At 42.1% G+C, this 72089-nt stretch overlaps 1 protein-coding gene across 1 annotated transcript; it reads right to left on the reverse strand.

Moving 5' to 3' along the window:
• Positions 1–25550: 25550 nt before the first annotated feature.
• Positions 25551–57865, reverse strand: nr5a1b (nuclear receptor subfamily 5, group A, member 1b; the record flags this gene model as incomplete). The annotated part of the gene is made up of 6 exons (XM_083930092.1): positions 25551–25804; positions 26735–26882; positions 51174–51293; positions 53468–54105; positions 57526–57667; positions 57764–57865. The coding sequence occupies 6 exons, from the start codon at positions 57863–57865 to the stop codon at positions 25551–25553; spliced, it is 1404 nt and encodes a 467-aa protein (XP_083786218.1).
• Between the last annotated feature and the right edge of the window lie 14224 nt (positions 57866–72089).

A 72089-nucleotide genomic window follows, 5' to 3' on the forward strand; every position in this document is an offset into this window, starting at 1 on the left:
AGATGGAATCGCTTTCTTAAATTTAGTTACAGCACTATCAGATAAACATCTAGTGTAGAAACTTTTGCCCAGCAGTGAGTAGTCCTTTAATACAAATTCAAAAGTTATTAAATAAAGGTCTGATAAAATAGGATTCTGTGGAAAGACTATTAAGTCATTGATTTTCACACCATAAGCCAAAACAAGCTTGAACGTGTGATTAAAACAGTGAGTAGGTTCATGTACACTCTGACTAAAACCAATCGAATCTAATAGAGAGATAAACGCAATACTAAGGCTATAATTATCAACGTTCATGTGAATATTAAAATCTCCTACAATGATTACTTAATGAGATTTAAGGACTAAATTTAACAGAAACTGTGAATTCAGATAGAAATTGAGAGTACAGTCCAGGAGCACGGTACACTATGATAAGTATAATTGGCTGCACTGTTTTCCAGGTTTAACGCGAAAGGCAAAGAACAAGACTTTTAAATTAATTATAATTTAGTTTAGATTCAGGGTTTATTAATAGGCCTGAGTCATAAGTAGCTGTGACGCCTCCTCCTCGGCCACTGCCTCGAAATGGATCCATTTAGGCTAACATATTCTTCATGACACAGCCAGGTTTCAGTCAGACAGAATAAAAAAATATGGTCATCTGATATCAGATCATTTACTAATACAGCTTTAGATGGCAGAGATCGGATGTTTAAAAGTCCACATTTTATTTTCTTGAGCTGGAAAGTGCTCCACAGGGAGCGCGGAGAGGTGTGTAAGACTTCATGTCTGCTTCCTGTGTGTCTATGGTAAGGGCAGCACAGAGGTATTAAACTGTGACTTGGCATCCTGATCCCAACAATGGGTTTCTTATCAGGAGGTGGTGGTGGTGCAGGATGGGACAGTCCACAGTCTTGACCCCTTCTGGTTAGGGTGTAGGCCGTCGTGTTTAAGGCCGTGGACATACTTGTCTGGGTTCTGTATATGCGGCTGATACATTGTCACACCTTGTCTAGAAGTGATATTTTACAGGTCTGAAGTGCAGTTTTGATATAACCTTTCCGTATGTAAATGGAATAGGTTGGTTCTGATCTGTCTTGAAGGAGATTTCAATAGTGTCAATGTGTGTTTTACAGAGCCTATGATAGTGTGGTCTGTCATATGTTCTTGTGATCATTTGGTTGTTGGATCCTTCAATATGAACGATTCGTAAAAGCGGTACATAACTGTCTCCCACTGTCTTCTGGGGTTTCAAAGATCTCACCGGGTATAAACCCCAAGTTTTCCTCGAAACGTCAATTCCAGAACTGAAACATGGCTAAATGACAACATTCCCGACTTCCTGTGACACCCTGCGCTGTGGATACTATGGTAGAACAATGTATTATAAAAATAGAAAGATCTACAAGAAGGAGTCAGCAGAGAGGTCTCACAGCAATCAAGGATAATTTATTGAATCAAGGTTTGATACACTAATCACAGAGTTCCAAGATCCACAATACCAAAATTCCAAGTGTCTCTTAACAGAACTTCTTGTCTTATATCAAGGTCTGCGTGATGACAACGTTTACACGCCCCATCAGGTCTTTCCAATACACACTCAGTACATTTACAATCAGTGGCGTCTACTTTGTGTCCAGATGTCATCATGCCCAAATGTAGTTCAATTGTTTTCTAAACAGAATGTGCTTGTCAGGCCTATGTCCCCAGTATACGGTGACCCCGGCCTGTTATTCACTTTCTCAATCATATTTTCTCCCACAATACACACTGTCCACACATCAAGATGTTTATCCAACGGTTTGGATATCTCTTAGATAGTTTTTTCGTGCTTTGGTCTCTCCTGGGGACTGGAAGCCGTGCCTGCTCTACAGCCGGCATTGTTTACAGTCACGACGAGCTGATCGCCCTGGGGCCCCAAACCCTGCAAAGCAGGAGTTAAATGGAGGAGGAAGTTTAAACCCTGCATCCTGGCAGTTATTACTGGAAATGTAAGGTCCCTAGCAAATAAGATGGACGAACTGGAAGCGATCGCCAGGACACAGCGGGAATACAGAGAGTCCAGTATCATGTGTTTCACGGAAACGTGGCTACACGACCAGATACCAGAAAGAGGGCCTTCAGGTCAGGGGACTGTGCAGAACTCAAGCGTGTTCAGAGAGAACTTAAACACAGCATCAAGGAAAACTTACGGAGAAAACTGGAATCCAAACTGGAGAACAATAACACCAGGGATGTATGGAGGGGGATGAGTGAGATCACTGGCTTCCAGAGGAAAGGAGGAGGAACAGCTGAGGGAACTGAACAATGTGCGAACAAGTTTAACCTGACAGGTTCTACCTCAGCTCCCCCAGCAGCCCCCTTGCTGCTCCTCCGAGCAACCACCTCTGGTCACAACCCTCCCACAGCTCCACACTAACCCCCGCAGCAGACACCAGGTTCCACCACCTCCTCCTCTCCAAACCCCCCACCTCCCTGCTGGCCCCCACCACAGACCGTCTCATACCCCTCTCCCCCAGGACCCTCGCACTTCCCCCACTGCTGCCCACAAACTTCTGCAGCAGTCACCACTCTGCACTACCTCCCACCCCCCAGTCTGGACTTAACATCACAGCCAGCCAGGTGAGGAGAAAGCTGGAGAGGCACTCGCGTGCTGAAGGCCTGTGCTGGTCAGCTCTGCGGAGTTCTCCAGCACCTCTTTAACCTCAGCCTCCACATTCAGAGAGTGCCAGTGCTCTGGAAAACTTCCTGCCTTGTTCCAGTGTCCAAAAATGGACATCCTGTGGCACTGGATGACTACAGACCGATTGCAGTGACCTCTCACCTTATGAAGGTCATGGAGAGGCTTGTTCTTGCACACCTCAGACCCCTAGTGTGCCCATCACAGGACCCCCTACAATTTGCATATCAGCCCCATGTTGGGGTTGATGATGCACTCATTTACCTGCAACAGGAAGCCTACTCCTCACTGGATAGACCCAACACTGCTGTCCACGTCATGTTCTTTGACTTCTCCAGCACCTTTAACACCCTCCCGCCCAAGCTGCTTAAGGCCAAACTGGAGAACATGCAGGTGGATTCTCCTCTCGTCACATGGGTTAATGACTATCTGACGGGCAGGCCACAGTTTGTGAGATTACAAAACTGTGTCTGACCGTCTGATCAGCAACATTGGCGCCCCCCAGGGAACTGTGCTGTCGCCCTTCCTCTTCACCACCTACATTGCAGATTTTAAGTACCGCATTGAGTCGTGTCATCTGCAGAAATTCTCTGATGACACGGCCATTGTGGGGTGTGTAGAGGGTGGGAGGGAAGATGAGTACAGGGACCTGGTCGACAATTTTGTCAAATGGTGTGAGGAGAACCACCTGCAGCTGAACATGGTGAAGACGAAAGAGATGGTGGTGGACTTTAGGAGGAACAAGCCCCCACCCTCTCCAGTCTGCATTGGTGGGACAGTCATCAACATTGTGGACTACAAGTACCTGGGTGTGGTGCTGGACAATAAATTGGAGTGGACCGCAAACACGCAGGCAGTCTACAAGAAGGGCCTGAGCTGGCTTTACTTCCTGAGGAGGCTCAGGACCTTTAATGTCTGCAACCGGATGCTTCAGATGTTCTATCAGTCTGCTGTCGCGAGCACCATCTTCTTCGCTGTGGTGTCCTGGGGTACGGGCATCAAAGCAAAAGATGCAAACAGACTAAACTCATTAAGAAGGCAGGGTCTGTGGTTGGCTCTAAGCTTGTCACCCTGGAGGAGGTGTTGGAGCACAGGATGCTGCCAAAACTGCTGGTGATCATGGATAATGTCTCTCATCCCCTCCACGAAACCCTGGACAAGCTTAAGAGCAGCTTCAGCAACAGACTCATTCAACCTCGCCGCCTCATCAGACACACAGAAAATGACTATGCAAATTGCACATATGGACCTGCTGCTATCAATCGTTTTGCACAATTATGCCACCATCTGCACTTTATTACTATTTTTTTATTATTACTATTGTATTCTTTGTTGTTACTGTAGCAGTTAGATAATTCATGTTGTGTCACTTACCCTTGTATCTTGCACTTTACTAATTGTGTCTTGCACTTTACTAAATGTGTCTTATCTTTGTCTTGTCTAGTCTACGCATGGTAGAGGGAGAAACGAAATTTCAATTCCTTGTATGTCTTGTTCATGTGAAGAATTGACAATAAAGCTGACTTTGACTTTGACTTTTCGATCTCTTAGGGGTATTACAGACACTCTGTTTGTAATCATATTGTAACTCAGCTTGATATAGTGAATATTATTATTGGACAAGCAGTTGTTTATCTCAGTTATTAGCTTTGGCATAGTATTGTAGAATCTGCTCGTTACTGTAAGACCCTCTTGTTTGTTTTTCTATCGAATGCAATAAATTCTGCATCACTTGCTGGAAAGTTTGTCTAGGATTTTTGATATTGAATTTCTATTAACCCCACTTCATAATTATCTTTAAACTGTAACGGTTTGGGCAGCTTTGTTCTAAAATTTGCTATCGTGTTGTCAGGATAGAATGCTGCAGAGGACTTGCTAGGCAGTATGAGATAAAACTCCTCGCCGTCCATGTTGGACCCCTACGGTAACTGAATGACCTGTTGTTCTGAAATCCAGGTAATAAACTTATCCGACCACCCCACCCACTTCACTATGGCATGCACCATGGATCGTCCCTGTCGTCTCTTTTTAGATAACATTTTTTCTATTTTATACGTCTTGTTTTTATCCACAATAACTTTAGCTCTTGTTCGTAAAAGGTTCCATGCAGTATCTCCCCGTCTTAATCCTTTAACCTGTAGACAGGAGGTCTCCGCGGTACACACTCCACAATAGTAAAATATTCATCAGTATAATTTTGTTTATAACCTTTTTTAAAAGGACCTCTTAATTTTGAAATTCTGACTGTATCGTCAACTAAATACTATCTTTTGTTTTATATAAGTTATTAAAAACAACAACTTTTGTCACCTCATAGGGTCTCATTTCAATACTACGGTGAAAGCTCATGTAGTAAGAGCTGACTAGGACTTGCAGAATGTCCACATAGCGTTTTGAGTTATTGCCTGACAAATAACGCCACATTTAGATTTCAGAGTTCTAATGAAACGTTCAACAACAGAAGCCTAAGTTTCATTTGAAGTGGCAAAGTGTATAATTTCATTATTTTTTATTAGTGACTCAAACTCTTTGTTTAAGAACTCCTTTCGTTTGTCTGTCTGTAATTTATGAAGTATTCTACCTTCTTTTAGAATATCTCTAAAAGCTACCGAAACACATGTACCACTTTTGCTTTTCAAACATCTAACTCAGGCATATTTTGAAAAAAGGTTATAAATATCTCACCCCATTGTTTTCTGAAGAATATTCTGACATGTCCACTAGATCTGCCTGAAACTGCCCGTCAATTTTATTTACCAAAACTCTATTTCTCTTCAAATGTATGGGGGCTGTTGATTATATGCATCCGGTTTTAACAGCCAGTTTTCTGCATCAGAGTCTGGACAGCGAGCTCCACGATGTTCGTGTAGAACCTCCTGTACTTTCTGGATCATAATATATTTTTCTCATAACGTCCTCCATGGCTTATGTTGGTAAATGAACACTCGTTTGTGATCAAGGGTTTTTATTCCCAAACCATGTTTGCACCATAATATTTCATACACATCCGAATCTTGTCTTTAAAACAGACAAATATGCTTACACTGTGATGTAATGTAATGTTTCCTACTAAACGCATCATCTACACATTGGACTTGGTAAATAGACTTGTACTTATATAGCGCCTTTCTAGTCTTCTGACTACTCAAGGCGCTTTCACACTACTTGTCACATTCATCCATTCACACAGACATTCACACAGATGGCGGTGGAGATCTACATATCATCTAATCTAATCTAACCATTCACACCACATTTACACACCCATGCGCAGCACGGGGAGCAATTCGGGGTTCAGTGTCTTGCCCAAGGACACTTCGACATGTGGACCGGGGGAGCTGGGGATCGAAACGCCGATCTCTCAAATGGAGGACAACCCACTCTTCTACTGAGCCACAGCCGCCCCTAACATTGTCTTCTGTTTAACATAAAAAAAATAAAAACACACAGATCAATACTCAAGACTTAAAAACAAAATACATGGCCCTTAAGGTCTTTGTCAACATTTGAAGAAAACAATTTTGATGAAGTTAACTTTTATATCACTGCATTAACTGACAATCATCCATACCATGGTCCCTTGCCTCACACAATCCATCTGTTTTTTTAATTTTTGTCCAGTACAGATTTCTGTCGATGATATATAACGTATTATCAACAGCGTCAAACAGCGCATATGTCTGTGCCTTTGTATAATTATAATTAAAAACCTCTTGCTTAATCTCTCTCAGATGTCCTTTAATGTAGTGCAAAGGAAGAATGTCGAGGCATGAATACGATGTCCTGTACACTTCATATGTATAAATACAATACAAACAGTCTTTTTCAGCTCTTTGTTGCAGAACTCTGTGTAGATAATATACACAGATTTGTCCATCGACTCATCATCTAATGCAGTGCCAACCACTTTTTAACATCAAACAGTCAGCAAACCTTGCACCCCAAAATAAATATTTTCTAATATTCTGGATTGCTGCCGCTGGTAAGTGTGTAACAATGCTGCAGTGGAAATACAGGATTACTTTATCTTTTTTATTAATGTACTTTTAAATTAATTTAGTCAATGTATATATTTTTAAACTAATTTAGTCAATGTACTAAATCTGTTTTATATTTATTTATTTTAAAATTAAATTAGTCAATGTACTTAATCTGCTTTTTATTTATTTTTAAATTAATCTAGTCAATGTACTAAATCTGTTTTTTTTTATTAATTTAGTCAACTTACTAAATCTGCTTTTTATTTATTTTTGAATTAATTAGGTCAATGTACTAAATGTACGTTTTATTTATTTATTTTTAAATTAATTTAGTCAATGTACTAAATCTGCTTTTTATGTATTTTTAAATTAATTTAGTCAATGTACTAAATCCGCTTTTTATGTGTTTATTTTTGAATTAATTTGGTCAATGTACTAAATCTGCTTTTTGTTTATTTTTGAATTGATTTGGTCAGTGTGCCGAATCTACTTTTTATTTGTTTATTTTTGTATTGATTTGGTCAATGTACTAGATCTACTTTTTATTTGTTTTTGAATTGGTTTGTTCAATGTGCTAGATCTACTTATTGTTTGTTTATTTTTTAATTGGTTTGGTCAGTGTGCTTAATCTGCTTTTTATTTGTTTTTGGGTTAATTTATTCAATGTACTAAATCTGCTTTTTATTTATTTTTAAATTAATTTAGTCAATGTACTAAATCTGCTTTTTATTTATTTTTAAATTAATTTAGTCAATGTACTAAATCTACTTTTAGTGCATTCATAAAACAAAATCAATAATGAGGTTGCTGTAGTGACGGATAAACAGTAAGAGACTGGGTAACGTTAGCTGTCCTTGTGAATGCCTCTATGTTTAGTTTTTCATGACAATGTTAAACACTACATATCTGATCAGTCTTCATAGTTTTGTTTGAGTGAATGTGTCAGTCGCGTTTTGTGTCAGTCATGTTTTGTTTGGTAAGATTGTTATTCACGTCGGCGGTAATGACACCTGATTACGTCAATCGGAGGTCACTAAAATGAATGTGGAGTCGGTGTTTGCATATGCAAAAACTATGTTGGACTCCGTAATTTTCTCTGGTCCCCTGCCCAACTTGACTTGCAATGACATGTATAGCCGCATGTCATCATTCCGTCGCTGGCTGTCTGGATGGTGCCCAGTAACTAATGTGGGCTTCGTAGATAATTGGCAGTCTTTCTGGGAAAAACCTGGTCTTATTAGGAGAGATGGTATTCATCCTACTTTGTACTTTGGAGGGTGCCGCTCTCATATCTAAGAACCTGGACGCAGTTGTTAGCGGTCTAAAACCATGCCAACCCAGTGTTGGGATCAGGGAGCAGAGTCGCATTTTAAAACACCTTTCTGCGCTGCCATTATCACAGATGCCCAGGAAGCAGAGTGGCAGTCTTACACACCTCTCTGCACTCCCTGTGGAGCATTTTCCAGCTCAGTATAGTATATAAACGCTGTGTGCCCCACGATCATCTAAATTAACCAGATCAAAAATGAACAGAAGAGGCGCTATACAGAAAAACTTGATACAAATCAACCCCAAATCTGCAATAATGCAACAAAATCAGAAAATAAAATGTGGACTTTAAAACATCAGATCTCTGTCATCTAAAGCTGTATTAGTAAACGATCTGATATCAGATAACCATATTGATTTACTCTGTCTGACTGAAACATGGCTGTGTCATGAAGAATATGTTAGCCTGAATGAATCCACTCCTCCCAGTCATATTAATACTCATATTCCTCGAGGCAGTGGCCGAGGGGGAGGCGTTGCAGCTATTTATGACTCAGGCCTATTAATCAACCCTAAACCTAAACTAAATTATAATTCATTTGAAAGTCTTGTTCTTTGTTTTTCACATTCAACCAGGAAAACTGTGCAGCCAATTATACTTACTCCGTACACCTACTCCGTACTCTGAATTTCTGTCTGAATTCTCAGAGTTTCTGTCAAATTTAGTCCTTAAATCTGAGAAAGTATTCATTGTAGGAGATTTTAATTTTCACGTAGACGTTGATAATAATTGGTTTAGTCAGAGTGTACATAAACCTCCTCACTGTTTTAATCACACCCTCGACCTTGTTTTGGCTTATGGTGGGGAAATCAATGACTTAATAGACTTTAACAGAATGCTATTTTATCAGACCATTATTTAACAACTTTTGAATTCGTATTCCAGGACTACTCACCTCTGGGCAAAAGTTTCTACACTAGATGTTTATCTGATATTGCTGTAACTAATTTAAGGAAGCGATTCCATCTGCATTTAATTTAATGCCTTATCCTAATATTCAAGATTCCTGCACTAACATTAGTTTCTCTGAAATTGATCACCTTGTTGACAGTGTTGCAGGCTCACTACGAACAACACTCGACTCTGTTGCTCCGTAAAAAAAGAAGATAATGAAACAGAGGAAGTTAGCTCCGTGGTATAACTCACAAACCCGTGAATTAAAGTATCGCGAAAATTGGAAAGTAAATGGTGCTGTACTAAATTGGAGGAATTTCGCCTAGTTTAGCATGAAAGTCTAAAAATATATAGGAAGGCCCTCCGTAATGCCAGAGCAGCCTATTACTCATCTTTCATAGAGGAGAATAAGAACAATCCTAGATTTCTTTTCAGCACTGTAGCCAGGCTGACAGAGAGCCACAGCTCTATTGAGCCATGTACTCCTATATCCCTCAGTAGTAACGACTTCATGAACTTCTTTAATGACAAAATTATAACTATTATTATCAACTCGCTTGGCACTCATTTTTCTTCAAACCCAGGAACCTTAGAAACAACTGTGCGACCCGGTATAATCTTGGACTGCTTTTCTACAGTCGACCTTAACAAATTAACCTCTACTATTTCAGCATCAAAGCCTTCTACTTGTCTCCTAGACTCTATTCCAACTTACTTAAAGAAGTGTTACCTTTAGTTAGCACTCCTGTATCAGATATGATTAACATGTCTTTATCAGCAGGTTATGTACCACAGTCTTTTAAAGTAGCTGTAATTAAACCTCTTCTTAAAAAGCCCAGTCTTGATCCTGAAATCCAGCAAAGAAATGGATGTGAGGTGTTGTACCATGTACAAACATTTCATCGGCCTCTCTTGAATACAGCCATACTGCTCCTTGTTCAAAAAAATAACCAGCCACCCTAAAGTCTGCAACATGTTGCAACTCATGTTGAGTATGAAAACTCTTTTTCATTACATCCATGTGTTTTATTCATTGTTGTAAACTTGTGTAAATAGTTTGTTCACTGTCTTGATCAAAACCATTGATCTGAAGCTCAATGCTGATGCTGTCCTGGAAATAGTTTTCGAATCAGCAATAAAGTGGGTGAGAGGAGGATGTCATCCAAACTAACATCGATCATGGACAACACCTCTCACCCCCTCCATGACACTGTGGGAGCCTTAAGCAGCTCCTTCAGCCACAGACTGCTGCATCCGAGATGCAAAAAAGAACGCTTCCGCAGGTCGTTCATCCCGACCGCAGTCAGACTGCACAATAATAATTTGTAATGATTGTTATGTTTATTTTGTCAATTCACCCATGTGCAATTCACTTCCACATCATCACAAGTCACTTTTGTAATGCATATTTGTAACATCTGTACTTAGTATTTCCATCCACTGTAGTTTTTCCACTTCATATTTATGACACATAGTGTAAATTGTTGTATATTGTATATAGTATATTTTCTATTCTCATTCTTTATTTTTATCTTCTATTTTATTTTTAATTATCTTTGTTTACCTTATGTAAACTAAGGGTCTGTGTTGTCTGTGTCTGTGTTGCAAGCTACTGCTCACGTGAATTTCCCCGCTGTGGGATCAATAAAGTCTATTCTATTCTATTCTATTCTATTCTATAAAACTATTTTAGATCAATCATATCAATTGCATGCTTCAGATAACATACTGGTTAAAGCTCCGCCCCTTTCAAGACAACCCGACTTCCGTGTTAAATTTCACCCACTTCTGGGTTAGGCCCCTCCCACTTTGAGTACAGATATAGATAATTCATATGGTTAACAGATAAAGATTATGCTGTACTCTCTCATCCCTAATGACTGGTCTCCCAGACCCTTGCCCCAACTGTTCATTGGAGGCTTTGGTTGTCAGTTAATCAAGTTACTAATATGCAGAGCATTGTTGTATCTTGTTTTGTAAAGTAGACTTGTAAAATAAATGTAGCCATTTAAATAAAGGGTCCATTCGTTTCAGCATTTGTTGAAAGTGTCCTGGATTTTTTTCACTCACATATAGCTCCATGGTAGCTCTGGTACTTCTAATTTTCTTTTCCTAGGGAGAAACAAATGAGCCATTAATGAGATTGAGCAAGGTATCTCTCTCAAGTATCAACTATGACTCCTGCTAGGATTGCAATGTCTCCCCTATTTCTCCTAGTCAAATTTAGGAGCAACATATGAGAAACTGGTCGGACAACATTGAAACTAAAACTCGGCTGAAATGAGAGGCACAGTTTTGTCTCCTGAGCTGAAGAACAGCAGCCATTTAGCAATAGACATTTCCTCTGTGTGAGAGCATAAACTAATTAGGGAAATGTTTACTGAAGTAATTAATCAAGGGAGAATATGTTCATGTTCCCATTGACATCTATACAATCAGACTTTTTACAACCTGTGGAGTCTGCTGGGCATTAGAAAGAATGCAGGTGTATGGCACTTCTGCTTTGGCTTCACTTTTCAGACCTGGCAGCTGCAGCCATCTTTGTTATGCAGTGTATGGGTTTTACAGTTGGTTTCTGTTCTGTTGTAGTGCAACAAGAGAACACAGACTTTGAAGGACATTGAAATAAAATATGAATTAATTTGGAACATCAACAACATTTCTTTGCTCTCTAGCCAACATGCACACAGTTGTTCACAGTCATGCTTTACACACAAGACACATGAACAAATAAAAGTAAAACTATCTGCACGGAGAACTACAAGGAGATGATTTTTTTTATATAATTTGGGGGAACCAACCCATCAGTAGTACTGGAGGTCCTTTTAAAGACAGCTTGTGTCTTGCTTTATTCTTCAAGTCAAGGTCAAATTAAACGGTATTATCCCTGTGGGTTTTTTCTTGGACACAGTGCAGTATTGCTTCATAAAAACATACTTTACAGGACTAAAACAAAGAACTAAACAAATCAAACAGGGAGACAAACTTTTAAACATCATTGACGACATGACGCTCAGTCTGTAAGTTAAAATGCATTTGGCTCTATTACATAAAAGTGTATGCTGTAGGGATTGATGCATTCTTGAGGCATTTAGATCAATGAACGTTTTATTTTTTTTATTCACATGTATACAAAATAACTGACAGAACAGCAGTGATGTTAAAGTGTAACCACAAGTTAAAGCAAAACAAATGATTTAAATGAATTACAACTATCAATGACATATTTCTTGAAATATTACATAATCAACATACAAAAATATATTCCCAAAATATATTTATTTAATTTACTTTAATGAAGTGTGAGACACTTTATGTAAACGGTTACTGTATTGGTTAATCCGACTGTGCTTACTTCCAACAGAAGGCCTGTTCTGGGCCTTTGCATTTAATCATGGTTCCTTGTTTTGTCCTTGATCAGGACGGATGCCAACTTGATGCCAGCTGGATCTCAAGGTCGACAAGGAAATGGACTCCAGTGAGGTGGACAAGATCAGATAGTGCGCTTCCACAACAAGATGAGTGCATTATGTTGATTAAGCCTTAAAGCAGAGTGGGCAAAACAGGTGGTTGAAGGTGTAATCAGGAGGATTTCAGTTACTGATAACAAAGGTTTAATGTTCTCCATCTTTAATCTGCAGGAAATGTGTGTGTGTTTTCTCATAATACATATCTTTTATGTTCCAATGCATTATATCAGGGAAAATAATAATAATATGTATATTCCTAAGGGATGTGTTCCGATTTTTTTTAAGAAAAACTAAAGTTTGTGTCCATGCTGAACCTTATCGACCTCAGCATGAGTAACCCCTCTTCCCTACCTTCACTGTTGGTACTGCTTTTGATACGGTTGATCACACTAATATTTTAAGTAGACTGAGAGATCACATTGGACTGTCTGGAACTGTCTGGTCGGTTTTTATCTGGTTTTCCTCTTATCTTTCTGGCAGGGAGTTCCTTGTTCAATGAACGCTACCTTCTCCAAAACCTATTGGAGACCTATATAAATAAACAATGAAAAAACAAATAACTTCTGGGGTTACCTAGCGACGGATTTTAGGGCCACTTCTTTTTAATTTATATATGTCACCCCTAGATGATGTCATCAGGAGACATATTATAGTTATGCTGATGACACACAACTTCATTTGGTCATGTCTCCTGATGACACATGACCAATTAATTCCCTTTTAAATGTATTTTAGATAATAATGAATGGATGTAGAAAACTTTTCATAGCTCAACCAGGATAAAAGTCAAATTTTAGTAATTCGTTCAAAAGCTCAGAGAGAGAAGCAAAATAAATTCCCTTGGATTTACCCCAAGCCAAGAAGCAAGAGTGAGTCTGTTAATTGTTCCTAAGTGCAGGACTTAAACCTTTGGTGAAGTCCTATGCCTCTATTATGTCACTCTTATAATCGTTATCTTTCATCTTTATATTAACAATGGATCCAATGGATTAACAATGGATCCCATGCGTGGTGGTTGAATGATAATGTTGCTCTGTGTCTGCTGGATGTGTGAACTGTTTGCTAACAAAATCACTATATCAACATAAATGGTGATGATATGTCATTGTTTGTTTCTGACTAAGACTTTTTACTCACAGGTTACTTTCAGTAACCATAATGGTATAGAGAAGTAAATCACATTTGGTCACTTCCAAGAAATAACTCAATAATATGGAAGGTGATTTCCATTTACTCCTGTAGCCTACAATAATAAAATATATTCAGAATTTGAAATTGATGCATGGTATGCTGAAATTACGTAGATTAAAATAAAAAAAACAGCAGGATTATATTGGTGCATGAGGAGTTGGTAATGGTTAGGTTTTATTGGTATGGTTTTGATCATCAACATATATCATTTCTGCTCTCTTCAATTTCCATTTATTAAGTCTCCTATTATTTCACTCTATCCTGTCCTATCCCATGTTCCTGCCCCCCCAATTCAATAATAACAAGCACATTAACTAAAATTTCTGAATCCGATTACTCTGTATATGTGTGAAAGCATGTAAAAGTCTGTATATAGCGGGAAAAACAACTTAATAAAAATACTTTCCATTTGTCAAGTATTTAATTCATACAGGAGTATACAACAAACAGGCTTTACCCTATGATTATTTCATATAGACTATTTGTGTATTGACCTGGCAGAAAACATGCTACATCATGATATATATCATTATTGAGATCTAAAAATCTAAATCGGGATAGAAGATTTTGGCCATATCGTCCAGACAAAGATATGTAACAACATTGTTTTGAACTCTGCAACTGAAGTGTGTTCCTTTGTAGGTGGCTCTGATGTCACCTACGAAGGAACAAAAATACAGTTGCTTGGCGGTCATTCTCTGTGCAAGTTTGAAATTAACTAATGTGAATCATTAAAGGAAATATGAAAAGAAATCAATCCCAAACTAAAACTCTTTCAGTGTTTTCTTTAGCCTGCAGCTGCAGCAGATGACACTAACGTGAATGCTATAGAAACTACAGGGAAACGACTTACCTATGGTACAGAAAACAACCCCGAAGGGGAGGGATAACTGAGATAGTGTGTGTGTGTGTGTGTGTGTGTGTGTGTGTGTGTGTGTGTGTGTGTGTGTGTGTGTGTACAGTAGTAAACAGATGATTAAAGAGATGAGAACTCCTTGTCAGCCTTGTGGACTGGCCAGGATATTTAATAACAGACATCCATGGTTAGAGTGGAGGGACAGAAAGTTAGGAAAATACACAGCTGATATAAACAATTGAAATTCATGAAGTCAAAGACTATGCAAATGAGAATTGAATTATGGTCATCATAAATGTGCATTGATTTCATCATTAATTACTATGTGGCAATTTTAGTTATAAATGTTGTCAGATAATTAGCTACTGAATGAGTGGAACATTTTCCATTACTGTTAATAATAGTTGCACGCTTAAATGTGCATTGAAAATTACTGATAAATTGCTGATCAAACCTGTGCTCCAGGGACCATATTCATAACATCTAAGGCTCACTTAACACTAAACAGTAGAAAATCAGTCCAGACTCCCAACTATAAATGTCATTGGCTGTTAAAGTCTTGTGTTGCTTATAATAAATGGACATGCTGTTGCACATAAGCTCTGAATTACATGTACAGTGGAGATCAAAACTAGAGAACAAGTTTTTAATACTTGATTTATTCTGAAATACTGTTATTTTTTATTGTTCATAATTTGATAGAATATCAGCTGTGGTTATACAGCATTTCAGAATGTTTAAACAACAGGCGTCTTACTTCCGGGTGTCCAAACATCCAGGACACTACTTCAGTACTTCACAATAAGCACCAAAATAAACCGTAAAGTCTTCTTCATTTCCATTTTGAATGTAAACCACCACCTGAGCAGTTCAGGCTAAGCGTCATCCAAACGTTCTGACTGCTTTTTCTCATCAAGGTCACTTTATTTTACTAATTTGACATGGAAATGTTCATGTACAAATATGAAATTTACTTTGGAGATTCTCAGAAATGTGCTAATAAATTCTACTTCCACTTAGGTGCAGATCACCCAGTAATTCAAGACATTTACTCTGGTCAAATGACACAGAAAGGTTTGTTTACTAGTGATGCCATTGGAGAACGCTTCGGCTTTTGCCACCTGGAAGAACAAATATTGCTGTGACGTCATGGTGAATTGTCGTATACCACTGCTGTACTAACATGTTTTTCTAAATAACCAAGGCACTTCCACAAAAACCTTTATTTTGTGGACGAGAGGACAGGATTATGAGAAGAATCTCAATGGGGAATCAGTTCAACACTGCAGCTGGAGTTGGTCCCCAGTTCAGTGCTGAACAGGGCAAGGATCTGTCTCCCAATCACTTCCAATTTTCCTGCAAGACAATGTCCCTTGTCACACTGTAAAACAGGTGAACCAGTTCATTGAAGCTAAGAATATTGAAACAATGAAATGGCCAGCCCAGGGTCCAGATCTAAACCCCATAGAGAATCTCTGGAAAATCATTGGCAACAAAGTAATGTCTAAGAAACCCACCCAGTTAGTGAACTGTGAAAGAGACTGAAGAAGAATGGACCAACATCCAACCAGAGCAGTGTGAGAAACTAGTGATGTCCTGTGGATGCAGATGTGCTGAAGTCATTCAAAGCTGTGGCCTCTACACTTCCTGTTCATTTTTTAATCCTATAGAAGAAAACATTGTTGAAATCTTCTCCTCTGACACATTGGTTACCGTTCTCTAGTTTTGATCACTGCTTTTTTCCACAAAATAAAGGTTTTTGTTGAACCTTGGTTATTTAAAAAAACATGCTAGTACAGCAGTGGCATAGACACGGAGGATATTCTCTCAAATTATGAAAGAGGTTAGATTATTAAAGAGGCCCTATTATGCTAGTTTTCAGGGTCATATTTATATTTTTCAGGTCAACTACAATGGGTTTACATGCTGGTAAATGGACTTCTGACTTCTGTCTTCTGACTACTCAAGGCGCTTTCACACTTGTTACATTCACCCATTCACACAGAGGACATCTACATACCATCTAATCTAACCATTCACACACCCATGCGCAGCACGGGGAGCAATTCAGGGTTCAGTGTCTTGCCCAAGGATAAGCTGGGGCTCGAACCGCCAATCTCTCGAATGGAGGACGACCCACTCTGTCACTGAGTCACAAAAACACAAAAAAATTCTCGTATTGTCCATTGCTACAGCACCCATGCAGCACCTCTGTGTGGCAGGCTCTATCTGAGCTTCTGCCCCCTCCCCTCCCGGAAAGCCCAGTGTGCTCTGATTGGTTGGCTGGTCCACTTTGTTGTGTTTGGTCAACTCTTTATGCTGCATACCAGGAAATGTTATGTCGCTTACGATATACAGAATCAGGACAATCTCAGCAGCTGAAAACACTGTCTATATGGAAGCTAGCCACGTTAGCGACGCAACATGCAACGGTTGCTGGATCTTCGCCAAGGGTCTGCTTGTGCTGCTGATTACTCCGTTGAGTTTCGCACACTAGCGGCAGAATTAGGATGGGATGATCGGGCTCTTCAGAGTATTTTTTTCAGTGGCTTAATGAGGAGGTTAAGGACAGTTTAGTGGGTAGGTCTGAGACTGCTTTAGCCTCGCTATAAAGATAGACAACTGTCTACGTGAGAGACGTCGTGAGAGACGTCGTGAGAGACGTCGTGAGAGACGTCGTGAGAGACGCTGTGAGAGACGTCGTGAGAGACAGTCAGCTGTCCCCGTAACTCCAGGTCCCATTACCAGTTTCCCCGAGCATACTTCCTGTGTACCCATGAGCAACTTGGTTCCCCTGTCCTCCGCTCCAGACCAGGAGGAACCCATGCAGCTAGGTCGTAGCTACTTGACTCCTGCTGAACGTGAGCAGCGCTTTAGAGACCGGTTATGTATTTATTGTGGAGCTCCCAATCATCAGATAGCTAGCTGTCGTAGACAGTTAAACTGTCAGACTCACCAGTCACAGGCGGGGTCCTGTTGAGTCGTTCAGTTGTTCCAAATTGTCCCTATTAACTCGGACGTTATTTTGTGTTGTGAGGGCAGGGAATTTTCCCTTCAGGCACTAATTGACTCTGGGGCTGACACGAATATTATTGATTTTGAGTTTGTTACGGCTAACGCTATTCCTGTGGACCAGCTAGAGATTCCCTTAAATGTTAATAGTCTCAGTGGGAGCAAACTCGCTCAGATTTCGGCAGAGACCTTGCCTTTAACCATGTCTCTTGCTGGGAACCACTCGGAGTCAATTGCCTTCCATGTTATGTCCTCCACTAATGCTCCCGTAGTTCTTGGTCTCCCTTGGCTTATCACTCACAACAGTAGCAATTGCCATTCCTCTTGTCTTTGCTCAGCTCCTCCTAGATGTCCTGGTGCCCCCAGTTCCTCTCTACCTGATCCTCCTGACTTGTCCTCCGTGCCTCCCGTGTACCACAATATCACTGAGGTGTTTAGCAAGGCTAAGGCGTTATCCTTACCTCCTCACCGTCCTTACGATTGTTCCATTGAGTTGTTGCCTGGGTCAACGTTTCCCACTAGTCGTCTCTATAACCTGTCAGGTCCCGAACGAGAGTCTATGAAGACTTACATTAATGACACGCTCAAGTCAGGAATCATTCGTCCCTCTACTTCTCCACTGGGAACTGTTTTTTTCTTTGTGGCCAAAAAGGATAAATCACTACGTCCCTGTATAGATTACCGTGGCCTCAATAACATCGCGATCAAAAACAAGTTACCCCTCCCATTGATCAATTCCGCGTTCGAACCGTTGCATGGCGCAACCGTCTTCTCCAAGCTCGACCATTGCAACGCATATCACCTTGTGAGGGTGAGGGAGGGGAACGAGTGGAAGACAGCCTTCAACACGCCACTTGGACATTTTGAGTATCTGGTCATGCTGTTCGGGTTAACTAATGCCCCAGCTGTTTTTCAGGCCCTAGTTAATGATGTACTCCGTGATATGCTAAATCGTTCTGTTTTTGTGTACCTCGCCGACATCCTGATCTTTTCCACGGACTTGAACGAACATGTGGTGCACGTTCGTCAGGTTCTTCAGCGTCTCCAGGAGAATTGTCTCTTTGTTAAGGTCGAGAAATGCGAATTCCACGTCTCCTCTGTGGCATTTTTGGGTTACATCATGGAGTGGACAGGTTAGGGCTGATCCTGCTTAAGTCACTGCTGTGACGGAATGGCCGACACCCACCTCAAGGAAGCAACTTCGGCAATTTTTGGGTTTCGCTAATTTCTATCGTCATTTTATCCGTCAGTACAGCCAGGTAGTTTCACCGATGACCAGGTTGACATCCCTCTCTACTCCGTTTGACTGGTCTCCTGCCGCCAACGCTTTTCTGACCTTAAAGAAGCGTTTCTAGTACGCTCCCGTGCTGGTCCAACCTGATACTGCCCTTCAGTTCATTGTAGAGGTGTAGGCCTTGGATCTGTATCTGACAATAAGGTTCACCATTGTGCATTCCTTTCCAAGAAGCTGTCGCCAGCAGAAAGGACCTACGACGTCGGAAACCGTGAGCTACGAGCGGTTAAACAAGCGTTGGAGTGGTGACATTGGCTTGAGGGGGCAGAAGTTCCATTTGTGGTCTGGACTGACCACAAGAACTTGGAGTATATCCAGACCGCCAAGAGACTGAATTCCCGTCAAGCACAGTGGGCTTTACCTTCACTTTGACTTATATTCCTGGCAGTAAGAACATCAAGCCGAGGAGGAAGAATCTGGAGTGGACAACATCGTTCCCTCTTCTTGTGTGATGGCAGCATTGATCTGGGAGATCAAGACCATCGTCAGGCAGGCTCAACATTCTAACCCCGACCCTGGTGGTGGTCCACCAGGGCATCTGTTTGTTCCTGACGGCGTTTGCTCCCAGGTGCTCCAGAGGGGTCATTCTTCTTGTCTCTCTTGTCATCCCGGAATCACCAGGACCTTGTCTCTTCTTCGTCGTCACTTCTGGTGGAACACCATGGGTACTGATACCGGGGAGTTTGTCCTGGCCAGCACCATCTGCGCTCGGGGAAAGGCTTCTCATCCTCCCCCAGCAGGTCTTCTCCGCCCTCTCCCGGTACCCGGTCGACCATGGTCCCATATCGCCTTGGATTTCGTTACTGGACTTCCCGTATCCCAAGGTAAAGACACTACTGTCACCATTGTTGACCGTTTTTCTAAGATGGTCCATTTTGTCCCGCTACCTAAGCTGCCGTCAGCCATGGAGAAGGAGCAAATCCTGGGCGACCATGTTTTTCGCCTCCACGGGATACCAGCGGTCATCGTCTCAGACCGTGGTCCTCAATAAACCTCCTATGTCTGGAAGGCCTTCTGCCAGGCCTTAGGAGCAAAGGTCAGTTTATCCTCGGGGTTCCTTCCCCTGTCTAATGGTCAAACGGAGAGGGCAAATTAGTACTTGGAGACCGCTCTTCGCTGCATCTGTGCTCGCAATCCCTCGTTGTGGTCATCGCGGCTTTCCTGGTCGAATACTCTCACAACTCCCTGACCAGTACCGCTACAGGTATGTCCCCCTTCAAGGCTTCTTTGGGCTACTTACCTCCTCTGTTTCCGGCCCAGGAAGCTGAGATAGCTGTTCCGTCCGTCCAACACCATCTCCGGAGAGTTTGCGGATTTGGAGAGAGACCCAAGGGGCCTGCTTAGGACGGTGGAGCAAAACTGTAGGATGGCGGATCGCCATCGCATTCCTGTGCCAAGATACAGCCCTGGACAAAAGATTTGGTTGAACTCTCACGATATTCCCCTGAGTGTCGCTTCAAAGAAACTCGCTCCTCGTTTTATTGGTCCGTTCGAGATCGAAGCCATTGTGAATCCCAGTGCTGTCCGCTTGAAGCTCCCTGCGTCCCTCAGGATTCACCCAACCTTCCATGTATCCCAGGTAAAGCCAGTAACCACCAGCACATTGTGCCTGCCTGCCATCGCCCCCCCCCCCCCCCCCCCCCCCCCGTACCGTTGACAGCCATCCGGCGTTCACAGTAAGCTCAATTTTGGATGTACGACGCAGTGGACGGGGATTCCAGTACCTGGTGGACTGGGAGGGCTACGGTCCAGAGGAGAGGAGCTGGGTCTCCACATCCCTTATCCTGGATCCGTCCCTGACCCTGTACCTCTACCGGGCTAACCCAGGGAGGCCTGGTGGAGCTGGTGGAGAACCGTTGCATGGCGCAACCGTCTTCTCCAAGCTCGACCATCGCAACGCATATCACCTTGTGAGGGTGAGGGAGGGGGACGAGTGGAAGACAGCCTTCAACACGCCAATTGGACATTTTGAGTTTCTGGTCATGCCGTTCGGGTTAACTAATGCCCCAGCTGTTTTTCAGGCCCTAGTTAATGATGTACTCCGTGATATGCTAAATCGTTCTGTTTTTGTGTACCTCGACGACATCCTGATCTTTTCCACGGACTTGAACGAACATGTGGTGCACATTCGTCAGGTTCTTCAGCGTCTCCAGGAGAATTGTCTCTTTGTTAAGGCCGAGAAATGCAAATTCCACGTCTCCTCTGTGGCATTTTTGGGTTACATCATGGAGTGGACAGGTTAGGGCTGATCCTGCTAAAGTCACTGCTGTGACCGAATGGCCGACACCCACCTCAAGGAAGCAACTTCAGCAATTTTTGGGTTTCGCTAATTTCTATCGTCATTTTATCCGTCAGTACAGCCAGGTAGTTTCACCGATGACCAGGTTGACATCCCTCTCTACTCCGTTTGACTGGTCTCCTGCCGCCAACGCTTTTCTGACCTTAAAGAAGCGTTTCTAGTACGCTCCCGTGCTGGTCCAACCTGATACTGCCCTTCAGTTCATTGTAGAGGTGGAGGCCTTGGATCTGTATCTGACAATAAGGTTCACCATTGTGCATTCCTTTCCAAGAAGCTGTCGCCCGCAGAAAGGACCTACGACGTCGGAAACCGTGAGCTACGAGCGGTTAAACAAGCGTTGGAGTGGCGACATTGGCTTGAGGGGGCAGAAGTTCCATTTGTGGTCTGGACTGACCACAAGAACTTGGAGTATATCCAGACCGCCAAGAGACTGAACTCCCGTCAAGCACAGTGGGCTTTACCTTCACTTTGACTTATAGTCCAATAAAACTCGCTCCTCGTTTTATTGGTCCGTTCGAGATCGAAGCCATTGTGAATCCCAGTGCTGTCCGCTTGAAGCTCCCTGCGTCCCTCAGGATTCACCCAACCTTCCATGTATCCCAGGTAAAGCCAGTTACCACCCCCCCCCCCCCCCGTACCGTTGACAGCCATCCGGCGTTCACAGTAAGCTCCATTTTGGATGTACGACGCCGTGGACGGGGTTTCCAGTACCTGGTGGACTGAGAGGGCACCAGGTGCCAAGACTCAGCTCTGCCAGTATCCTCCTCTCTTCATTTTTGTGAGTTTGTCTCCCTCTGTCTGTGTTTCCCTGCATGTTTGTGTCCCTCTCGTTTCCTGTCGTCTAGGTCCGGTAGGCGTTCCCCCAAGCTGCAGCCTGTTACGCTGATCACCTTATCTACTACTAATACCCTGATCTGACAGGCATGCAGCGCCAGACCGCTGTTTTCCTTCATTGGTAAAACTATTCCCCCCGGATTGGCATTCCTTTTCTCGTTGTGATTATCACCCTCCCCATCGTTAAGTATATTCTAATCGTGTTTTGTTTTCGGTTTTCTCCGTAGTTTCCCGTGTTCCTGTTTCCTCGTCCATCTCCCTGATTTCCGTCGTCACCATGTTCCTGTTTTTCCCTCGACCGTCTCGTCATTTGTATTACCTGTTTACCCTGTAGTGTTTGCGTTTTGTTTGTAGTTCATTTAAATATTTGTTTGTACTTTTACTCTGTGTGCTTTTCTGCATTGGGTCCACCCGTTTTTGTGTGTTATCTCTGTACCGTTCATGACAAAAATGTCTTTATTGAACACAACAGAATAACACAGATTGGTCCTATGGGGTTCTCCATTTGGCCCCATGATCTGACCCAGGGACACAGAGATGAATGGGCTGAAAGAAATACGTAGACTGCCCTAATTTTCACTGGGATTGTCTCAATTATTATTATTTTTCTCCACATTTTTTTATTGAATTTTGCAGATATCAAACAAAAAAAGGTACAACAGTTGTACAATGTATCAAGGAATCTGCTTTAAAGCGAGGAACAGGAACAAAAACAAAAAAACCCAACATAAATCCCACTATCCCTCCCAACAACCCATGTCAGACATGGTCCAGTAAATAACTACGTAATTAACTAACATATAACAATGTAGATACAAAAGTACAATTAAACCAGATAGAGTAAAAACTATAGTTAATAGCGAAAATAAATAAAGTAATTCAAGAAAAAGAAAAGAAGAAAAGATGAAATAAAAAAAAAAGGGGGGGGGGGTCTCCTTCCAGGCATAGGAAGGTCCTTAGCATCATCAGGAATAACAATAAAACTATTACTAATAAGAGCCGGTAGTGGGTCCCAAGTTTGGTGGAATGCTGTCAAAGATCCCCTGAAAACCTTAACTTCTCTAACCGTAGACATTGTAAAAAATTTCACGTATCCAACTATTATGAGTCAGTGGAGAAACATGTTTCCATTTAAGGAGAATGTTACGTCTGGTGAGCAGGGTGGTAAAGGCCACGACACGTTGTGTAGTAATGGGCAGATTTTTAGACGGAGGGAGCCCAAAGAGAGCAGTCAGGGGATTGGGTTCCAAATTTGTGTTAGGAGCCTGTTTGAGGATTTGAAATATATCGGACCAAAACGGTTACAAGCATCACTGTGACTAGGGTATATCTTAGCCAGTTTAGCGTTGGTGAAATGGGCTCTATGAAGCACCTTCTACTGTAATAGGCCATGCCTGGCACAAATCGAAGATGAGTAAACCAGTTTCAGAATGTCCCTCCACTGGTTATCAGTAATGTCTATCCCCAAATCCTTTTGCCATGCATTTTTAGGTGAGACGGTGGGGACTGGGTTCAGAAGAGCAGTTTTATTATAAAGGACAGATATCAGTCGTTTGTGTTGTACGTTGTTGAGAGACAGGAATTGGTCCATCTCAGCTTCAGGGGGGCGGTTTGGAAAATGTGGCAATTGCTTTTGGATAAAATGTCTAATTTGAAGGTACCGATTAGGCAGGCTATATTTGTCCAACATAAATGCTTTTCTCAATTATTTTTAAAGATATTCTCTTCACAACTAATCATTTTATGATATCTACATATAGTGGCTTTAACTGTCTTGTATAACATCCATACAGAGCAGTTTGAAATGTCCAATTGAAATTGCTGCATGTTTTATAAAAATATGACCTAATGTAGTTCAAATGTATTCAATTAATCATAACCCAACTCATAAACAAGAAACAATGTAGGGGGGGGGGGGTTCCTGCATCATCCCATCAGGGTTACATTTGCAACAATGACAAACACGCTCTAGACTCCTTCACTTATCCGACTGTTAAGTCGCGACATAACAGACTTTTAAAATATGATATCCGGGTCCAAGCCGCTCTAAGCTTCGTATTTTTACAACACCGCAGTGATGTGTTCCCCGTTGTATGAACAGATCTGAGTTTTTTTAAATCTCATTCATGAAAAATACGTCTAACTGACCATAATTGTTCACATGTTCGGCTGTTGTTGTCTGTTTTGTTTCAACGGAGCGCTTGGACCCGGAAATCGTATTTTGAAAGGGCGTTACATCACATTTAACAGCCGGATTACACAACTACATCCTAAAGAAATCAATCATTTGACACAAAATATTGATTTCAATGATTTTTACTGACCTTAAATATACCAGAAATCTCTCTGCAGATTGATGGACATGGTCCTCCAGATCAGAACTGTATTCTTAATAATGGACTGTTTTACGTAGCAACGTATATATATATAGTATATATATATATATATATATATATATATATATCCTGCGGTTGAAATTAGAGAACAAAGTATTAATACTTGATTTATTCTGAAATACTGTTATTTTTTATTGTTCATAATTTGATAGAATATCTGTTGTGTCTATACCACTGCTGTACTAGCATGTTTTTTTGTTAAATAACCAAGGCACTTCAAGAAAAACCTTTATTTTGTGAAAAAAAAACAGTGATCAAAATTCGAGAACAGTAACCACTGTGTTAGAAGAGAAGATTTCAACAATGTTCTCTTCTATGGGATTCAAAAATGAACAGGAAGTGTAGAGGCCACAGCTTTGAATGACTTCAGCACATCTGCGACCACAGGACATCACTAGTTTCTCACACTGCTCTGGTTTGATCTTGGTCCATTCTGACTCAGTCTCTTCCACAGTTCCACACTAACTGGAGTGGGTTTCTAAAGCCCAGTTCAGACCAAAGATTCGCAACGCAACTGTTTTCAAACGTCGCAGGTGAGAGTGGCAGCGGTGTGAACTTACCCGCCTCGTTGCGAATCTAGCCGGCTGATGTCGTCGCCAGCGATTCGACTCGTCAAATCGCAACACACATCGTAACACACGTCAGCTTTTTCAACAGCCAATCAAGTCTTAGCAAAGTCCACTGGTCAAGTCACTTACAGACTGTCAGCTGGTTGAAAATGCCGTATTTGACGGAGTCTCAACGAGCACACGTGTGTATGTGTGAGAGAGACATACAGAGAGACAGAGAGGGTCGAGCAAGCAATACTGTACAATGAAGAAGCAGAGGGAGCTCCGTGATCCAGAACAAAGCAGTGAATCAGGGAAATAAACGGTATTTTCTCTGTTTCATCACAACTAGAAATGCAGCTGTAGCAAGTATCTCTCTGTCTCTGTCCTCATTTATATTTTATAGTGCTTAATTATATCTAGCTAAAAAAAGCCTGAAAAGTCAGAGAGACAGAGAGACGTTGCAATGGAGATGATACATCGTCTCGTCTCGGTGTGAACGGGCAGGTTTTTTATAATGTTGCAGTCCTGAACGTTTCAGTCGTTGAGTTGCGAATCTTTGGTCTTAGCTGGGCTATAGACATTACTTTGTCGCCAAGGATTTTCCAGAGATCCTCTAAAAAAATAACAATATTTCAGAATAAATCAAATATTAATGGATTTTATATATTTTTATTTGTTCTCTTATTTTCATCTCCAGTGTGTGTGTGTGTGTGTGTATGCCATTGCTAAAATTCAGTCTTAAAGCACAATATGTGCAGACAATCACAGAGTCTCTGAGTCTTTATGCGCAGCTGCTCTTGGCACGAAGCATCTCAGTGAGCAGGCTGTTACAGGGCACCTCACCACTCAGGTGTTGGCAGTACAGGTAGTCTTCAGCAATGGTGCTGAGAGAGCGTAACTCAGATAAACAAAGCAGCAGATGAGCCATGCGTCCATGAAGGTGAGAAGAGGAACACAGTGTGTACTCTAGCAGGGCTCCTTTAACCTGCTCCTGCACACTGTCTATGAACTGATGGTCTCCAAGCTGTTTAACATCTGGTAAGTGGGGAAAAGGCAAAGCAACAAACAATGAACTTACATAGAGCGAAAGTTGACAATTTCACATCATGGAGTGGATAAACTGGAGAAATGTAGAAGTATAATTATTGTTATTCTTTCTCTAACTGGCATCATTCATAGTTTATTTCATAATATTACCCCTGGAACCACATCAAGTGCCCATTTAGTTCTCTAGACAGCCACTTTTTGACCAAATACTTTGTTGTTGCAACATCTGAAGCAGCCGTGTTTGATGCAAACACGCATCATGCAAATTGCTTCTCCATGGTTCCTGTTCTACCAGAGGTGGGACTTTTTGGACACCAGGAACTATGGCTGAGGAAGAACATTTAGGGCGCACTCACATACTTCCGCACCGCGCCCCGGGCTTTAGGGTACTTGTCCCCCCCTCCCTCTCCCCCCGCTTGCCAGCCCGTTTGTACTCACACTGCCTGGGCCTCGGCCAATGCTTCTTGCTGCCTATACGTCATCGCGTCGTAACACGTCACCAGATGGATGACGTCATCGCAATGCGTCGCTTTGTTTACAAATCTTTCCATAGACCTCAGAGTTTTTGTGCGTCTTGTCCGACTGTTTTTGAATATTTTCATCCGACCAAATCTGCAGTAAACACCGCCATTGTTGTTGTTAAATGTCCGCGCATGGTCCGTCCTTCTATTTCTATGTCCGAACAGGCGCACTTAAATGACATCAGAACCACCGTAGGCCTCGTGCTCGTGCTCGTAGTTGCGTTGCGAATCGGGCCCGGTGCGGAAGGACAGTGTGAGTGCGCCCTTAGACCCTAGTTCCTCTAATCCAGGTATAGTTCGTAACACACAGAAACAGAGATTTATGTCGCAATCCAAGATGTTCCAAGATGTTGCCAATATTAAGCTTAATGGACAAAAAGTGTCTGTTGTCACTAACCTGGGTTAAAGAGGATGAGGAACTTGATGCAGGCAAACTCTTGGCGGTCCACCTTTAGGATGTTGAACTTGTCAACAAGCTCCTGTCCTCTCTGGACTAGGCTGGTCAAGGTAAGACCAGCATGAGAAGCAATGTCAGACAGCCCTATCTGAACACACAAAAAACACATGACTGACATCAGGAACAGCCTATGACTCTATGCGCCATGTGACATACCTCCTTTCTAAAGCCCCTTTGGGGCTGCAATTAAGTGTGTAAGGATTTGTTTTGCAATTCTCAAATTTTCACACCAACACAAGCCATTTCACACAAAATTTACCCTGCCAGCTCCCTAGTACAAAGTCTGTGTAATGTGCCCCATTCTTTAGCGGGATTGTTCCCCCATTCTCTTCTCCAGCGGCCCAGGCCCGCTTATACTCACATTACTTGAAGTGATCCGAGCCTCGGCTCAAATGCTTCTTGATTATACGTCATCACCCCTCACCCCAAGTTATTGTTTTGTCTAAATGTTTTTGAATATCTTCATCTGACCAATTCTGAAGTTAGCAGTCCTCCTCTGAATCAGACCCCCAAGAAATGTTCTGCGGAATCTTTAATGTACCTCGCGAAGAACAGTTTTTGAAAGCCATTAGCGCGTAGTACTTTGGTGGGCAGATTTTGCAGCGCATTTGAAAAGAGTTGTTTTTTGCGTCCAACCATTTCCAAAAAATCTTCAAGGTATGGTCAGGGATGTAGAAGGGTTGACTGGTCTTCCTGGCTACCAACTTCTCTGCTGGTGTTTGGTTGGGACATTTCACTCCAGTTCTCTTGAGTCTCTGCCATGCATATTTTCGTACTAGGCTCCATACTGTATGTCTGCTATTTCCTTGCTGGAGTGTAAGTGTAATGTGTCATGTGCAGATGGATGTGAGCGAACAACCAATAGGGTGTCGGAATGATATATGTTTATACTTCTCAATTCAATTCAATTTCAATTCAATTTTATTTATAGTGTCGAATCATAACAAAAGTTATCTCAGGACACTTTACAGACTAGGTAAAGACCACACTCAATGACTTATTTATGATTTACATAGACCCAATAATTCCTCTGTAGAGTACGGTGGCAACGAAAACCTTCCCTTTAACAGGCAGGAAGGTCAGACAGACCTAGCTCTGTGGAGGACGGCCATCTGTCTTGACCGGTTGGGGAGGAAGAAAAGGAGAGAGAAAGAGAGAAAAGACACACAGATGGACAGAGAGAGACAGACAGACACACTTCCAAAGATGCAAGCAAACAGTAACTATAATAATATTTAGAGTAATGTGAATATAACGTATGTGTTAAGACAGTTAATACAACAGAATAGTAGAAACAAGCACAGCTAAGGTGACAGTTGCGTTGCGATAATAATTATGGCGGCAAACATGATCAATGATGAGTAGTGGAAATAGCAGCTACGATACAGCTTCAAATATTATAGTTTATAGTTTCTCATCCAACCACAATCAAATTCACTCTATCCGGATGGCATGGTTTATCTGGATATGTTTTTTTTGTGTCTGTGTTTTTGAAACAATGACAAGCCCTGATGAAAACAAGCAGAGATTAAATAGGCATAACAAGTAGGGATGAGTACTACTACTTTTACCGATACACTGCTTATCGATCCAGTACTTTAGAAGGTACTACAGTTGAAACCAGAAGTTTACATACACTATGCAAAACGACACATTTTTTCTCACCATTCAAAGTTAAATCCGACTGAACCTCTCCTGTTTTCAGTTCATTTAGAATTACCAAAACTATCATGGGCAAATCAAAAGAAATCAGCCAAGAAATCAGGGAGAGAATTGTGGAACTCCTTGGGTGCAATTTATAAATGCTTGAAGGTGCCACGTTCATCTGTTCAAACAATTATACGCAAGTATTAACATCATGGGAATGTCCAGCCATCACACCGCTCAAGAAGGAGACAGACTCTGTGTCCCAGGGGTGAACGTGTTTTGGTCGGAAAGCTGCGAATCAACCCCAGAACAAAAGCTAAAGAGCTTGTGAAGATGCTGGCTGAAGCTGGTAAGAAAGTGTCATCATCCACAGTGAAACAAGTCCTGCACCGACATGGGCTGAAAGGCTACTCAGCAAGAAAGAAGCCGTTACTCCGTAAGAAACATAAAAAAGCCAGATTACAGTTTGCAATAAGACACCTAGGCAAAGATCTCAACTTCTGGAGAAATGTCCTATGGTCTGATTAAACTAAAGTGGAGCTGTTTGGCCATAATGACCACCGTTACATTTGGAGGAAAAAGGGGGAAGCTTGTCGACCTGAGAACACCATACCAACTGTGAAGCATGGAGGTGGTAGCATCATGTTGTGGGGCTGTTTTGCTGCAGCAGGAACTGGAGCTCTTCATAAAATAGATGGCATCATAAAGAAACAACATTATGTGGAAATATAAAGGCAACATCTCAAGACATCAGCCAGGAAGTTAAAACTTGGGCGCAAATGGGTCTTCCAAATGAACAATGACCCTAAGCACACTGCCAAAATAGTTAAAGTGGCTTGAGGACAACAAAATCAATGTCTTGGATTGGCCATCACAAAGCCCTGATCTGAATCCGATTGAAAATTTGTGGGCAGATTTGAAGAGGCGTGTGCGAGCAAGGAAACCGACAAACCTGGCTCAGTTACACCAGTTCTGTCAGGAGGAATGGGCCAGAATTCCAGCAGAGTACTGTCAGAAGCTTGTGGAAGATTACCCAATATGTTTGACCCAAGTTATGCAGTTCAAGGGCAATGCTACTAAATACTAAGGAAATGTATGTAAACTTTTGACCTTGAAGAAAGTAATAAAAAAATATCTAAAACATACTCTTTCTCATTATTGTGACATTGAGCAAATTAAATAATTCTTATAATCCTAACTGACCTGAAACAGGAGAGGTTTAGTCTGGCTTAACTTCAGACAGTGAGAAAAAAAGTGTTATGTGTCTTTTTGCACAGTGTACGTAAACTTCTAGTTTCAACTGTACTTATCGATTCTCTTTTAGAGAAAAAATCAAATATGTAACAAATTGAGAATTGAATGAACCACAGCTTTATTTTCTTGCACCCTTATAATGTACTAAACAAACTGTACAGTAGTAAATATTTTGAGCCGTGTGAGCGAGTGAGACCCCAGCTCACCCCCTGCACAGAAGCACGGCCTCTGATACAGAGTGTGTTCAGAACCGCCAGAGCCTGTGGATACTACGGTATTTTAAAATCTTGCCCCGGGGCAAATTTAGAACCGGGTTTAGGTACCCATACCAAGTAACGAGGCTATTTTAAAAATGTAAGGAGTAGAAAGTACAGGTAATTGCTTAAAAATGTAACAAATAAGAGTAAAAAGTTATTTGAAAATTAATTACTCCAGTAAAGTATAGATACCCAAAATTTCTACTTAGGTAAGGTAACAAAGTATCTGTACTTCGTTACTTGACACCTCTTTAAATGGGAGAATTAGGGCTCACTCACACTTACCATTCGTATCATGCATAAGCACGATTCTAAAGTCTAGTTTGTTTGACCAGTGTAAGTCTTGTTCCCTGCAAGAGACATTTTTAAAAATGGCGACACAAAGTCAATAACGTTACCATGTTTTTTGTGCTGCTCTCCATTATGTGGCTAAACCCAACCAACCCTTACTCCAAAGAACATTGATGTTATCATATCTGGATCTGGATAAATAAGGATAATATAACAATATAATATGGACATAAAGACAACAGACTAGAGTTGAGCCAGGTACTCAGCTGAAACAAGCACTTTTGCCAAGTACGATTATTGAATGAGTAATACGAGTCAATATCAGTGCTCGGATTGAATGAAGATCCTCATTGGGTAGCTGACAGCGCCCCCTCCCATACACACAGATGTGTTGCGCTCTGCTCTCTCTCTCTCTCTCTCTCTCTCTCTCTCTCTCTCTCTCACACACACACACGCACACACACACGCACACACACAAACAGGTTCTCGTGAACACGGGAGGGATGTAGTAATGATCGTGCGAGTTGTCACCGGCTGTTATGGACCAGTGGGGTAAACAGTGGCTGTAGGTGAACAAGGTTGTGATCAGACTTCCCCAGTGGGGGGAGGGGAGTCGCTCTGTATGCATCCCTACATTAGCATACAGGAGATCAATTGTCCTGTTGTTTCTGGTGGGACAGTCTACAACCTGGTGAAAAACAGCCAAAGTAGAATTCAGAGTTGCATGAATAAAGTCCCTAGAGATGATCATAAATGCCTCAGGGTGCTGTGTCTGCAGACTTGCAGTTACTGAGTGGATCTTGTCACAGGCAGTCGCTGCGTCCACTCTCGGAGGGATGTAAACACAGACAGTGATCACATGACTGAACTTCCTTGGCAAACAATATGGCCGTAGGCTAAGAGCTAGCAGCTTGAGGTCCCGGCATCATGAGACATTCTTTACTGAGATATGTCCTGGGTTACTACACCAGCGGTTGTTCACATACATAATGAGTCGCTTCTGTGTCTCTGTTGGCTCTCATGGCAGTGAATCCCAGCAGGTCCACATTAGCATCCAATATGAGGTGGTTTAGCCATGTCTCCGTATAGATGAACAAGCTGCTCTCATGGTGGATCTGATGGTTATTCAGCGCGGACAGCTCGTCGATCTTGTTTGGCAGGGAGTTCACATTCCCCATGATTACAGAGGGAATCGATGGCTTGTAGCGCATCCGATTCTCCGCTCGCTCGACCTTTAGCTTTGCCCCAGCCTTGCAGCCCCTGGATCTCCTCCTCAGCTCCGCCAGGACGGGGTGTCGTATCCCCGCTCATCCCTTTGTGCACAGAGCCAGCAGTTCGTCTCTTGAGTAATTGAAAAAAATGGCTCTTGGTTGCATTTTAAAGTTAGAAATATCCATAGGATATATATAAACACACATTCTCTTCACAAGAAGAGTAAAAAAGTAGAAAGAACAAGGTCAAAATAGTGTAAAAGAGCTAAAAACCAGAGATAAGTGGAGGGGCCCCGGCCGACAGCCTTCTTCGAGGAGTTGCTCATGGAAGTTTTCGGCGTCTTGAAATCACTGCCAGAATGTGACAGGGCTCACATCAAGCTATCCGAGAAGCCGAAGCCAGGCCAGTCATTATCAGGCTGCACAAGTACCATAGCGGTTGCTATGGCACCGTACTAGGTGGCAGCCTGTAACAGCAGCTCCCGTGGGTTTTTAAGCTTTTTTCGTTTCGTTTTTGTTGTGTTTGTGTTCTGGTTTTCGCTGAACTTTTGGAGGCTCTTCTCCAGAGACTGGGAGAGGACGAACACCTTTCTTTTTTTTTCTTTTTTGAACATTTACGGCACTTTTTGTGATGTTTTGCGATGTTTTTGCTAACCCTAGCAATGGAGTATCAGGAGCGCATCACAGAGCGCATTGTTTACACACTTGACCAGCTGATTGCGCTGTGTGAACCTGTACTGCTGCCCGGAGCCAGACTTGAGGTCCTGAAGGAGCTGCGGAGGAGACAACGTGGCTGCAGAGCTGGAGTGAAACGGAGGGTGAAAAGGAGGAGACACAGACCGGCTGTACAGGCGATCGTCATGGGAAACGTTAGGTCTCTGGGGAACAAGGCAGACGAGCTCGCCGCGCTGATAAAGGCTCAGAGGGAAAATCATGAGTGCAGTGTGTTTCATGGAAATATGGCTTCACTCACACATCCCGGACCACAGCGTGGTGATTCCCGGCTCCACACTGTTCGGGCGGACAGGGACGTAACAAGCAGCGGAAAGAAAAAAGGTGGAGGGATTGCACTGTACGTGAGTGAGAGGTGGTGTTATCCCGGACATGTTCACGTGAAGAAACGTCTCTGTACCCCGGACATTGAACTGTTGACTGGGGGTATGAGGCCTTTTTATTTGCCCCGGGAATTCACGTCCGCCATCATTATCGGTGTGTACATTCCTCCTTCAGCTGATGCAGCGCTGGCCTGTGACGTTTTCCACTACGCTGTTGCCCAGATACAAAACGCAGCATCCTAATGCATTTATTGTCATAACTGGGGATTTTAATCACGTCCCACTGGGTAAAGTGAAAGTGTTGTATGCAAATGCTAAGGATGCATACAGTCCCACAGCCCTCCCCCCTCTTGGAATATCTGACCACAACCTGGTTCTGCTGACCCCTAAGTATATTTCCCTTGTTCAGCGGCAGCCTGTCCAAACTAGGAGAATGAGGAGGTGGACTCAGGAGGCTGCTGATGCACTACAGGACTGCTTTGAGTCGACAGACTGGGATGCACTTGTTTGAGTCATCAGGCAGCCTGGAAAGGGCAAACGAGCTGAACAGATTCTTCAATAGGTTCAGCTCACAGCCTTCTTTCCATGACACCTCCAGACCCCCACACACCCTCACTGCCCAGAATGCTTCCTCCCCTCCCCCCTCACTCCCCTGCTGTGAGCTCTCCTGTGCATCAGCTCTCATCCTCCTCTTTCTCCTCCACTTCTTCCTCCTCCACCTTCACCTCCTCCTCCACCTCCTTGTCCTCCACTGAAGACACCAGCAGCCTCCCCTGCATCACTGTGACTGCAGGCCAGGTTAGGAGACAGCTGGAGAGACTCCACCAGCAGAAGGCTGCACGCCCCAACGGTATCAGCCCCAGGATCCTGAAGACATGTGCCAGCCAGCTGTCTCCTGTCCTACAACACCTCTACAACCTGAGCCTTGGTCAGGAGAGAATACCAGTGCTTTGGAAGACTCCCTGCCTGGTTCCTGTTTCAAAGAAGTCGACACCATCAGACCTCAATGACTATCGACCAGTGGCCCTCACATCTTACGTCATGAAGGTGCTGGAGAGACTGGTTTTGGCCAACCTGAGGCCGCAGGTGAGAGCCCTGCTAGACCCTGTGCAATTTGCTTACCAGATGACGCTGTCATCTACCTGCTGCAACGAGCCCATTTGCACCTGGATGGTGGAGGAGGTACTCTGAGAATCACATTCTTTGATTTCTCTAGTGCTTTTAACACCATTCAGCCACTGCTGCTGGGGGAGAAGCTGCATGTGATGGGTGTAGACGACACAATGATCTCCTAAATTACTGACTACCTGACAGGCAGGCCACAGTTTGTCCGTATGGGCAGTGTTCTGTCTGATGTGGTGGTTAGTGATAAAGGAGCTCCGCAGGGGACTGTACTGTCCCCTTTCCAGTTAACCTTATACACCACTGACTTTCAGTACAACACCGGGTCGTGTCACCTGCAAAAGTTTTCTGACGACTTGGCTGTTGTTGGGTGTATAAGTGAGGGACAGGAGGAGGAGTACAGGGCACTGGTAGACAACTTTGTGAAGTGGACTGGACAGAATCACCTGCGGCTGAACATCAGCAAGACCAGAGAGATGGTGATAGATTTCAGGAAGAAGAGGAAGACGGCTTTCCAACCTCTGTGCATTCTGGAAAAGGATGTGGAGGCGGTGGAGGATTACAAGTACCGGGATGTTACCATCAACCACAGACTGGACTGGAGATCTAACACTGAAGCTGTTTACAAGAAGGGGATGAGCAGACTTTACTTCCTGAGGAAGCTGAGATCCTTCAACGTGTGCAGCAAGATGTTGGAGTTCTTTTATCAGTCTGTGGTGGCCAGTGTACTTTTCTTTGCTGTGGTTTGTTGGGGAAGCAGCATTGGAGCCAGTGACACCAACAGACTCAACAATCTGATCCAGAAGGCTGGCTCTGTGATTGGCTGCAAACAGGACACTCTGGAGGCTGTGGTGGAGAGGAGGACACTGAAAAAACTGTTATCAATCATGGATAATCCTTTCCATCCTCTCCAACTGGCACTGGTCAGACAGCGGAGCACCTTCTCAAGAAGGCTGCTTCAGCTTCGCTGTTGTAGCAATAGACACTGAAAGTCTTTCCTGCCACATCCATCACTTTATATAATAACTCTCTCACCTCTGCCTGACAGAGAACTCTGGTCTCTCTACTGTTTGGTTGTACATATTATTATTATTTATTGTGTATAGCACACTGTATATATACACAATGTATATATTGGATTCTATGTATGTTATGTACAAAGTGTTTTATTTGCTGACCCACTACTGCTGTAACAAAATAATTTCCCAGTCTGGGATCATTAAAGTAATTCTATTCTATTCTATTCTACCAGGTGAAGGAGACAATCATATGCGAAGCCGAGGCCAGGAGAGGCCAGCTACAGTACAGGGGCTCTCCCATCTCAATCTACGAGGACTATGCGCCGGAGGTGGTGGACCAACGCCAGAAATAGAGTTGATATTGGAGCTTTACAACCTGGGCTTCAAACCTGCATTGCGATACCCTGCCAGGCTTGTCATCATGATGAAGGACGGAGGTAAGAAGAGGCTCTCTTCGGTCACTGAGGCTAAAGGCTTTATAACATTCATCTGCACGGAAGAGACCGGATGACCGTGGATGGCTGTTGATCTCAACGCGGACGAGCCACTGTCATGCTATCTCGATAACCGTGATTTGGTGTGATGCCAACTGTATAGCTGTACTTTACCAGCCCTGATTCTGCAAGTGTTTTTGCCTTTTTTTCTTATTCTTTCTTTCTTTCTTTTTTTGTTTTTTATTATTTATTTATTTTATTTTTTAAATTTTTTTCTTCCTCTTGCGGAGTCCACATTTAGTCTATTTCATCTGAGAACTTAAGACATGGAATCTGATCCTAGTACTTCTAATAAAAAAAAGGAATCGCTAAGCTGACTTTTTAACACACTATGAACATGTTGACTCGAGGTCTGGTGTTTTCAGATTTTTTAAATTCCTGTTGTTTCATCTTTTCTTTTAGCCTGCTAACACTATAATGTAAAGTCAGACTATCTGGCAATCAGTTGTTGCCATGTACTGTAACCTCATTTACATGTGGATTACAGTTCGTTATTAAACTGTATATTTTCTTCACAGCTTTATTTTATTTTTATTATTTTTATCTTCCACCGCCACAGGGTTATCTGAAGTATTGTTCTGTTACTCATTTAGTCAAAGGGTTCTACTGAAGCCTGACACTGGTCATAAACTGATGTATAGTGGGGATCTACACCAATACAGCATATACATATGGTTTCATATAGGCAGGGATTAATCTTATTTGATGCAGAGGGATACCTTCACAACTTGCCTGCCATAAAACATCTTAGTCCCCTCGGCTGGCTAGTTTACTCAACGTGTTTTTTGCTGTTTTTTCTTTTTTCTCTTTGACCTAAAGGTTATAGATTATAGCTCCAACTGGGAGAACCTGAGGCGTTCCCAGGCCAGTGTGGAGCTATAATCTCTCCACCTAGTCCTGGGTTTTCCCCGTAGCCTCCTTCCAGCTGGACGTGCCTGGAGCATCCTTAACAGATGCCCGAACCACCTCAACTGGCTCCTTTCAATGAAAAGAGAGAGTAGAGCAGCGGATCTACTCCCAGTTCCTCACAGATGGCTGAACTTCTCACCCTACCTCTAAGGGAGACTCCAGCCACCCTCCTGAGAAAACCCATTTCGGCCGTTTGTACCCGCGACCTTGTTCTTTTGGTCATGACCCCGCTTTCATGACCATAGGTGAGGGTAGGAATGAAATTGACTGGTAGATTGAGATCTTTGCCTTCCGGCTCAGCTCTCTTTTCCTCACAATGGTGCGGTAAGAGCGACAGCAATACCGCCCCCACTGCTCTGATTCTCTGGCCAAACTCATGCTCCATCGCCCCGTCACTCGTGAACATGATCCTGAGGTACTTGAGCTCCTTCACTTGGGGTAAGGACTCATTTCCTACCTAGAGTAAGCAATCCACCGGTTTCCTGCTGAGAGCCATGGCCTCAGATTTAGAGGTGCTAAACCTCATCCCAGCCATTTCCCACTCTGCTGCGAACCCATCCAGTAAGTGCTGAAGGTCACTGACTGAAGACGCCATCTCCCACAGTATATGCAAAGATCTCTACATTGGAGAAACAATGATCTCTACATTGGAGAAACAAAACAACCACTGCATAAACGCATGGCCCAACACAGGAGAGCTAACTCCTCAGGCCTGGACTCCACTGTCCACTTACACCTCAAGGAGAAAAAGGAGTAAAAGAAGCCATCTATGTAAAAGTAGAGAAACGATCGCTAAACAGAGGAGGAGGTCTGAGACACCACTTATCTCCAATTTACAATGCTGCCCTTTCATCCCTTCCCATGAGATCCAACAATCTAACCTCAAAGAACAACTGTTCATAAAAGTCCTCCTGTGACTCCAACGACAGTCGTTTGGACTCAACAGAGCACTAATGAAGTCCAAACCAACTTTCCACCAACGACTGCCACTCTAACGACGGTCGTTGGCACTTGGAGCACAAAGGGTCTCAGTGACATCACCGGCCTTGTGAGAGGTTAAATACCTGGATCTCAATCCAGCTAGTTGGACCAGTCCCAGCCTGGTCAGATGCGTACATGAACTGATGAAGCCTCTTGGATGAGAGGTGAAACGTCTTCCTAGACAATTAACCAAGTCCAGTTGCTTTTGACTGAAATTGCTTTGAGGATAATGTAAGATAAGGAGTTTTTTTACGACTCTTGCCCTCCTGCTAGGATGATTAAAAACTGCACTCCGGAACATCTCCTCCCAGGATGGAGAACTCCCTTTCCTTTAAATCAACATCAACATCGGACCGCTAATTGAATTAAGGGACGGTCTCCCCCCAAGGAGACAGAGTGACATCCAGTGGTAGGACGGGGTATGGACAAGGAACAGAGAAAAGACTCCTATTAAAAAGTTGGGAAAACTGTTAAGTTCACTGTTTCATCGCAACTGGCTGTTCAAAGGCATTCTCTTAAATATGTAACTGTGTATGTGTTATGAGTATTCTTGTTCATGATTATGTTTATGTGGTTTCAGAAGTGCAAAGTCTCTGTTTAGTTCCTGGATATTCTGTGTTTTAAATAATGCTTCCATTCACTCAGTAAGGTTATCTGTTAAACTGCCTTTCTAAATTCTAAATTTTGGTTAGATTGGATATGAGAAAGATTAATAACGATAAATCACCCAGAGATAGTTTAATCTTCCTTTCTAGAATGCTGGAATATAGACGCAACTAATTTGTTCCAAACCAGAAAGTCAATACGCCCCCAAGACACCCCCTCTGCGTGCCTCCTGGGGATAAAATCAAAGGAGGAGGTGACACTAACTCTTTTCTGTGCGCCTCTTCCTCTCTCTTCAGCGTTCTACTCGCTGCTGTTTTTGTTTCTTTTGTTTGCAGCACCTACTCTTTACTCCCCATGGAGAACACTCCTTTAACTTCAAAGTTATAATTTCCTTTGTTCAACTTTGTTGCTCAAGAGTTTGCAAGAAACATTACTTTTATATTTTGTTTTCTTACTAAAGTGTTTTCGTTTATTAATGAGCGAGCGCCGAGTTCATCCCGGTGGACGAGAGAGGGTGGCCTCCTCACACCTGCGGGTGGTAGGGGGGATAACTCTGACTGTTGTTTGTGTATATGCACCGAACAGCATTTCGGAGTATTGGGCCTTCTTGGAGACCCTGAATGGTTGGGAGGAACAGCCTCCCTGATCTAAATCCGAGCGGCCGTCTGTTATATTAATAAATAATGTTTTGCTAATCTAGACCAACAGCTTACGCTTTTATTTGGCAGAATAAACCAGCCTGTGTCAAAAATCATATACTATAGTACTACTTCTACTTCTGGGCCTGCAACATTAATAAACTTTTATATTTGCTCCGCGGTGAGGCTGAAGATGCCTGCCCACCCTGGGCTCATACTTAGATAGCATCTTTATCCTGCTCTTTGCTTTCTAAGATTTGCTCACAGTGTGGAAGAAAACATGATTGAGAAAGTGAATAACAGGGCTAGGTCACCGTGTACTGGGGACATAGGCCTGATAAGCACATTCTGTTTAGAAAACAATAGAACTGTATTTGGGCATGATGACGTCTGGACACAAAGTAGACGCCACTGATTTTAAATGTACTGAGTGTTAATTGGAAAGACCTGATGGGGCGTGCAAACGTTGTCAGCACACGAACCTCGGTATAAGACGGGAAGTTCTGTTAAGAGACACTTGGAATTTTGGTATTGTGGATCTTGGAACTCTGTGATGAGTTTGTTAATACTTGATTCAATAAATTCCCCTTGATAGCTGTGAGACTTCTCTGCTGACTCCTTCTTGTAGACCTTTCTATTTTTATAATACATTGTTCTACCATAAATTGGTGACCCCGGACGTTTGATCGGTTTGGACCTGCTCGCTGGGACGACGGCTGAGCTCACCATTGCAGGGGCTGTGCAGAAGACGCCCAAAAGGTAGGAACTTTTTTCCTATCTCGCACAGTTGTATGCCTGTTGAGGCTCAGTCTGGACTCAGGGTAATGTTTTTGAGGTTCATCCCAAGTTGAACAGGCTGAGTCAGCTGGGAGGTCTCTGACTGTCTTGTGTGTTCCTGCATGCAGGAAAGCTGCTGTAATTCTTTAAAATTTGCTATGATATAACTAGAATTTGAAACATTGAACTGTGTCAGCAGCTGTGAGACAAAAAGAAAAAATAATACTGGCCAGAAAAAGGGTAAAATTGAGCGTGTGTGGATGACCGGTCATTGTGATTGTGATTCATAGGGGGAGTGGATGAGTGTTACAATAAAAAATCGGACTGAACTTTGGCTTAAGAGGATATTTCCAAAGAGTTTGGAAATATAATATGGAGGGGCGTGCGCATTAGAGTCTGTCTATATAGGTAACACGCACATGCTGACCCGCTACTGCCACAGGCTGATCACCGTAGTACTACAGAGTCAACTAAATCATTTATATATATGTGAAAGGAAATTCACTAGAAACTGAGCAGGATCTGTTTTAGCACTGGATAAAGATATGAACACACACACACACAGCAAACAGGAAAAAGAGTCTCAAACGATCTATTGAAAGGCTCACAAATAAAGTAATTCAGTCGTTGAGGAACACACTGCTTATGATAACTCCCATAGAAATATATATAAACTCATATCATATATATATATCATATCAGTGATATACTTCGGCCCTAGACCATGTAGTGATTTATATGTGAGCAGGAGGATTTTGAAATCAATTCTCTGACATACTGTAAGCCAGTGTAATGATTTAAGAATTGGTGTAATGTGCTCGCACTTTTTGGCCTTTGTTAGAACTCTAGCAGCAGCATTCTGAACGAGCTGTAGCTGCCTGACAGTTTTTTTGGGAAGACCTGCAAGGAGAGTAGTCTAGCCTACTGGTAATAAAGGCATGGACAAGTTTTTCTAAATCTTGAGCTGACATGAGCCCTCTAAGTCTTGTTACATTTTTAAGGTGATAGTAGGCCGATTTTGTTACTGATTTGATGTGACTGTCAAAATGTAAATCAGAATCCATAATAACCCCAAGATTTCTGGCTTTATTTGAGGTTTTCAGGGACAGTGATTGAAGATGTTGGATGACTTTAAACCTTTCTTTCTTAGCACCAAAAACAATTATCTCAGTTTTATCCTCATTAAGTTAAAGGAAATTTTGGCACATCCAGTGTTTGACTTGCTCAATGCACTGGCACAGACGATCTATGGGGCGATAGTCATTTGGTGATAGCGCTAAATAGATTTGGGTGTCATCGGCATAGCAATGGTGGTCAATGTTATTATTTTGCATGATTTGTCCTAGTGGGAGCATAAAGATGTTAAATAAAGTTGGCCCCAAGATTGAACCTTGGGGGACTCAACACGTTACGTTGGTTTGTTCTGATACAAAGTCGCCAATGGAAACAAAATAGTTCCTATCTTGTAGATATGACTTGAACCCGTTTAAGACTGTGCTTGAGAGCCTCACCCAGTTTTCCAACCTGTCCAAAAGTATTGAGTGGTCGACAGTGTCAAATGCAGCACTGAGGTCCAATAGCATTAATACTGAAGTTTTGCCAGAGTCTGTGTTAAGACAGATGTCATGTATAACTTTAATAAGGGCCGTCTCGGTGCTATGAAAAGGTCTAAATCCTGACTGGAGGTTGTTGTGGCAGCCAGTAGAAGCCAAGAAGTGATTTAGTTGTTGGAGTACAACTTTCTCAATTATATTACTTAAAAATGGTAGATTTGAAATTGGTCTTTAGTTGTTGATATTAGAGGCATCAAGGCTCCGCTTTTTTAGAAGAGGTTTAATGACTGCAGTTTTGAAGGCCTTTGGGAAATTGCCCGATTGAATAGAGTTATTAACCATTTGCAATACTTCTGTTGATAGGCAGTCAAAAACATTCTTAAAGAAGTTGGTAGGTAAAGCATCGAGACAGCAGGTGGTTGGCTTTAGATCTGTCACTGTTTCCACTAGAGTTTTAGAGTCTATGGCATTAAAGCTTGCCATCATTTCTGTGTTATTTTGGCCTAAACGGGGTGGTTATCCAACTTTTTTGTTTGAGATATTGATGGCACGTCTGATGCCTTCAATTTTATCAGTATAAAAGAATGCAAACTCATTGCATTTCTGTGTGGAATGGAGTTTGGCTGGTATTTGTGTTGGGTGGTTGGTCAGTCTGTCGACAGTTGCAAATAGGGTTTTGGCCTTAGTGTTGCTGTTCATGATATTGGAGAAGAATGTTTCTCTCGCACTTTTTAAGACTAAATTGTAGGCCTGGAGCCTCTCTTTATATATGTCATGGTGAATATGAAGTTTTGTATTTCGCCAGATTCGTTCAGCCTTCCTGCACTCTCTTCTCGGGGCTGTTACAACAACAGCTTTTCTCCAGGGTGCCTTTTGCTTACCAGAAATCGTTTTAACTGTAACAGGTGCAATGACATATATGATATTCACAATTTTGGAATTAAAGTTGTTTATAAGATCACCAGCATGGCATGGGTTTAGAGGTGGTAGCGTCAGTCACAAGAACATCAGAAACATTAAGACCTTTTGTGATAATCAGGTCTAGGGTGTCTCCTTTACAATGAGTAGCCTCTTTCACATGTTGAGACAGGTCAAATGTATCTAAGATAGTAAAAAGTTCCTTTGCACCCTTGTCATTCAAATCGTCAATATGAAAATCAAAGTCGCCAGTTATAACTAGGCAGTCAAAGTCAGTGGAGATGCTAGACAATAATTCGGTAAAATTATCAAAAAACTTGCTGAGTATTTAGGTGGCCTGTAAATAATTAACAGGAGAATTTTTGGAGAGCATTTCAACACAGCACACAGGTATTCAAATGATGTAAAATCACCAAGTGACATCTGTTTCCCCTGAAATATGTTTTTAATATAGTTGCAACCCCCCTTTCCCAGATCTACATACATCAATAAAGTTATAGTTGGGGAGTGCTGTCTCGATCGGAATGCTTGCACTGTTATTTTGCTCCAGCCATGTTTCAGTTAAAAACATAAAATCAAGTTTGGGAGTGGTAATAAAATCATTGACTAAAAATGATTTGTTATTCAGAGACCTAACATTGAGCAGACCCATCCTGATGGTGTTATTGACAGGCTTTGATGTTGACTTTGATTTGGAGAGAATAGGAATGAGATTGTTTAGGTTAGCAGTGTGTCTAGGTTTCCCAATGTTCACTCTCTTGGTAGTCACAACAGGAATGAAGAAGGTGCCAAGCTTTGACGTAGGCAGCCTTGGGCCTAGCTGATAATGTGGTCTACTACTGAACCCTTTTCTGTATCAGGAATTCGCACATTCGAAATGAAGGGGGCAGTTGAGGGGGATGGACACCTCTCCTCTTTGCTCTGGTGTCTCTCATGGTCCTTTTGCAATGGCGGTCCTCCTTCGACGTTCATGATAAGCTGTGTTGTGTCTTCCTTTTTCGTTGGTTCCTCTTGTCTCTTGTCCTCTGCAGTGATGATAGATGGATGACGCAGGAAGAAAGACATGTTGGTCATGAAAAGTTTTACTTCCAGCTTATTTAGACAAAGTCCGTCTGCCTTAAAAAGATGCCTGCGGTCCCAGAAAAAGCTAAAATTGTCAATAAAATGCATTGAACGAGCAAGAAAAGCGCTGGAGAGCCACTCATTCAGCGAGTAAAGTCGACTGAATCTCTCAGCTCCTCTCCCGATCGGGGGTAGAGGACCACTGATAAACACCTCAGCATTCACAGCGCTGACTGTTTCAAAGAGTTTATTGAAGTGCTCTCTCAGCTCCCTTGATTGTTGTTTTTCAATGTCATTAAAACCAATGTGCAGAATGATATTTTTCACATTTGGGTGTGCAGCCACAATTTCCAGGATTCTTTTTTCCAAGTCAACCACCGTATCCTTCAGAAAGCAGAGTACTTTGGTGTTATTATTGCTTTTCATATCTTTTACAGAAAAGTCACCCACAATCAGATTTTCAGGCCCACTTGTTAGCTTTCTCTGTGGTTTTAAGTTAGCAGGTCTTACCCTTCTGCGTGGTGATGGTGAGTTATTTAGGCAATCCGAGGGGCATCCATTGTCCGGCAACAGTGGAGCAAACCTGTTCTTTAGTTGAACACTTGCTTGCTGGGGAGGTTTCTTGATACTTTTCCTCTTCTCAGCTGTCCGCTGCTGTATCCTACGTGGCAGGGGAGTTGATGGAGCGCTATGCCTGGATGGAGATGGTAGGGCAGGCCAACCGGTCAGATCAGAGATATCGGGGCGCTGGGTCCTCCCAGTTATCCGTTCTCCCTTGTCGCAGGGAGGTGGTCTTCTCTTTGGCTTAGCACCAAGTGTGTTCAAGGGAGAATTATCGCTGGTAGATTTATTACCCTGTACAGGGACCTCCCGTTTCCTCATAGCTTCATCATTGCTAGTTATCTGGGTTCTGGCATGCCCCTGTCCACTGTTTTCAGTCAGTGCTAGAGTGGTATTGTTTCCACAATATCCATTCACTTCTATATATACTTCTAACCGATTAATTTTTGTTTCCAACAGTAAAATCTTCTGTAGTAGTTTGTGGTAATCTGCCGTAGAGAAGGGAGGCATCTTCTGCTGATTACCTTTAGCACTGTAGCACAGGCTCAGGCTTATCTTGAATGGTAGGCCTCCCTGCCTAGCAATGAGGAAGTCGTAAAAATATTGAAAAATGCCTCTGTTATCTAAAAGAAATATAATCCCACTGGTTTTGTAAGTATCCAGGAGCTGTTGCTCTTTGTTTCTTATTGAGGAGAAGCAAATAGTAGCAGATAGTAACAAAAAATGCAAGCAAAGGCGAGAGCAAGCAGAAAAGCGCCCGCACTGTAGCAAAGCAGGAAGTGAAAGCACCAATTAATAAGGGAAAGTTGACATCGAAAATAAATAAATGATTAATAAAATCTATATATAGAGATCTTTAAAAATCTATCTATAACCTATAAATATATATGTAGATCCATAAACTGGATTCTAGAAAATCTTTGACTGAACGGATTAATCACTCACTGACTCTCTTTCAACAAGGATGTCTGAGATCTGTTTTGACTGAGCGTGGAGTATTGAGATATTGCATGTGCTTTGAGAAACTGCTATCTGCATGTTGAGCAGCTGGCTTTCATGGTTCCAAATAGAAAAGTCCATGTGACTCAGCTGTGATCAGAGGAAAAACAGCAAAATAGAATTGTGTAAGTACATACTGTGAATTAAACAAATGAGGTTTTGCGAGCGTTGTCATTTTTAGGTTGTGGCGCAGTTGTTATTCAGAAGTTGGGTGTGGCTATTAAGGCCAATCGCCATTTTGGAACAGTGGTGCAGAAGAAAATCGGAAATAGGGGTGGTTGTGTTATCAATCACCATTTTGGAGTTGTGGCGCAGTTGAAATTAAGAAGTTAGGTGTGGCTTGGAGGGCCGCCATTTTAAAACCTGATCGCCATTTTGAATCAAACGTTGTGCAGTTTAAATTATTGGTAGATGTCATTTTTGCCAGGAGTGGCTTGGAAGCCTGCCATACAGGAGGGGAGTGCAACAGATAGCACCAGCTGAGAGAACCTAGCAGTAAGCTATAGGCCCAAATAGCTACCTGAAAGGCTAATCTAAGTGTTAGCATTTAAAATTGATTAACGCTATTACCATAGCCTAGCTTAGCATAACTAGCATAGCTAACGCTAAGCTAATTAGCATTGAGCTAAAAACCTAGCACATTAAATTAGACTTTGGGTGTATCCGTAGATGAGCTAAGCATAATTAGCACAGCTAAGGTTAAGCTAACTAGCATTGAGTTTAAAAAAAACAAACTAGCATATGAAATTAGACTGTAGGTATTAGCATAACCAATATAGCTAAGGCTAAACTAGCTAGCATTAAAGCTAAAGAATTAACAGTTCGATTGATTTCAAATATCACTAAAGACAAGTTAAGCATTACCAAGGTAAGCTAGGCCTAAACTTACAACCAGTTAAACATAGAAATAACATTCACCTCTGCAAAACTGCTATCAATGATTAGCATCGCCATAATAACACATCAACACAACAATGACTGCACGACCAATTGAGATAATGGGGGCCAAATACCCAGGATACTTTAAGGATATCCCAAGATTATAGAAATGGGCAAAGCACACGGGAAAAATGCCTGAACCGCGGCCGAAGGAGGGCACATTTGATGTGGGAGCTTGCAAGGACATGGAAGGACAAATAAAAAACTACAAACCAAAAGATGGGAGTAAAAAAAGGAAAGGGAAAAAAGAGCTTGAATTAAAAATGTTGAACTTGTTTGAAACAGAAGGAGAAAGATACAGAAAAAAATTCAGAGAGAAAGTGATAAATCACAGTCAAATAAAAAAAGATGCGTACAAACAGCAGGCTGCAGGAATCTACCCCAGCCTAGCTGGCTTGGTTAAATTTACTGGAGACTTTGACATGCTCAAGGAACAAACACCAACAACAGTGGTGACACACGCCCCTGTTCGGGACTTGCAGACCAGGACCCCCGACAGTATGATAACACAGAGACAAGGTGTGAGCGGCAACACGGACAAAACTCAGACAGGAGCTAATTGCCAATTAGGCCTGGTTAGGCCAAAATTCTGTAGCAGAGGGAGAAGGACATCCATATTGGACTGCTACAAGGACCTAGATACAAGCAAAGCAGGACAGTCCTACTGGCTGAACCTGGATACTTCAGGCACTGACCTACACAGAGAACTGAATCGATCTCAAATACAAGACTTTGAGGGAGATATAGATGTTTACTATGACAAAGCACGGGACAGACAGCCAAATGGAGAATACCAACAGTGGCCAGAGGTTCCCCAGCCACCAAAAATCGACAGACCCCAGACTAGAGAATTTGACCTTAGATACAGACCAAACTTGCATAAACCAGACAGATATGAAGCAGGCGAGTATCCAATTTTAATAAAGGGCACTCAGGGAGCATTATGTGCCGTGGCAAACAGTCGACCTTGCAGGTCTTGTCTCAAGACTCCCTGACATTCACGAAGGAGCTAGCAAATAGATAAGAGCATTTGAAGAGGAAACTGTGGGAATAATGCTGGCCCTAGGTGACATAAAAGCGATATGGGCAAGATGTTTTAGGGGCGGCAGCAATGAAGAACCTTTTCGTGATGGTGGTATAGGAGATACAAGAAAATCAGATCCCACAACTACCTGCAACAATCACCGGAAGCTGTCAATGTATACCAACAATCTCGTGGTGCACGGGGTGGATATGGAAACTCATATCGTTCAAGGGGAGGTCCCTACAGAGGACAAGGACCACGGCAAACCAGTTGTGAATGCTGGGAGTGCGGCATGCCAGGTAATTTTGCAGACCGATGTCCAAAGAACAATGCATTCAGAGGGGGCAGAGGCAGGACAATGCAACGTGGAGCTAGAGGCTCGGCAGGCCCCTGGGGGAGACCTTATTTTGGATACTAGGGGGGCCCAGAGAATCCGAAAGGGGAGGGTCAGTTTCCAGTGTTAGCGGTGGTGGCTGATGAAGAACCTATGCTGCAGGTTCAAATTAAGGGTATATAAGTACCAATGGACACTGGAGCCACTCACACATGTGTGGGTCCAAAAGTTTGCCACGCACCTCCCCATGTCAACAGATTTGTTGAGACAGTAGGATTCTCGGGACAAAAGCAGCTAATTCAAATGACGGCTCCAGTGAAAATAACCACAGAAAACTAAGAATAACTATTAACTAAGAACTAATTCAAATGATAGCTCAAGTGAAAATAACCACAGAAAACTAAGAATAACTAATAACTAAGAACTAATTCAAATGATAGCTCAAGTGAAAATAACCACAGAAAACTAAGAATAACTAATAACTAAGAACTAATTCAAATGACGGCTCCAGTGAAAATAACCACAGAAAATGAAGAAATTAAAATCCCAATTCTGGTTGCGAAGTAAACACCTGTCAATTTGATTGGAAGAGATGCATTGTGTAAAATAAACATGACAATTTTGTGTTCGTCAAAAAATATGCAAAACTCAGTTGAAAACACCCAAAATATTTAGAAGTACAACTTTTGATACAAAAGAAGCAGCTGAGGATGAATGAGACATTTGGAGAATAAGTGAACAAGGGTTATGGAGGTCACAAGACGGTTTGTTGGTGGCCAAAGTGACGTTGTTGTCCATGTTAATTTCTGAAGTGCACAGTCTAGATCAATGTGCAAGGGGGGAAGTGAAGAAAATATATCAATGTGAAGTAAGTATAGTAAAGGAAGGTGTAAAAACACCCGTATTCCAGTACCAGAAAGTCCATTTAAACATCCAGTTATGGACTATGTCAATATGATAAAATCAAGTAATTAATGAATTAATCAAGTAAGTAATCCCGCGATTTGGGATTCCATCAGAAATCAGCTCTAAAAATGGGTCTGCGTTTGTGCAGAAAGTTGTAAAAGGTATCGTACAACAGTTGAGAATCAGACGACGTTTAGGAGCAGTGTATCATCCGCAAAGCCAAGGAATGGTTGAGAGAGTAAATGGAACCCTGAAGGCTAAGCTAAACCAAATCTGTGCCGCCACTAAGCTGAACTGGGTAGATTCTTTGCCACTAACACTAATGAGCTATCCTAGCAAACGCATTGAATAACGCATTTAACACAGCATGAAATGCTAACAGGTCGACCTATGCCAGCACCGCAGCTAAGAGGTCCTTTTAAAGGACCACCGCTTGAACAATTGCAAAATGAGCTAAAAGCATATATGAAATATCTAACTATGATCCATAGAACTATCTACACACAGGAAAGAGCACGAGAGGAGAGCCTGGAGCAGAAGGGGGAGTCGCCAGTGAAACCAGGAGACTTGGTGTGGATCAAGGTGTTCCGAAGGAAGTGGCATCAACCGCGTTGGGAAGGACCGCACCAGGTGGTCAGGGCCACGCCGTCAGCTGTCCAGGTCGAAGGGAGCACCACGTGGTATCATCTGAACCACTGCACAAAAACGCAAATTAAGGATGAAGGGAACCTATCGGCAGAAGTGGGAGATGAGAAATGTGGTAAAACTGACTCTGACATTCCTGTGTGTTCAGACTATGATGGCTTTGGAGAGCAGAACCGTGCCAGGTACCGACAAGCGAGATTCCACAGATAGAAGGAGTCAGAGACGAGGAAAAGGCGATCCAGCAGGACAGGGATCCACCAGTCTAAAACAGATCAGTATGATGCAAAATTAAACACTCTGTGCCACCTGATCCAGGGAATGTTGTATAAGCGGGCAATGGAGGATACAAAACTACAAATGGCTCAACTGGAGTTTGTTAACTGAACCACTACCTTGGGCAAATTAACTATGGATTGTCTACAGGGTTTCTGATTCTTTCTTTTTCTCTGTTGGAGCAGTAAGGAGGATGGTGAAATGGAGAGTGCTCATCAGGACTGTGTCATGAGACATTCTCTCTAGCTGAAATATTGCACCACTGAATCTTGGTAGTGGCGGAGTCGGCGACTTCAAGGACTGATGATGGGCGATGCCGACACATGCACCCAGATATTAACTCTCATATTCTTCCATTATTGTTTAAGACTGTACAAGAATGTTCATGAATTTCATAATGTGTATGCTAGCCAATATTAGAGTGTAAGTTGCAGTATAAATGTTACATCACAATGATACACTAGAGAATAGTTACAGGTTTTATGGTAATAAGACAATCAAGGTTAATCACATATAGTGACTTCAGGAGGGATATGGTATGGTGGATGTAAACACACACACAGATTAGATGGTTATAATCACCAGATCACAGCGGATGATCTGCATAGTTGAGAGTCAGGAAAGAAGAAAGTAGTGTTTTCATTCATTATATTCAGTTAGGTAAGATTCATTGTTCAGTGTTTTCATTCATTCATTTTTCATTCTAATCAAAACATGATTTAACAACTCATTATATTGATTATATTCAGTTAGGTTAAGATTAATTTTCATTCATTGTTCAGTGTTTTCAGTCATTCATTTTCCATTCTAATCAAAACATGATTTAACAACTGTTTCCATTCATTATATTCAGTTAGGTTAAGATTTATTTTTATTCTAATCAAAACATGATTTAACACAACTGCACAACGCAGGCAAGCGCTAATCCACAGTTGCTCAGGCTTACACTACATTTGATGATTTCAGTTGAAAGTTTTACAGGTAATAACACTATATCATGATTGCGGTTATAATTTACAGTTTTACAATTTATAATTTTCAGCGTTACAGTTTCATAATTTACAGTTTTTATAGTTTCATTTACAAATGTTTTATCACTGGTTAATTTTTATCACATGCTAAAAGATTAATATGAAGAAATCAATGCAGCCGTTGCTAGCGCACAGCGCAGTCGCCCATTATCTATGTATATCAAAACAGAGGCCATGGGGACTATGGCGTTTCTCCCTTCGTGCACTGATCCTACATTTTGCATATGGTCAGATAAGGGCCTCAAACGCTTAATGACCTGTATCACGAAGGCGTTTTTGCATCCTTTGCATCTATGTCGGACAAATACACCTTGCCTAATAGCCTTTTTTCTGTACCTTAAAATTAGACATTTTATCCAAAAGCAATTCTTACACTTTCCAAACTTCCCCCCTGAAATTGAGATGGACCAATTCCTGTCTCTCAACGTAAAACACAAACAACTGATATCTGTCATTTATGATAAGATTGCTCTTCTGAGCCCAGTCCCCACTGTATCGCCTAAAAATGAATGGTTAAAGGATTTGGGGGTACACATTACTCAAGTCCAGTGGGGGGACACTTTAAAACTGGTCCACTCATCCTAGATTTGTGCCAGGTATGGCCTATTACGGTGGAAGGTGCTTTATAGAGCCCATTTCACCAATGTTAAATTGGATAAGATTTTCCCTATTCACAGTGATGTTTGTAACAGTTGTAAGCCTGCTAAATTTTGATTCGATTTATTTCAAACCCTCAAACAGGATCTTAACACAAATTTGGAACCCAATCCCCTGACTGCTCTTTTGGGGTCTCTCTGTTAAAAAATCTGCCCATTACTACAAAACGTGTCGTGGCCTTTACCACCCTGCTCACCAGACGTAACATTCTCCTTAAATGGAAACATGTTTCTCCACTGACTCATAATAGTTGGGTACGTGAAATTTTACAATGCCTACGGTTAGAGAAGTTAAGGTTTTCACAAAGGGGATCTTTGACAGCATTCCACAAAACTTTGGACCCACTGCTGGCTCTTATTAGTGATAGTCTTACTGTTACTCCTGATGATGCTGAGGACACTTCCTAGTGCCTGGAAGGAGAGAGCCCCCCCCCCCCCCTCTTTTATCTTTATTTACTTTTACTATTAATTACAGTTATTTACTCTATTTTGTGTCAATGTACCTTTATTATTTACTTATATTATGTTAGTTTATTACCTAGTTATTTACCGTGATTACGTCTGACATAGGATAGTGGGGTTCATGTTGGGGTTTTTTCTTTTTCTTTTTCACTTTAAAGCAGACACTCTGACACAGTATGCAGTTGTACTTTTCTTTGCCTGTCTGCAAAAATTCAATAAAGAAATTTTGAAAAAAAAAAGTTAAAAAAAGAAAGTCATGTTAAGTATGAAAACTCTTGTTCATTACATTTTACTTCATAATTGCAACCACATGTTTTGCAACAAACTTGTTCTGTATCTGCTATCATTGTCAAAACCATTGATCTGAAGCTCAATGCTGAAGCTGTCCTGTAAATAGTTTTCTCATCAGCAATAAATTTATTGATTTCTGATCAACCCATATCAATTGTATGCTTAGAATAACATACCAGTTAAAGTTCCGGCCATTTCAAGACAACCCGACACACTTCCAGGTTGAATCCCAACCACTTAAAGATTGGGCTAAGTCCACTCCGAGTACTGATATGGACAATTCATTTGGTTAACAAATACAGATAATGTTGTACTTGCTCATCCCTACAGCAGCCTAAGACTTTTATACCCCACTGGATCCACATGCTTTGTAAGTATTTTTGTTCACTCTTACTTTTGGTTTATAATCTTTTTTCATTGTTACAAATGAGAAAAATAGAGACAGAGAAGCGGAGATTGATTACCTCCTGTCCCGTGACCAGAAGCAGACTGCCCTCTTTCCCATACAAAACTTGTCTGGAGATGATGTCCAGAAGCAACAGTTCACTCCAGCCGCTGTTCAGCAACTTCATCTGGTCATTGACCTTGAACGAAATGCAAGAGAAAAAGAGATCCTGTCATCAATGGTTTTGTATGTTAGCACGTACAACATATTATCACCAACATGTATGGCATATGATATATGTTTGTTTGTCAGTCTTGAATAGAAGGAGTAGGGACCACTCATGGGGTTGCTTTGTATGCAGATCTGCATATCTTTCTGATTAAATTGATATGTTTTTTCTAGAAAAAAACAAAACTAGAAAGGTTTGTTATATATAGAAATATTCAATCACAATTAACGGCATGATGGTCCATAGGTAACTCATTAATCGCAAATGAATCCCAATTTTTTTTAATCTGTTCTCAATGTACCTTAAGATTTTAGAGTAGACAAATATGCTGGCTCTATGCAAATACATGTTTATTATTACTGCAACAACAACCCAAAAGAAGGACAAATACTGTCCAGAATATTCTCCAGACTAACTTTAAAGGTACTGCATGTTTGACAGAGCTGCTGAAAGGGCAGATTGACCTGAATGTAACATTACTTAGTAAGACTACCACAATGTAGTGAAACTATCCAGCGTGGTGTGTCTTTGGTGAGGGGGAGGAGCCTCTCTGCATCAGCTGGATGTTGTCCAGCAGGTGCTATTTGAGACTGGACGTGCTCCGGTGGTACCTCCCTTCACATGGACAGTCAATGGTCTTGTCCAGAGAAACATCTGACAATTAAGCTCAACTTGACATTCAAAAGAGCCTCTTAATCATTTCTGCTCAAGGAGGTTTGCCATCCACAATGTTACTGCTGCATCGCTTCCTGATTTTCCCTTCCTGACTACGATGCGGGCTGTAGGTCATGACTACAGAACGTGCACATGTTAACTAGCATTAAAAAAAAATTGTACCGTTAAAAGGGAATTTGCATTAACACAGCGCTGAGGTTTGTCTTGTCTTGGGTGTTTTGTCTTGTGTACTTCCTTTTTGTGCTTTTATTTTGAAATTCTGACACTCCTCTCGTTTCAGGTCACTTGCCCTTCCTCATGTGTCTCCAGTCTGCCGTCTTCCCTGATTCCTGATTGTTTTCACCTGTTTCTCATTACCCTTCGATGTAATTAAGTCTGCGTCTCCCTTTGTCCTGTGCCAAAGGGTTTCGTCTGTCATTCACCTAAGCCCTTCGTCGCAGCCTTGTCTTGTTAAGTATCTGCCCTGTCTTGTATAGTTTTGAAATTCATTGGTTTTTGTTTCTGTCATTTGTTGTGCCTCGAGTAGAGTGATTTTTGGTTGTAACATTTTGGATAGTGTAGCTCAGCTCACAGTGTGTAGTTCAGCCTTTTTGCTTCTTTTCTATTTCTAGTTTATTCAGTTTATTCAGTTTCTTACTGCAATTTTTTCCCTTCTTGAGAGTGTTTTCTGTTATTTATTTAAATTGAGATTAGTCAGGATTAGTTTTGTATTTCTCCGATTCTCGTTGAGCTCCCACCGTTGGTGTGGTTTTGTTTCCTTCTTTTTCCCTTTTGTTTTCCCTCTGGCCTTGCAGGTTTAGTCAGGTCCTGGTTTAATAGCTTATTTTGTTATCACTCTGTCTGTCTTTTATTCTGAAATATCAGAATAAAAGCCAGTAACTGGCGCTATAACTATGAGTCAATATTGGCATTTGCATGTGTCAGGACTGGACATTTATCTATCATGAGAATTTTGGGGCAGATTTGGCAATGTACCAGAGATGGTCACAAGTCACTTATGGTAAGTCCAAATCAAGTCTCAAGTCTTTAAGGGGAAGTCCGAGTCAAGTCTCTTTCATTGTGTGAATTGCCAACAAAGACAGGGAAGAAGAAGACTGCAAGCAAGTAAGCATGGAAAATGAACAATGAACGAGGCAGGATTTAAAATCTTTGCATGTTTTCTGAGGACTGAAACACACCAACCTAGTCGCCAGAATAGAGTGTTAGCTTTAGGCCTAGATAGCTGTTTATAGAGATAATGTTTTAACCAATACCCTAGAGATAAGCTTATGATGACCCTGTTCCTTTTCTACAGGCAGATCATGTGCAGAGTTAGTGTCACTCTAGCTTCTTTCTGATTGAAGGAATTGAGTGTGCTCCAATTGCCCCTGCTCTCCTTTTTTAGTGTTAAAGTAAATCAGGGTGACTTGGACTGAGTGTTGCGTTTCTTTTAGTTTGGTTTGTGTGTGTATCAACAAGTAGAATTCTACCTTCAATTGTTTGAAGAAGATGGATGTTCGAGCCCACTCTACAATGGAGAACAGTGTCTGGTCTGCCATGAGGCACATCAGAATGAAGGTGCTGGGGTTCCCATGTTTCTCCCAGCCTGTTTTCTCCTGCAGGCGGGCAGTGATCTTATTCTGCAGCTGTAGCTCATCCGGATCGCATTGCAAGAACTCCATAACTAGCTGAGGAATCCTGGGACCTTGTGGAGAGAAAGGTCTTGAGTATATCTCATCTGAGTGGATTCTTGAAGCAGAGCCTGGTGAACTTGCACAGTTGTTGATGTGCTCTGACTTGATGGTCCAGTTTGAGAAGTTGGTACACTGGAACTGGGTGGCACAAGGTGAGTTGGATGGCAGGACTGAACACAGGGATGGAGGCTGGTAGCTAATAAGATCATTCTGTGCTGTGGGTAGCAGGGTGCTGTGAAGGAGAGGAACTGGGCGGAGGCCACCAGTAAAGGTCAAGTCTCCCTGATGGGTTGAGGAGCCCAGAAATGGGCTGCTGTCTATTCTGAAGCCACAAGCTTGAATCAAGGCCTTTCTTTGCTGCTTGAGGGCACGATCCCGCTTGTACATGGGGCCAAACTTATTTCTTCCACCTCGCATCCGATCTGCACGAACAGCTAATGAGAACAGTTGATTTGTTAAGAGCAGTTCCCAAGCTGATTTTAACATATGTGCACACACTGTTACACTGAGACACTGAGTTTCATCGTCAACATATTCCTCTTCTATAGTAGCCACTGGGCAAAACTTAGAATGTAAATGGACTTCTCAGGAAGCAGTCCAATATGTTCCCTTTACAGGAATAAATGCTCAATTCCAATTTTCCACCAGATCCCATCTTTCTGCCTTCACATTAATGTATGAGGTTACCCATATCTGACATCCGTCTGTCTACTGTGTGACTCTCTGCTCTGAAACACCTCACACAATCAGTAACATCACATGCCATCTTTGGAAGAACATAATAGCAGGTGTGTGGCGGCTGAACTGAAGGTTCATCTCTGCTCTCCAGAGCTGCTGACCATCCGCTCTCCTCCCAGTGAAGGAGTTAGAGGGACCGGGGCCAACATCCCGCTGTTCGGCTCATTTTCTGTAACAAGTGTATCATTAATGCAATTTAGCAATCTAGTGAAAGAGCTAGCTAGCCAGCTGCTTAATAAAAAAAAAACAACTCAACAACCCAATGTTTCATTCACGCACTTTTGTCACGGCGTAGGAAAACAAAAGTGAAGCATGAAAGTATGGTGAAATAAGCTTTGCCTTAGTTGTCACCAAGCCCCTGCAACAGCGACTTCCTGGTTGAGCCAATCAGGAAGTGCCAAAAACTGCAGTTCTGTGTGTCCACTAGGAGCAAGTTTCATAATAGAGCAGTTACTCATTGACCCCCATGTTAAACAGGGCATTTTCACAGCATAATTAAACCTATTTAAGGCCTGGTACAAAAAACATTCTAGTCTGTATGTTTAGGTCATACTGGGGGGGAATTTTCTTGTACCAGGCTAGTTTTTATTTTATTGGAGGTAAAAGTTTATGAATAATTAGGTGCGTAGCTGCGTGACAGCTAGCCTCTGGCCCTCTCTTCTCCTCAGAGGTAAACGTCATCCAGATTGACGTATCTCCCTTCCCCCAACGTCACATAAATGCCCTTTTTTGGTAAGAGGAAATGAGGCGGAGTCAAAGTCTGACAAGATGGCAACTTCCGTAGGTGATGACGATTGGATCAAGTTGAGAGAACGGACCTCGACGGAGATGCTATGTCCATTTTTTATACAGTCAATCACAGCACAGTAGGGTGGGACTAGGCCACTGCTCAATGAAGCATTATGTGGCAACACACATATATTCAGATGTGACTGTGATGTGTTCTCAAGGCGGTATTTCCAGTGATCAAATATGCATCAGATTTTGGACCACGTATGAAAATGACCCTGATCTGATTGGAAAAAACAACAGATTTTTGTATCCACATTTCTCAAAAAAATATCAGATCTATGTCACCTGATGGCAAAGAAATAATATCTGGGCCATTTAATGTAAATGCAGCCTTGGTGTCTCACCTCTTTCACAATATAAACTTTATTTTCAGATATTCAGCTATTCTTAAGGCCATCAGGGCCATTCCTTTTTGTGCGGTTAATTTGCATGTCAAACTTTGTTTTTGTCATGAGTAATTTCACACAGAACATGCATATTACATGGTGATAAAGTCATTAATTTCTTCTTATTTAGGAGGTCAATTTTCCGGAGCTTCTGCACTGCAGATAAAGGCATCAGCCAGTCATGTTGTGTTGTATACTTATGAGGATTATAATACAACAACATGGAGGCTCTGTAGTCCAAACCATAAACGATATAGATAGCAAAGTTTTATTTTTCTTTTCAATCTTGACAAAGGCAACGCATGCCAGATCCTTGCCTTCCATTGTTACCTTTCACAATAAAAGCCCTGGACATAGGCTATACACTGTGTAAATGTTTACCAGTGGGAACTCCGGAGCTAACCCTTATCATTCCTCTCAGCAGGAAAACATGAAACAAGACAAGAGGCACCTCTTTTGTTCTTGAAGATCTCTGTGCTGAAACTGCACACTGTAGTAACTGCACTTTCACTTGACATCTTATTGGTTCAACTTGGTTCAATGCTCTCTTTTGTCCACTCACACCACATCTACCGTAATTTTCTCTTTCTGTCTTCACCAGCAGCCCTAGAAGGACCTCAAATTGTCCTACCGACATCATAAAATTTGACTGGAACTGGCTGTGGAGCTGGTGCGAATATTCAGACCTAAAGGCATGGGTCCTATTAAAAGGACACTTTAAAAATAGAGCCCACAAATGACAGTGTAACTAATTAAAATATGTATGTACCTGTCCTAGGAGAAATAGTTTATTACAGGGTAAAAAGGCAAAATTAATTTTTTTTTAAATAAATGACTGCACGTATTTTATTAATTACTTAGTATGTTAAACCTCAAATAATTAGGCCTACATGGTACAGTAATGACAAAGGCTAAGATAGGAAATGTGGTGTAACTGCTGATTTCACAATGGGTTATAAGGTTTAGTTATAATATATAAATTAAAAAAAATTAAAAATATATATATATATATATATTGATATATATTGATGTAGTATCTACAGCATATTGATATAGTATCTACAGCATAATTTATTTGTAAATTTATAAATGCAAATGTGCCACTGACCAGTAACCCTGTTGTTACCAGTGTGTTATTGGTAGCCCTTATTTACGGAAATTATTAGTTGTTTATCTATATTTTAACTTGTAGGCTGTAATCTTTAGTATCACTGACAGACTTTATTGACACTATTACCCTGTGAGTCTGTTCCTAGTCATGGAGAGTGTGTGTAAACAATGAAGCACACCAAATCCTTAAAGCTCCTGTTATTCAACCCTCTTTTCACTCAGAGAAACATGAAAATAAACCAGCTTTGGGCCTTATAATTTAAAACTTGTCCCATTATCCTTGCTTAGATGTTTTAGCTCACCAATCCCTCTTAATTAAGAGACTTATAGTTTCTGTTCATACTGTTTTTGTTAAATGACGGATGAGAAATTAATCGTAAGAACATTATAGCAAAATGCAGGAGGCTACTACAGCTGTGATTTAGGCCATAAAAATGCATAGGTCCTCAAGTGTTGACTGATTCCTATTTCTGAAAGCACGTTACTGATTTTTTCAGCCAGTCTGCTCTGTAACATTGAGTCTGATCTGTGAGCTTATAATACAGTACATGGAAAAAGATGATCTGATGGTGAATTACGCTGAAGACATTAAACTCTACTTCCAGTTATTATTATCATGACCCGTATCAGTATTATTACTGCTGTTTTACAGAAAATTTAAAAGATAAAGAAAAATGTTAAGACAGCATGAAGCCCTCAAAATTACTTCATTAACTGTCATCTTGTTAGGATGAGATAACACAATTTAATTTCTTATTCAAAAATATTAAGGTATATCAAGGTTTTTCTTTCATTTATTTCTCTAACCAACACATTTAGCCTCCTTACCTTCCACTCGCATGCCAACATGAAGACACTTTTGAAATCTGCAGAATGTACACCGTTTCCTTTGAGCTATATCAATTTGGCAGTCCTGGTTTTCTGCACAGATGTACTTCTTGTTGTTTTGAACCGTTCTTTTGAAAAAACCCTGCAAGTGTTGAAGAAGAAAAATTCATAGCAGAACTTTTCTGCCCCAAACACAGTACTAATTAAACAAAAACAAAAACAGAAAAGAAAAATCTACCTTGCAGCTTTCACAGGTGAGCAGACCGTAGTGGTAACCAGAGACTTTATCTCCGCACACTGGGCACAGCTCCTCTGAACCCAAATCAGGGCTGTACTCCATTCTGAAAAAGGCAACATTAGACTGGTCTCTTCATCCTCCATAACCAATAAAGAACGACAAAAACAATACTGAACTTAATCCACATCAAGCAATTTAAAAAATGAAGAATGTTTAGAATACAAAGAATTTGTATCAGCTGCTTTGGAACGTCAAGACATTTGACACAGCTTGAAAGCAAAATCAAATCACCTCACCACAAGTCTGTTACAAATAAACACTTTTGAAATGATCCCCTGATAATCCAGGAAAATAAATGCACTTGGTTCCCGTCCAGATAAGAAACAAGCTGGATGAAAAGGAAAACAAAAATAGAGACTTCATTAGTAATACCATCAAATGATAAATAGAAGACAATATCACCATAGTGTTTCCTGCCTGACCTACCTGTTGAATTAGTGTTCGGCCTTGGCTAAACACTGTTGCTGTTGAGTGTTAATTCGTTAGTAAACTTAAAATCAAAGTTAGTGTAAATGCTGAGTAGTTTGAAAGCTGCGTACCTGTAGATGTGCTGGAGTGCTGTGATCAGAGCCTCTCTGGTGTCATGTCATCCCCCTGTGAAAGGAGGGACACTCTCCTCAGTCCTGATCCTGCAGCTGTCCAAGGTCCTGCACAGTCTGAACTCCAGCTAATGACCATAGCCAATAAGTATTTCTAATCATTGAGGTACCTGTTTCTGTGGTACAAAAGACCCCCATAGCTCTAATGTGCCTTAACAACAACAACAATAATAATAATCATACAAATAATAATAATAATGATAATTTTTCTTCCCCACTTCAGGCCCTTTCACACACCTGCGGTGCCTATAGAAAGTCATGATACCCTTCTTTAATAGTCACTTTTTTTTGGTTTTACAGCCTGAACTGATGTTACATACAATATAAGTATTTTTTTTCTAGTGTGATTTAAACATTCAAGTTAAAAAAAAATTCTCAAAATTTCTGAAAATTAATAAAAAATGAAAACTAGAATAGCAGGGTTGGAAAAGTGATGAGTCCCCAGATGTAATCCTTTGTGGAGGCACCCTTTGCTTAAATTACAGCCATCAATCTGTTTGGATCTGTCTCTACCAGCTTTGTGCACCTAGATTGGGAAATATTTCCCGATTCTTCCTGCAGAACTGTTGGAGTTCAGTCTCTTCTGTGGTGATTGGTGATGGACTGCACTCTTCAAGTCCATCCACAGATGTTCTGTAGGATTCAGGTCCGGGCTCTGACTAGGCCACTCTAGGACATTCACCTTCCTCCCCTTTAGACACTGTGTTGTTTTTATGGAGGTGTGTTTTGGGCCTGCTCACTTTCAAGTGTCTAACAGAGATTTTACTCAAGAATTTGGGTGGACTTGGCAGCATCCATTTTCCTTTCAATAATGACCAACTGCCCAGTCCCTGCTGAAGAGAAACAAGCCCACAATAGAACGCTGAGGTGGTGTGCTGTGTTTGGTTTCTGAAAACATAGCGCTTGGGAGTTAAGCCCAAAAAGTTAAATTTTGGTCTCATCTGACCATATAAAATTTTAACACATGACATCAGAATCTTCAATATTTTTTTTATAAGACTAAGTGTGACATTTCAGAAGAGGCTTCTTCTCTCCAGCCTGCCAAACATGTAGAACTTGTGAAATTGTTGTCACATGCACAGATCGACCAACCTCTGCCATTAAGACTTGGAACTCCTTCAAGGTCACCATGGGCCTCTTGGTAGCTTCCCTGATCAATCTTTTCCTGGCTCTGTCATCCAGTTTGGAGGGGTGGCCCGATCTAGGCAAGGTCTGGGTGGATCCATATGCCTTCCACTTCTGGACAATACTCTGAACGGTCCTCAGAGGGATAGTTAAAGCCTTTGAAATATTTTTATATCCTTCTTCTAACTTGTGCCTATCCACAACTTTATCCCAGAGCTCTTTTGAAAGCATCTTTCAAAGCATGGTGAATTATTTGGCTACCATGCTCTACTAGGAGTGGAAACCTCAAGGAACAGCTGATTTTATTCAGAAGTAAAATCAAAGGAACAGCTGATTTTATTCTGAAGTAAAATCAAATGGAACAGCTGATTTTATTCTGAAGTAAAATCAAATGGAACAGCTGATTTTATTCTGAAGTAAAATCAAATGGAACAGCTGATTTTATTCTTAAGTAAAATCAAAGGAACAGTTGATTTTATTCTGAAGTGAAATCAAAGGAACAGTTGATTTTATTCTGAAGTGAAATCAAAGGAACAGTTGATTTTATTCTGAAGTGAAATCAAAGGAACAGCTGATTTTATTCTGAAGTAAAATCAAAGGAACAGCTGATTTTATTCTGAAGAAAAATCAAAGGAACAGCTGATTTTATTCTGAAGGAAAATCAAAGGAACAGCTGATTTTATTCTGAAGCACTGTATTTTTTAACTTGACCATCATTTTGATCTCAACTACACATCTGTAAAGCTTTGTGACTGTTGCACGGAGGATACAATAGGTAGGGAAGTCCATGAGGCTGAAAGAAGGCTACATTGCAAAGATTCAGAAATGTAGGCTGTTCCCAAATAATTAGAGCCTTGTAAACAACTAAAGAAACGTTAAACACCAGCACAGGTTTCTTTAATTAAATTAATTATCGTTTGTCAATGGATTGTTTTGGAAGACTAGTGAAGAAAGTAGTCTAATCTATTTGAAATAACACTTGTACACATTTTTCAGCATCTTATTTTTGATAGGAACGGCTGTAACTTTGCAATATTTCTTAAATCGAATAAATCTGCTTTAGTCACCTTCTTGACTAGGATTTGAAATCTGAGTCTAAGTCTAGGATGATGCCCATGCTTGTGACTTCTCACTTTATCTGTGGGTGAGAGCTATCTCTCTTTTTCTATGTGTCATTAAGCATGGACCAAGGTAGCTACCCTGAGCAGCACCAAACAATAGTACTGATATTTCTACTGATAATAATATACATAATCTTCCACGATCTTCCATAGTGATGAAAAAAACTTTCTCCCAGATAGACAGAGGGAGATGCATGTGTTTTAAATTGGTTCTGCCTTTGCATGTGTGGGTTTTCTCTCTTCCTGCAGTTCTCCGAATGTAGGAGAAGTTTGCACTATAGAGCAGTTTCTCATTGACCCCCATGTTAAACAGACCATTTTCACAGCATCATTAAACCTGTTTAATGCCTGCTACAAAAAACATTCTTGTCTGTATGTTTAGGTCATATCTCCATGACAACACGGGGGGATTTTTTTGTACCAGGCTAGTTTTCATTTTATTGGATGTTAAAGTTTATTGGAGGCTACTTGTCAGGATTAGCATCATTAGCATGCTAAGTCCCTCATCTCGACCTGGACTGCGGTCATTCGTGTGGTGGTGTTTCCATAAGTGACAAGATGGTTTTTCTACTTTGATCAACTGTTCAAACAGATGGTTTAGGAACACACCGTGGTAACGTTAGCTCTATTATGCTAATTAAATAGCCACACTGGCACCATGACTTGACAGCCTGCTATCTATGACACATATACATACAGATTCTAATCTGGAGCAGCAGGAGGATTCGGTCAGAGAGGGTCGGTGTTTTACATTCTATGAGCATGGGACTGAATATACTGAATATCAGTTTAAATCATAAATGCTGCCTGCACTTTATTTCCGGAGCCGGCGTTCTGTTAGCCTAGCTCCTGGACGGTGGATATAATTCTTTAAATGTCAGTCAGATGGACGTATCTCCCTCCCCCCAACGTCACGTCAATGCCCTTTTTTGATAAGAGGAAATGAGGAAGAGTCAAAGTCTGACAAGATGGCGGCTCCCAGAGGCGAATATGATTGGATTAAGTTGAGAGAACGGGCCCCGGCAGAGAGGCAACATTTTTTTATACAGTCTATGGCGCAGATCCAGAAAAAAAGCCCAAACCTTTCAGGGACTCAATCTTGTCACGTTAACGGTCCCTATGGGTGTTGACTATTTATTTATTTACTTTTGCTCTTTCGCAAATGTATTAAAACACATTCACCTCTCTACTTCCAGTCTTTCCCCTATATGTTCCCCTTTTTAATCCATACACACACACGTTCCTATTACACTTCTGTCCTTACTACAAGCCTGACTCAGAAGTTGAGTTTCCCAATTTGTGATTACAAGTGAACGCAGCATAACTGTTGACGATCTGAGCCGACAGACCAACCGCTGGGTATTATTTACATCTAGAGAGGAAAAGTCTCCACAGACACACAGATTGGAATACTCAGCAGAGGCAACAAGTGTTTTCATTAGTGGGTCACATGATGAACCACCATTGTTTTAACTCACTCTGTGATCGAGAGGAACTTCAAAGACAATTAAATACATGGAAATCTTACAGAGTACAACTTTAAGCATGCTTGATAAGAATATTATGATCAATTGTATCAAAGGGTCACTTAAATTTACTAGAACTAGATGGAGACCTTATCGGCATCAGTACTAAACCTGAGATTGCTGACACCTTTGGTGAGGCTGTCTCTATGCTGTGATTTGCCCAGTATCTAGAGTGTTGTTTTTTTTTTTTCAGGGGTTATAGATGCAATTTTAAAGGATTCTAAAAACATCCAATGATCTTTCTGCCAGAGTGATGCATACACTCTTTTAGTTGAGTATTTTTGTTACCATTAGATGGAGCTGTTGCGTTAAACAAACATGCCCACAACAGTCCAGTTGTAGTTCTCATGAGACTTTAAAAGCTTATATAAATAGTAGATTCCTACAACCCCTCCCACCTTTCAAGAAAAGATGCCTTTGTATGTTTTGTAGTTTTTAAACATAGCTTTAAAGATATTTTGCCTCTATTTGATGACAGTACTAGATAGACAAACGGAAACATGAGGGCAGAGGGAGGGGGACATGCAACAGTCAGAAACCAGGGATGTTATTACATTATTACAAACAAACAAAACACGAACAACTGCACTATATCATGTGAATATGTATATATGTCTATTTCCATTTCTTCCCTTTTTAAATTTAACTTAATTGCTTATTTTTGCCATTTTTTATCTTATTTTGTCATTCTGTTGCTGCTGTGACAAAATAATTTCCCCGTCTACGGTACATTAAAGGTTTTCTGATTCTGATTCTGATTCTGATTTTGATCACATATCACCAACCCTCTAGGCTAAGTGGACACCCCCCTTTTCTCTAATTTTTTTGTCTTTTGGTTTTCTTTCGTTCTATGAATATATTTGTTGTTTATTTTTTTGTTATTATCTTTAGCTTGTTTTTTTAAATTTGTATCTCTGCTCAATTTCTCTCCATTCCCTCTTCTTATAGGCATACACACATATATACAGAATCACAATTGTCCAAAGCCTTAGACATGGGCGCACGAACACACACACACACACACACACACACACACACACACACACACACACACACACACACAGGAATGTCAATTACAGTTTTTCTCAATTGCTTTGGCTCATTTTTTTAAAAACAGCCTTAATATTCATTGAACTGTATGTGGTCCCAACTGTTTTAATGGGACATTACAACAATATAGCATGTGTGCAAAAAGTAACAATTCACCTAGAACATTTTACCCATGCTTCAAAACCTAGTTATTGTGTCAGAAAATTGACCAATGTCACCAACATGAAAAGCTGTTTTGTCATCTTTGTCCTTGTTTTTGCCAAGGATAAGCATTTGTATGTATAGATTACAGTAAATGCAAACAGAAAACTCATCTGATTTCAATGCCAAAAAAAAATCTGCAACAACCAAAATGCAACAATGAAAAATTCTGCGGTAGTTCAGTAAAAGAACAAACAAACAATTTTGCATGTGATGGCTCAAATGATAAATTAATGTTTAGAAGATGTATTGAGTATTGCTTTTTTGGAACAATGACATAGGTGCATCAAGAATGCCACTCATGCTTGCATAGGTTTGTGACGAAAAGGGGCGTGTGGGTGGTGGGTGCCTCTGAAACAGTCAGTACCTGTGAGCTGCTGGTGACATTACCCACCGCTCTGACACAACTCCTTCCCAATTGGCCCAAGAAACTTGGCTGGGACTGTCAACGGCTGGCCCTTGCCCCCTTTGCAGGACCACCATTGCAGCTTGCATCCCTGCCTGATTTCTTCTCTGCTCACCTCTCCCTCTGGACTTAGGCTTCCTCTGCTTACAGCATAAGACCGCTGATGACATAGCCTCTCCCATATCACATATCAGTTGCAAGTGAGCTATCACCTGTTCCACTGGTGGCAAGGCACGTCCAGTTTCCGCTTGGTTGATCCCAGTTGATGTTGTTGTATGATAATATTATTGAATATGATGCATTGCTGTATATTGAACTACCCAACAGTATATAAAGGAATTAAAATAAGCACAACCTTAAACATCTATAGCAGGAAAATGAAGCATACACATTAATGCAGCAGGAATATTCCTCAGGAAACATCAGATCTGGCTCTAGGTCATGACAAGATCGGGAAGAGACACAACATGCAATAATTTAAGTGATTTATGATGAATTATTCAATCTCCCCTCAACCATTCAGAATGAGACTAGAAACTCAGGAGAATAAGGTTCTGTATCCCTATTCCTATTTATGTTATCTGGATTTAATCTGGTCTATTTGAGCTGAGATATAAGTTTGTACCTAGGTTTCTTATGTTGGTTGTATAGTTCCTGGTATCTATTTTGAGTTTACTCAGTTCTCATTTTATCTAAATTAGGCCTGTTTATGAGTTTAGTCTTATGTTTCTATTTTCTCTTTGGTTTGCTTAACCAGCTCTGTTTACGCTTCAACTCATTTTATTCAACCCATCCCTGTAATACCAATTCGGCACACAATAAGGAAAAATGAATAAACAAAGTAAAACACAGTTCAAGAAAACTTATCAAAATACAACACAATCAAATTTCACAGATAAGTATAACCAATAACTCAGATCTCCTCTGTTTGGTATATGACCAGTCTTTCGGTTAAGTCCTTCATCAGTTCAAATTAAATCCACTTTGTATTGTTGCAAAATCTGTCAGTGTTGTCCTACCGCGATCCCAGTGTTGATATTAGTGCCTTTGTCTGTGTGTGCAGGTGAGTTTTGCAGAATAGGTGATCATCCACTGAACTCCCTCTCTCCAATGGATGGCTCGCCATCTTCTTTCCACAGCTCCAGGTGTGTTTACACACCAGTGATCCCGACTAAAAAACCTGGCCTGCCATACAACAAGGCAACGCACATGCTGTATTTTAGCTTCACATAAATCATGAAATTAAATGAAAATAAAGTACTAGTACTGAAATACAGATTAACTATCATCTTAAATCAAAACCGCACCCTAAAATGGCGGCTCTGCGCTTGCTTCCACTTCGCTGCAAGGCATACTTGACCATGTATGCACCGTTTTCTTTTTAGCTCTTAACTACACATTAAACAAAATAAAAACACTAAATATACAGCATGACAGTTATTCAGACTGCTTTAGCTTAGCTGCGAGTAATATCGTCTTTACACTGAACTCTTACGACAAAAGGATACCTGCTAACACACAAGAAAACATGTTTTCCACTCACCAAATCCTTGTTAAAAAAATTAAATAAACCGAAACCAGCAACGTGTCACCTCTCTGTCGGGGATGGAGCCGGAGCTTGTGCAGGAGGTGGAGTTCTACCAGTTAGATCTGGTGGGGCTTACCTCCACACATAGTCTCGGCTCTGGAACCGTACTCTTGGATAGGGGTTGGACCCTATTCTTCTCTGGAGTTGCCCAGGGTGTGAGGCGCCGGGCGGGTGTGGGGATACTCACAAACCCCCGGCTGAGCGCCGCGGTGTTGGAGTTCACCCTGGTGGACGAGAGGGTCGCCTCCTTACGACTGCGGGTGGTAGGAGGAGTTCCGAGAAGTCATGGAAGGGACTTTCGGGCGGCAGCAAGGTGCTTTTGGAAAACCATTCGACATCTCAGGAGGGGGAAACGGGGAACCGTCCAAGCTGTTTACAGTAAGGACGGGACGCTGGTGATCTCAGCTGATGAGGTAGTCGGGCGGTGGAAGAAGCACTTTGAGGAACTCCTTAATCCAACTAACACGCCCTCTTTTGTAGAGGCAGAGCTGGAGGCTGATGGGGAATCATTGTCAATATATCTTGCGGAAGTCACTGAGGTAGTCAAACAACTCCACAGTGGCAAAGCCCCAGGGATTGATGAGATTCGTCCAGAAATGCTGAAAGCTTTGGGTTTGGAGGGGCTGTCTTGGTTGACACGTCTCTTCAACATTGCGTGGAAGTCTGGGACAGTGCCAAGGGAGTGGCAGACTGGGGTGGTGGTTCATCTGTTTAAAAAGGGGGACCAGAGGGTGTGTGCCAATTACAGGGGTATCACACTTCTCAGCCTCCCTGGTAAAGACTACTCTAAGGTGCTGGAAAGGAGGGTTCGTCCTATGGTCGAACCTTAGATTGAAGAGGAACAATGTGGACCAGTTCTTCACTCTCGCAAGGATCCTGGAGGGGGCCTGGGAGTGTGCCCAACCAGTCTACATGTGTTTTGTGGATCTGGAGAAGGCATATGACCGGGTCCCTCGGGAGATACTGTGGGAGGTGCTGTGGGAGTATGGGGTGAGGGGATCACTTCTGTGGGCCATCCAATCTCTGTACACCCAAAGCGAGAGCTGTGTCCGGATCCTTGGCAATAAGTCAGATTCATTCCCGGTGGGGGTTGGCCTCCGCCAGGGGTGCGCTTTGTCACCAATCCTGTTCAAGGACAGGATATGGAGGCGTAGTCAAGGTGGGGAGGGGTTGCAGTTCGGTGGGCTGAGGATCTCGTCTCTGCTTTTTGCAGATGATGTGGTCCTGATGGCATCGTCGGTCATTGACCTTCAGCACTCACTGGATCGGTTCGCAGCCGAGTGTGACACGGCTGGGCTGAGGATCAGCACCTCTAAATCTGAGGCCATGGCTCTCAGCAGGAAACCGGTGGATTACTTACTCCAGGTAGGGAATGAGTCCTTACCCCAAGTGAAGGAGTTCAAGTACTTCGGGATCATGTTCACGAGTGAGGGGACGATGGAGCGTGAGTTTGGCCGGAGAATCAGAGCAGCGGGGGCGGTGTTGCAGTCGCTCTTACCGCCTCGTTGTGACAAAAAGAGAGCTGAGCCAGAAGGCAAACGGGAACACGGGAAACTACGGAGAAAAACAGAAAACAAACACGATTAATTAACTTACTACTGGGAGCGTGAAAATCACCAGAAAGGGAATGCCAGTCCGGGGGGGAATAGTTTTACCAATACAGGGTCGACGACGGTCCGGCGCTGCATGCCTGTCAGCTTCAGGTATTTAAGGTGTTGGGGTAATCAGCAAAACAGGCTGCAGCTTGGGGGAACACCTACCGGACCTACACAGAGACGAGGGAGAGAACATGCAGGGAAACACAGACAGGGGGAGACCAACTCACACATAACGGAAGAGAGCAGGGTACTGACAGAACCAGATAATGACAGTAATCCCCCCTCAACGAGCGTCTCCAGGCGCTCTACCGGGCCTCTCAGGGTGAGCCCGGTAGAAATACCGGATCAGGGACGGATCCAGGATGAGAGATCTGGAGATCCAACTCCTCTCCTCAGGACCGTAGCCCTCCCAGTCCACCAGGTACTGAAACCCCCGGCCATGACGTTGCACGTCTAGGATTGTCCTGACTGTGTACGCCGGATGGCCGTCAACGGTACGGGGGGGGTGGTGGGGCGACAGCAGGCGGGCACAATGTTCTGGTGGTTACTGGCTTGAGCTGGGAAACATGAAAAGTTGGGTGGATCCTGAGGGAACCAGGGAGCTTCAGACGGACAGAACTGGGGTTCACGATGGCCTCGACCTCGAAAGGACCAATGAACCGAGGGGCAAGTTTCTTTGAGGAGATACTCAGGGGAATGTCTCGAGAGTTCAACCATACTCTTTGTCCAGGTCTGTACTTGGGTACAGGGATGCGATGACGAGCTGCCATCCTCAGGTTCTGCTCCGCTGTTTGGAGTAACGCCCCATGGGTCTCCCTCCAAATCCGACGCACTCTTCAGAGATGGTGCTAGACGGATGGCACGGCTATCTCCGCTTCCTGGGTCGGAAACAGAGGAGGTAAGTAGCCCAAAGACGCCTCGAAGGGGGACATACCTGTAGCAGTGCTGGTCAGGGAGTTGTGGGAGTTCTCGACCCAGGAAAGCTGCGAGGACCACGAAGAAGGGTTGCGAGCACAGATGCAACGGAGAGCAGTCTCCAAATCCTGATTGGCTCTCTCAGTTTGACCATTAGACTGGGGGTGGGACCCCGAGGATAAACTAACCTTGGCCCCTAAGGCCTGGCAGAAAGCCTTCCAGACCAGGGAGGTGAAACCCAAAAACCTCTAAAGTTGCTTGCGAGAGATAGGTATGGGCCACTCGGTCACAGCCGTGACTTTTGCAGGGTCAGCCCTAACTTGTTCGCTCTCCACAATATACCCCAAAAAGGCTACCGACGACACATGAAATTCACAAATGCTCTGAAGAGCCCGATCATCCCACCCTAATTCTGCCGCTAAAGTGCGAAACTCAACGGAGTAATCTGCCGCACTGGCGGAACCCTGGTGTAAATCCAGCAACCGGTATCTGGAATCGCTATTAGAGACGGGATGATCGAATACCGACATGATCTCACTGGAGAACTGTTGGAATGTTGCCTGCCGAGTCAGGGGGTTGTTCCAAAACGCAGCTCCCCAGGCTCGAGCCCTACCAGACAACAAGCCTAGCACATACGCTATCTTGGTGCTATCGTTAGCGTATGTGCAGGGCTGTTGAGAGCACCAGAGAGCACTGGAAAAGAAAAATTCCGCATTCACCCAACGCTCCACAATCACGCTCTGGTGCCGGAACATAGGGCTCACGAGGGAGGAGAGTAATCACGGTAGTAGCGGGTGACTCAACATTCACAGGAGCGGCAAGGAGAGGTCCCACCTGTCTTGATTCCAGACGAACAACGCAGGCAGTCAACTGACTGAGACTCGTCAGGATTCCTTCCAGCGTCTGTGAGTGTTTACCGAGGAGTACTCCCTGAGAAGTAACCGCGTGACGCAAGGAAAAACCCGGGGGTTCTGTTTCCATGTTCGCGGGGTCCATGTTATGGCCGGACCGTTCTGTCATGAACGGTTCAGGTATAACACAAAAGTGGACGCGATGCAGACACAGACAAAAAGTAAAGTTACAAAACAAACGTTTAATATAATAGACGGACAAACGCAAAAACACTACAGAGAATACAAATACAAAAACCAACTAAACGAACACGGGAATAACAGGAACAGGAAGACGACGGAAGATCTGGGAGACAAACGGGAACACGGGAAACTACGGAGAAAAACAGAAAACAAACACGATTAATCAACTTACTACGGGGAACGTGAAAACCACAATGAGAAAGGGAATGCCAGTCTGGGGGGAATAGTTTTACCAATACAGGGTCGGCGACGGTCCGGCGCTGCATGCCTGTCAGCTTCAGGCATTTAAGGTGTTGGGGTAATCAGCATAACAGGCTGCAGCTTGGGGGAACGCCTACCGGACCTACACAGAGACGAGGGAGAGAACATGCAGGGAAACACAGACAGGGGGAGACAAACTCACACATAACGGAAGAGAGGAGGGTACTGACAGAACCAGATCATGACAGATAGGGTGAGAAGTTCAACCATCCTTGAGGAACTCGGAGTAGAGCCGCTGCTCCTTTGCCTTGAAAGGAGCCAGTTGAGGTGGTTCAGGCATCTAGTAAGGATGCCCCCTGGGCTCCTCCCTAGGGAGGTGTTCCAGGCACGTCCAGCTCGGAGGAGGCATCGGGGAAGACCCAGGAGGTATCTCCAGCTGCTGTGTAGGATTAAAAAATATTGTCAAAAACAGAACCTGCATAACATGCAGAGGAAAAACTGTCATACACTGTACAGCTACAAGATGACAACACCGTGACTTGTGAATTTAAACTTGTTTTCTTTTACTTAAAGTGAAATTCCGTCGTAAAATCATCCCAGAGTCTTTTTCAAATACACATCAAATAAGCCATCGCGACAATTTTTTTTGTGTAGCAACTTTTAACAAAGAAATCATATTTTCCGATGCGCGCTCTCTGTCTGCTGCTGTGCATGTGTAAACGAGTGACCACGTAAAGACAGAAATGACAGGCTATCGTATATATAAGATAAATATAGGGGTGCACTGACTGCAATTTTCTTGGCCGATCCCAATTTTGTCTAACCTGCCAATATTGATTTTTTTTTTTCCCCCACTTACAACTTACAGCATAAAGAAAAATTTTTGGAACTTTTCTTTCTTTTATTGAACCAAACTATAAAACATAACATGTTTAAAACAAAATAGTAGACATGTTGGTAAAACTCAGTTTTTTTTAAAATGTAACAGGTCAGGTAGTCTAAAATGAACTATCAACGCAATAAATAAAATAACAATAACAATTAAATAAATAACCTCAAATTAAAAATTCAGCAGGTAATGGGACCTTAAAGTGTAATGTAAATGTAAAAATAAATGATCCGTACAGCAGTACTTTTAAAAAAAAAAGGTGCAACAGATAAAAGCAGCAACTGAAGGACTAGAAGGCACCTTTAGAAGGTTGTTGTTGTCAGAAGCTAAATGTAGTCACTTGAACATTAATGGTTGATTTTTTTTCTTTACAAAGAGATTCATCTCAGTCACCTGACAGGCGGCTCTTTTTCTCATCTACCTGTTTTTGTTTATTGTTGTTGTGGAATCCGCTTTCAAAAGGTTCACCTGAACCAGTGGCGATTGCGCCAAGGCAAAATGTCATATGTACTGCTGTGTGTACATTTTATTGACAAAATACGCGCTAGAAAGCCTTCATCATTTGTTCAGAATCAGCTCCTTATCAAAGGTAACCGGCACAACTTTGTTCTCATTCATCCTCACAGCACCACAGTGCTTTACACAGTCGGGCACACAGCTTCTAGAAAGAAGAAAGGTCAAAAATCATTATGAATAATGAATATTATAAAGGAAAACTTATATACCAAATTTAATGGCACTCTAGTTTTAAAGATCTCTTGGAATAGGCCAAACATTTGGATGGAGGGGTGGGCTATCATTCCTTATCCAACCACATTCTAACTGGTTCATAAGCAAACTATAGTTGCTTAAGACAGTAAAAAGAGAGCAGCCTGCATATGCATCCACTGTGAACATTTCCTTAATGTTTTAATAAGAAGCTGAGTTTGTCTCAGGGACAAGTTCCCATCTACAGTATCTCCCTGTGTATCTAACTTGGGATTTCCCGCACAGAAGCACTGTTTGAGAAGCACCTAAGTAGGATTTAGAGGATAAAATATGAACCATGTGTATTTAGATGGAAGTGCACAGTACAATCTAACTTTCAATATTTGTTCCTATGTTTGTGTAGCCTCTGGGTCACATTTTTTTGTCTGGAGTCCGAGAACCTTGAATGATCTGTGATAGTCCATGTATTACAAAAGGTCCATGGTGACTCCTCTACTCCACAAGGTGTGCCAGTTTTGCTGGCTGCTTTTTGTCAGGATCTGGGTCAAGGCAGAGGGTCATCATTATCTTCACTAACCACACCTGGTCCCGTTGTAGTTGAGTATAAAGCTGACCACCTTCACACAGACTCCCTTTTCCTTCTCTGGCCCAGCTCTTTTTGGTTTTGGGTGCTACATACATAATCCCACAGCCCATGTGCATAAATGACTAATTACTTATTTTCATGTTCTTATTTATCAAATTGTGTAAATAAATATGCCTGTTTTTAAGCTTGTAATCGTCTCCCGCTCTTGTTACAGCCTTGGAGCCAGGTTGTAACAATGCCAGAAGCTCATCACTTTCATATGCAGTGCAAAAGCCGAAGCTGATGACACAGATGGATTGGTAGAGTTTCAAACCATGGCAGTAACCTCCTCACCCTCTTTTCTATTTCCGAAAATGAAGAATACAATGGCTTGAGTTCTCACCAATGGCGTGAGGTCCTATATTTTTGCTCTCAGCTGTGGCGCCCCCCGCGAACCGTTAGCCATTTTGCTTGGAGAGGAGTAGAGTTTTGAGATTATCACCACGATAGATATCGCTCATAAACTGTCCTTCTATGCGGACATTCTGCTGCTCTTTGCTGCCATACTGAAGTACAGCAGGCTGTTCTATAACCAAGAAAAGTAATGCACAGTAATTTGTGCATTTTCCATGTATTCATTTATTTTATATTCCTCGTTTTGAAAGCAGGCGTAGTATAAG

Source organism: Echiichthys vipera (genome assembly GCF_963691815.1).
Source record: "Echiichthys vipera genome assembly, chromosome: 16".
Lineage (NCBI taxonomy): Eukaryota > Metazoa > Chordata > Actinopteri > Perciformes > Trachinidae > Echiichthys > Echiichthys vipera.